The following is a 60,948-nucleotide window of genomic DNA, read 5'->3' on the forward strand; positions in this document are numbered from 1 at the left end:
GTAGTTTTAGTGACAACTGTCAGGCACATTTACTGCCTATGTCTTGAAATCATTTTTACTGCCGCTAAATTAAAAATTAAAATTTGTTCTTTAACGAAAGTAATTTTATTTATTGTATTTGGCCCAACGGGTCTCAGTTTTCGGGAAAATTCAAACAACAGGTAAAAATTCACAAAATAACTTTTGTCGATCATAAATGACGTTCTTTGTGAATTTTGACATGTTTTTTGAATTTTCCCGAAAACTCGTTGGGTCAAATCTGAAGGCAGATTTGGATTCAGCGGATGGGTCTGAATACCAGATCCGATACTTTTTTTTGTGGGGCTGCGATTAAATATTTTTTAATTTTTCTTTTACATTCTTTTTTGTTTAAATTTCTTACATGTGTAGGTAATATAGTAAAAAAAACCATTTTCCTGTTTTCTTATGTTTAAAAAATGTAGTATTTCTGTGATTTAACTTTCTGATATTACAAGAATTGGCCCTTAGAGATTCACTTTGAGATCGTTTGTGTGTGTGTATGTGAGTGTGTGTGTGTGATCTTGAAACGATCTTAAAACGATATCTAAGTGAATTGCAAGAACCTCTAAGGGCCAAGCGAAACCCATATTCGGATTCAACGATCACAAAAACTTGTACATGTTTCTTTAGCGATTTTTCTGATCATTTATTCCTGGTTTGACTTTGAAATGGCCTCTAGGTCACCTTGCAGAGTCATGCGACACCCATATTCGGATTCAGCGACCCCAAAAACCCTAATATGCCTCATCTAGTCTGGTAATACTATTTATATGAAATGTTGGTCAGACTCACTGAGTCATCCCTACTAGAAGACCCACTTTGAGGCCCAATATCTCGGAAACTATGCATAACTGGTCTTTGGGGCCATTGTGACTTTTGATCAGAATGCTAAAAACTATAACTCTGCAAAATTTTAGCCAATTCGACAAGGATTGATTTTGTGCGGGCCCTTTCGATTTATTAACATGAATTCGTGGGAAGTAGATCTATCTTAACTAATTTTGTTAATGTTATTGATTTTACTATAATTACATTTGTGAACAGGTTTATGTGAACAGATCTGTGAAAAACCCTCGAAATTGTTCTGAAGTACCTCAGGGTCCAGTTCTCAGCCCGCTACTATTCAATATATTCGTATATTTATATATTTTTATACAATTTTTGTTGTATTTATCTTTGTGTAACTAGTTTTTTGGGCAGTTGTATATTAAAGTAAACAAATAAAAGTAAATTAAATAAATTGTAAAATAAACATCCTGTACAAAGAATTTATGTGTAAAATGTGTTGTTCAGGAGGATTATTAGATGTAAAAGTATTTCATTATTTTTCATTATACCAGTGTGTTATTTCCTGTTAAAAGGAATTCTTGTTAAGTAATGAAGGACCAAACATTTTTAAGAATATGAAAAAAATCGTGAAAAACTTGACTGTTTGACGTAGCCAATTGTGATACAAAGGACCAGAGGTACAATAATAAGAATAAATAAAAATATAAATAAAATAAGTTTTTTTAATGTAAAACTTAACACAGCAGCCTACGAATAATAATGTGCCACACCTCTCCCGCACATATCACCTACTTCCGGGTTAATCCTTGCGATTAGAATGCTTGTTATTATGAGCATCGCCCTTACACCCTCTATATAAAAAGGCCTATAACAAATTTTATGGTAATCTTTATTTTATCAATAATTTTTTATACATATAAAATTCAATATACAGAAATATAATAATACTACAATGCTCGCTGGATTTTTTCCTTAAACCTATTAAGAATAAAAAAACAGAGAAAGCCCTTTGAACTATAGGGGTTGATAAAACAGACACCTGCGTGTTTTTCAGAAGTTTATACTTTAATACAATATCTAAACTACAATAATAAAATTGTGCTCTTAGAATAAAAATTTACTTAAATATCCAAAAAAACTAAAAAAAAAATACGTTCAAATTTTACACGTTGCTTGTAATCGGTCTAATACGGCCTTACCAAAGTTTCACAGAAATATAAATAGTACGTTCTTCTAAAAATCTTCGTGTGGAGTTTTATCGTAGAATCTTCTGGAATAAGCTGCTGGAGATTTGTCGCAGGGGTTGCAAAATCCGAACCACCGTTTTTGATAAGCAAAGGCTAGGAAGAGGAGCATTGGAATCGCTATTAGAACACCTGGAAGAAGACATTACTTACATAGTTAAAAAAACCTTCCAACACTTAAGATCATCTCTTTTGATGACCAGCAATATTTAGAGCGAAACAAGTCGGTGGAAAATCATCATATGTATAATATGAATTGTTATAAGAACATTTACAGATACTGTCGTGTCCAATTTGTAACATTCCTTGTCCACCTGGCCACAAAACTGAGGATGTCCATTACAAAAAGACGAAGAATATAGAAGCAGCAATCATCTCATATTTCGTTGTAGTATCAAAAACATTTAAGATTCTTCAAGATAATTCAAAGATGGTTAAAAGTTCAACCAAAAAAATTTCTCGTAAATAGCATCCCCAAGTTTCTAGACAAGTGGTGTGTTGTAAAGTAAAACCATGTGACAAAAAAGTCACAAACAATTTCTATGACTCTCTTGTAATAGCATTAGTAAAGAAATTAAACCCTTTTGGTGTCAGAACAAAATGAAGTTACCAAAGGTCTAAAAAATAAATAAATAAATTTACCTGCTAAGATGCCTACTAGCATCATGGCATCGTTCTCAGGCCTTGCACCATACATGTCCAAACACCTCATGTGGCTTTTTTTCTCGTACAATTCGTAAAATGAAAACCTCTCCATCTCAATGGGAGCTGCACATCTGCAACGGTAAACAACGTTTTCACATGTAACAAGCAAACCAATGAATGACACAACTATGACTTACTGAACCTGTTTCGCGCTCTCTTCATCAATTTTCAGATATATGGGTACCAAATCCTCAATCAACCACTGATTTTCACACTCGCAAGTCCACGGATTTGCCCTGATGTCCAGGTGTGTCAAACCGTCCCATCTAGCTATGATATCGCTGTCCAGATAGGCGAGCTTGTTGTTATTGATGTGAAGCTAAACAAAATATAATATTTAGACACTTTGTGTTTCAGTTTGTGTGAGATTGATTGATTATTATTGAGAAGATACTCTTTTAAATTTGATATACCTTTTTGATGGGTGGCCAAATGGCTCCTCCCGTGTGGTTCCTGATCATAGCCATTGCTAAGGGATCTATGTGGGATAAAGCGATGTTGTCACTCATGTGTAATTCCTCCAAATTGATCAGGCCACTTAGGGAATGTTTCTTCAAGTGACTCAAGTATTGGTTCCGGCAAAGATGCAACACTTTCACTGTCGGCATTTCAGGAAAACCACTGAAACGATAAGACAATGAAAAAAATAGTTTTTCCTGTGTAGGTCATATACCCACTTCTCCTCGGTCAAATTATCAAAGTTGGTGTTGTTCAGGTATAGAGAGGTCAGTTTGTGGACTTGCTGTAGAGTGGCGGGTAGTTTGCTGATGGGGTTTCCTGACAAATCTAGCACTTCGAGGAACTTGGGGGTGTGAAGCATATTGTCTGGAAGGGTGGTGATTTCGGTATATTGAAGATACAACTCCTAGAACAGAAACCATTATTAATTTACATGAAAGATGAAAGGCAACACAAAAATTGTTCCACTCATCAAAGATCAAAGCACTAAAACAATTTCTGCTGGAAAAAATGCATTACCTTCAAGTAAGCTAAACTGTCGATAGCCGCCAAGGTGTGTTGATCTATGGTTACTATAGGATTATAACTCAAATCCAAAATTTCTATGTCGGTTGTGTGCTCGAAGATGTCTTGATTTAAAGTGTGTAGTTTGTTATGGTCCAGCCGCAACTCCTTCAAACTTCTAAGGGGCAGCAGTCTGGTCTCCTGATAGACGCCCTACAAAAAAAATAATACCATTTTTAAGACTTATTCGTAGAGAAAATGTTATCTTCGCAAATAAACAGTTTCTTCAATATCTTTTAATTTGATGTTGATGAAATTCTTAACAATAATTTATGGATAATAATTATAAACGTAAATATTGAAAAGACAACAATACAGACAGTACAAGTTGACACAGCTATTTTCTTGTACCCTAAATTAAAAAACAAATCAACTGTTTACCTTGAAGGCATCGGGATGCAGGATCTCCAAATCATTGTAGCTCAGGATCAACGTGTTCATGTTCTGCAAGTTCTGGAAGACGCTATCCGCTATCTTATTGATGTCATTGTTGGCCAGGTTCAGGTACGTTAGGTTCGACTGCGGGAAGATATAGGTCAGGTCGCCGAACTGGTTGTTTTGGAAGTTGATGGACGCGTATGCGTAGGACTCGTTCGTTCCATTGATTTTCCAGTAGTAGTCATCGAAAATGTTGTAAATGATGTTCGTGGTGCAAGTCACGTCTGCTTGCTCGTCGTCGTTAGTGAAGTGACACTTGCAGATCTTACAGAAGGGTAGCTTGTCGGAGTCCGCCAAAGTGGATCCTACAAGGGCAGCTGCTAGGAAAATTAGTATCTTCATTCTGGAAAATGTAAAGAGAAGGCTTTTATTATTAGGTCTGGTTAGCAATGTTATAGTAAGAATGGTATGTATAAGCTTATTTTTTATTTAAAACATAGAGGTCAGCTACATTTCGCAATTTTCGTACAAAATATTGTCGGAATAATGAATTAACTTCATCAACTGTGAAGAGATTAATTGAAAAATTCAGGGAGACAGGAACAATCAGGGAACTTTTAAGTTTTTTTGTTTCATGGTTAAATGTGCAAAAAGTGTGCAAACATTAGAGCTACTTTCCTTATAAGTTTAACAAACTTTATTCCCACCAAATTATTATTAAAGCGGTTTTGTCAATATTTTTTGTTTACTATAACAACAAATCAAATTAGCTATAATATATTTACCCATGTAGTTGCTTATGATCGTGTACTAATTCATGTTTGTAACTTAAAGCTGTTTATTCTTCTTCTTTTTCTAGGTATATTATCAATGTCATTTCACTTCTAATATTAATTCGTAAGTTTTCTCCTCTCTTCCAATAATTTTGTTGACCTTCTTTCTTTATATTTTAGTTCGTATTTACATTACCCACTAACTTCTAGGTTTTTGACACGGCTATAGTTTAACAAAGTACCTAGTATGATAACACATTTTTTATGTAGATAATGACTAATGACTCAGTATCGACTTAGTATATCTTGCGATAAGCCAGTCAAGTTTTATTATACCTACCATAAACATATTACCGTTAGAAAACGCAAAATTTAGGTTAACATTCAAATTGATAGATTGGATTTACTTAAGTTCTATAAAATTTGGTGCTACGTATTGGTAAAAGTGCCTGCTTTTAATTAAAAGAGGAATACATTCCTAAATAACAACATATGACGCATCCTTTCTGCGAAATTTGTTTCTTAAAGCTTATGCCGTAAGATAGTAAAGTTAATGAACCATAATCACATAGTGTGTGTATCAGCCAAATGGAATAAATTCAATAAATAAATGGGGACGTATTCGAAAAAACGCTCGGACTCGTCGATTGCGCATTTTTTTCAACAAAATCTTTTTATACAGGGTCTGTCATGTAACAGTGGCCAATACCAACTTTCTTATTTTAAATGCTACGCCCTATTATATATTATTCAATTTTTGGATTCTTCAGAAAATTCTAGACATATTTCATGTACAATGTCCTATAGCTATATTCAACTGTTTCGGAAATATTAAGTGATTTCAGATTTATTGTAAAAATTAACATTAAAAAAAGAAAATTATTTATTTGATTACAGAAATTCGCTACAAGCTACAATACACTCAATGCTTATTTCCCATTTAGCTCTTGATAATGAGAAAGTAAGCAAAAACCATTTCAGCGTTCCTTTTTACTGATATGAAATAAAAGAAAACTATAAATAGTCTTGTTTACTTTTGTTTAAAACGCCTGGCCTTAGCAACGTGTTGTCTGCCTGAATGAAAGTAGTTGTCAGTGTTACAGTCGTTTGAATTTCGTTAACTGCATATCAGAAAAATGGTTCATTTAACAAAAATGCACAAAATAACAGTTCTACAGATGATTGGTTATGGACATAACACAAGGACACAAATTAAAGTTGCTCACTTATTTCATGAAAAATTTACAAATTTGCCGCCTATATCTCAAAAGACAATTAGTAGCTTAGACATGTAAGGCAGATAAAAAAGCAGCTGACAATGCAATAAGTGATGATACCAAATTGGATATTATGCTTGAGTTTGAGGAAAACCCACATACTTCTAGTCGAAAAGCATCCCCATGTTCGATTCCCCATTCATCGATCACTCGAATATTAAAAGAAAATAAAATGCATCCCCATAAAATGAAACTAACTCACCTTTACACTTCACGATCTTGCTAATCAACAAAATTGTCGCTATTGGTCTGGGGAAAGTCCTCACTGGATTACAAAAGAACATACGCAATACCCTGAAAAGGTTAATGTTTGGGCAGGAATTGTTAGAAATCATATCATAAGTCCCTTTTTCATTGATGGCAATTTGAATGGCGTTAATTATTTAGCACTGCTCCAAAATATTGCCGTGCCAACTTTGACAAACTTATGTCTTGATCCAGCAAACCCACAAGTTCCAACGAATATGATATGGTTTCAGCAAGATGGAGCACCGCTCCATACCAAATCAATGTCCGACAGTACCTCAACCGAATATTTCCAAATCGGTGGATAGGGAAGTGAGGATCGATGGAGTGGCCAGCACTCCCCTGATCTGACACCATTAGACTTCTTCTTATGGGGATATGTCAAAAATATTGTATACAAAACTAAACCCCTCGACTTCCCTTTGATTAGATCGGTCACGCCTGAGATGTTGAGTAACGTTAGAAGAAATTTCTATTTAAAATTGATTGACATTTTTTTTTTTGCTTTTTTACTTTATCAATAAATAAACAGTATTACTTATTAGTTTTTGAGTGTGTTGTAGCGAATTTTTGTAATCAAATAATTTTTTCTTAATGTTAATCTTTGCAATAATTCTGAAATCACTTAATATTTCCGAAACAGTTGAAGATAGGTATAGGAGTATAGGACATAGTACACGAAATAGTCTAGAGTTTTCTGAAGAATCCAAAAATTGAATAATATACAGGGCGTTGTATTTAAAATAAGAAAGTTGGTATTGACCACTGTTACATGACACACCCTGTATAAAAAGTTTTTATAGAAAAAAATGCACAAATAAAAATACAATCAACGTGTCACAGCGTTTTCTCATTCCATTTGGCTGATTCGTCAACTGTGTTTTGAAATGTTTTTTCTTAATTTTTTAAAAATTTGTATTACTATGTAATTTATTTCTATTTCCCGTAGCTACTTGTAACTCATTGACAATAAATTTGTAATTTTTTTATGAAATAGGAAAATGTACAAAAAAACAATAAATTAATAAAAATAAGGAAATACATTTAATATCTATTAAATATGCCTATTTTTATAACTTTTGGATCAAACTGATGAGCTAAATCTAGATATTGTGGTACGACATGAGTTGTACTCAAAAGTTTTTCATTTGCAGATACAATTAAAACGTTTTAGCGAAAGGCCAAAGCCAAAAAGTGATAAATATGTGCCACACCTTGAGATATTTAATCATCACACATACGATATTCGTACCTGAATTTTTTAGTTAATAAATATTTTGATGATATCAGTCATTTAGATACGATATCTAAATTTCATTGCACAATAATATGCGTCTAACTTAACCAAGAATTATAATAAAAATAAAATAAGGGCGAAAACGTATATGAGATCATCGTTACGGCATGTCATTGGCACAAGTAGACACTGTTTTTTACCTACTTCGTAAAGCTAATTAACCTACTTAGAATTATTAACCTAAAATTGTATTTAGACATACCTGTGATGCATTGAAATCTTTGGAATCGTACTGACACTAGTACACTAGCATAGTTTTGACACAACCGCACAATTACTGACTGTATAAAAAATATAAATAGATTGACGTTATTTTCCTTCCAACAACTAATTCTGACTAACTGGGTAATCTATTTATCTTATCTTGAGCAAATATTGGGAATACGATATTTTCTCTATACATACCAGATAAAATTATTTATTACAGGTGCTACAAATGAGTGTGATCTGATACGGAGCTTGGCAAATATTTGAATTTTTTTTAAACGAAAAACAGCCATTATCCATCCACCGCGATTTTGGTGCTGCGAAAGATGATTACGTTATTTTGTCTGGTTTCGAGCAGTATCTACTTCAATTAATAATTTCAGTGATACCAACGTCTTTGTATCAATATTTGCTTAATATTTGGACTGTACAGTTTGTTTTTATTAACTGCAGCGTAATAAGGTTTGATTACATCAGTCTCATTGCTGCCAACTTAGAACAGTTGGGAACATTATATCTTTATTTTTACTTTTTCAGAATGAATGTGAAAAAATATTGTTATACGGGGTGCTTCATTAAGAATGGGACACAACTTAATGGCAGATGCCTGACCCTCACATCCAAACAAGGCAAATGAGTCATGCAAGCATTGATCAGATGCTACTGATTTTCAATTTAAACGTTGCTGAAAAACAGGTAGAAATTTCAGGAGTTATGCTTTTCCGGGTAAGTATTTCAGAAATAGTATGTATTACTTTTGTGGTTATCGGTAGAGGGCGTTAATAATACCTTACAGTTGAAGTCCGTGAGATCTAATTTTTTCCCAGTTTATGTGGGCATTTTTAAAAAAGCAATTAAAAATTAATTAATCAAACCCTTGTACCAGCAAGATCAGCCAGGTGTTATATACAGGTTGTCTTACGGTAACGGTTCATTAGAATATTTCAGAGACTACTTCGATTTCAATTTTGAAAATTTAGGCTTTGGGGTGTTCGGGGGACCTCTCTTTAAATAATATAATGCCATTGTTGTAGTACTTCCAGTTACTACCGCCATTTTGCAAAGCAGCAGCTATATTCTTAGCATATTACACCGCAAAATTCACTACTTTGAAACGTTGTGGAGATTGGGAACGCTTCAGTAGCTGAAGGGTATGTCGAGAATTCTGTTCAACAGAAAATCAAGATGGGGAAGACAATTTTGAACGACAACACTGCTGATGCTGCCTCTACTGCTGCTTGTTTTACGGTTACTCGCAAGAGAAAAATAACTTCATGTCGTCGGTTTAAAGTAAACAGTTAACATTAGCAACAAAGTCATTAGAAATAAATTAAAGAGCAAGGGGTCCAAGACGGAACCTTGCGGAACACCAGATGTTGCATCAAATTTAACAGACTTGAAACCACGGTATTCTACATACATTGGGAGAAAAGTTGGACTCATTTTCACTCAATTTCACTCAATAATATATCCATCTCTGTCCATCTGATTGAATAAAGTTTTCCTCTATTAGTACGACTAGATACAACTTATGAGTGAAACTAGCAGTTTCAGTTCAAATATTAAAAATGTGTAAAATTATCAAAATGCCTAATATTGAGTGAAAATGTACTCAATAATTTCATTCAAGCTTTCACTCAGACCGATTTATTTACAGTGTACAATTTACATTCTATTTTTGGTAATGGAATCCAATTTCACAACGCAATTCTTCATTTTGATATGAATACTAATAAATAATTAATCGTTTAATGTTATTTTCTTTATTCAGATTATAATTATTTTTATCTGCTCCCACTATTAATACATTGTTTTTAAAGAGATAAGTGGATTTTACCGTAGAAGTGGAAGTTGGACAACTGGATGTAAGTGAGGTATTTTATATACCTCCCTAGGGAAAAAGGCGATATCGAGTAATAAATGCATATTTTATGAACGAATAAATAGAAATATTAGATGAAATAAACAGTTTATTAATTATTATGAATGAATATGTAGTTGTACAGTTATTACATTTAATAATAATAATCTTTATTGCCCAACAGATAACATCCATTTATAGGACAAATTGTTTACAGAAAAGTTACAATGCTTAACACGTATATATATAAGACACATCGAATGAAGTACGCAGAAGGCTAGTAATATTGTATGTGCATACAATACCCAAAAAAAGAACATATAATATTCTTATATAGAATTAAACCTAAATCAAATCACCATATCTTATACCAACAGTTTCAACTATCTGATTGAGGCTGCTAAAATTAAGATCACACAAATCTGATATTTTATTGAAATTTCGGCACATAATATGTACTGGGGACATCATGAGACACTGCGACCTTGCTCTAGCACAAATAAAGGTATAGTTCTGACGAGAGTTTATACGAGGAATACAAAAACAAAACTGGCACAATAGGGATGGACATTCTAGATTATTGTGAAATAAATTATATAAAACTTTTATACTTGCTAGAACTCTACGAAACTCCAGAGAAGGAATATTGAATCTGTTAAGTAGAGTAGATTGGTTATAGCCTCTCTCCGGATAAAAGCCATCTATTTTGAGTGACATAAATTTCAAAAATTTCCTTTGTACATTTTCCAATGACAGCTTCAGATAGTTGTAACGTGGGTACCATACCAATGAACAATATTCAAGCTTAGATCTTACGTATGAGTTATACAGAGACTTAAATGCAATTTCATTTGAAAATAACTGACAGTTGCGCACGATACAGCCTAACATTTTTAAAGCAGATGAAGTAATATCATTTATATGTTTAGAGAAAGTAAGTTGTGAGTCAAACAAGACACCCAAGTCTTTTATGGAGTCCACCCTGTTAAGTACCTCAGAATTAATTTTGTAATGATATGTTACTGGATGCAATTTACGAGTGTAAGTTACGACCTTGCATTTCATTATATTTAATTCCAGACAATTACTAGTGCACCAGTCGTTTAATAAATCTAATTGGTCTTGTAACTTTTGACAATCCGCAATATCCGACACTTTGCCAAACAACTTTAAGTCATCAGCAAATAAAAGTTTTTCACAGCATATTTGAGATGTTAAATCGTTAATAAAATATAAAAAAAGTAGGGGTCCTAAATTAGACCCTTGAGGAACTCCAGAAGTGGCTGTGAAAATACTAGAATTGTGTCCAAAATACGTAACGTATTGCTTTCTATTCATAAGATATGACTCGAAAAGGTTGCATAAATTATAACTGAAACCGAGTGCACTCAATTTTTGTAAAAGAATTTTATGATCGACACGATCAAACGCCTTTGCAATGTCAGTGTAAATCACATCTACTTGCCCTCGTATATCAAGTTCATTGGATATGAATTGTGTAAGTTGACATAAGTTAGACACTGTAGATCGTCCACGCATGAAGCCATGCTGATCCCATGATATTAGAGTTTTTGTAGCAGGATAGATGCGATTATAAATCGCTATCTCGAATATTTTTGAGAAATTGCAAAGAATTGAAACCGGTCGATAATTCTTAACTTCGGTGTTATTACCACTCTTAAAGATCGGACATACTCTCGACAATTTCCATATTTCAGGAAACGTAGATGATTTTAATATTAAATTGTAAATAATAGAAAGTGGCTGTAAGAGAGCTCTTGCACAATCTTTCACAAGAAAAGCCGGTATCTTATCGTGACCCGATGTCATTTTGTCTTTTAAACTATTTATTGCCTCTAATATTTCTTCATCAGTTAAGCTCGTTATATACAAAGGCATTACATCATGGCTACATAATTGCTGAAAAGGATAATCCACGTTACTATTTGTCCCAGAATAAACACCACTGAAATAATCGGCGAAAGCGTTAACAATAGATTTAGGTGAGTCGAAAATATTTAAGTCATAGGTAACTGAGCTAGGTATTCTAGATGTGCCCTTTTTGTGTTGAATATAAGACCAGAATTTGGTAGGGTCACTTACTACTGCATTTTGTATGCTGTTGATATGGTTCTTGTAAGCAATATTTATTTGTCTTTTTATCAGAGACCTCAGCCGTTTAAACTCAAGCAAAAAGTTTACATTCTTTTCCTTTTTATATTTTAATCGATATTTATTTTTCAACATGATATTGTTTTTTATCTCAGTGGTGTACCAAGAAGGAAATTTATTCTTGCGTTTAAAAGAATATGCTGAAACATGACGATCCAAGATAGCATTAAAAATAGCGTAAAAATCAGAATCATTTAATAACATTTACAAAATCTGGATAATTATTCCCTTCACGTTTATTAATTGTCACATTTTTCTCAAAATGATTTGACCGCTCCATTTCAGTCACCGGAAGCTCAATATTATCTGACTGATCTATTAAAACAGCATGATGTGACGTACTACTAGAACCTGGAGTTGAAGTGTCATTGTGAAAAATCCTGTTGGCTATTTAATTTTTGTTACTTAAACTGTCAGCAACACAACTTTCTGCAATTGTGGCTGATTTCCACCCATCATGTCTCTTGATTGTTAATATCTACATCAACTCCTGTATTAGCCAGTAACGTTGTCGATGTTCTTCGGAATGAATGGCCTGTATATGGCTCAGAATGTTCTAGTTTCAAAAACTGTGCAATCTTATTAGGGTATTCTTACCGACTGGTTGGTTGTAACATCTACCTGCTTGATAGAGCATAAAGAAGCGTGAAATTTCAGTTTTAATTTCCAATATATCTTGATATATTTCTTGGTTAAGGACAGAAATCAGAAAAGAAGTAATTGTATACGTACGTGACTTACCATTTTTAGAATCTGGAATTGTAACTACAATAATGTCATCGAAATTTTTTAAATTGACGTCCAAAGTAAGTTTGCTTAACTCATCAGAACGCCATGCTCCTGCATTGCCTAAGACCGTCACTACCTTCATTAGCAAATATGTGTTATCGGGTGTCTGAACGAGATGACTTAATCATTGAGTATTCACTCCACAAACTCGTCGGTGACTTTAAAGTTCTTGACTTCTCCAAGAAATATGCTAGCAGTGACATTTCAGAAACACCAGTATTTTTGTTATGGCACCATTATTTGAAATTTCTATATGCTCGTCCGTAGCGCACTTTCGACTTCTCGGCCAATAAAAATTCGCAGGCAACATTTGCTGCACTTTCTATTTGAAAAAATCACTTATTTAGAAATAATAATTCAAAACCAGTAAAATTGCAACTTTTATGTAGCTTTGTTTATAAACACCTTGGAAACGACAAAATCCAAACAACCAAGGCGACTTTGCAAGATTTCGAATAATGTCAAAATGAATTGATTAAGAAATGTCAAAAAATAAAATGTAATCTTTATTTCATGAACTACTGTGGCAGCCGATAAAATGTTATACACCACGCAGCAGTAAAGTATAATTTACCAGTCTCGGATTCTATTGCCAGCCCTCGCTCCGCTCGGGCGCAAAATCGTCCTCGACTGGTAAATAATACTAAAATTATATTGTGCATTCAGTAAACGTTAATTCAACTAAATTTATTATATTAGTATTTCATTTTCTTCATCAATCAGAGAAAGAAGACGATTTTATGAAATTATCAGCATTTTGGCAAGTATTTTTTAGAAAGTAATCTATTCCTTTGACTTTATTATATTATTATTAATGTTTTTTAATAAAAATCGTGTCTAATTTAATTTTGAAACACTATTTTGGAAGCATGCACGCTTTATGAACCGAAAATCTCATATCATCACGTAAAAAGAACTAAAAACCGTCGGGGAATAATCCGCCTCGCCGCCGATCCGGGCGAACTCCGGAGCCCGGAGCCGACCGACGCGCTCCCATCCGCTTTCTTTCCGGAGTGTACGCCGCAAATTGCTCGTAACGAATGCTATTCTGATGTAATTTTTCCAATAACGTTCAATTTTCGTTCAATATGGGTTTTTCGGCCCAGCCGTAGACTCGCTTTTTAAAAACAGCTAAGTTAATAATAGCGGAAAATCGATACGGCATGGGGCGAAGCATCGAGCACATTTTTCAGTGTTGTATTTTTATTCCCGGAGCTGTTTAGGCGGGGAGGACGGGGTTTAGCTACGTAATATTCCAAATTTACGCTACAATACGGTATTTTAAAAGAAATATTTAAGGGGATCGACCTAAAATGTAAAAAATTTTTGTATTTTAATTAAAAAGACGAAAGCGGCAGGAAAAGTATCTGCACTATTCTACCGGGTGTATTATTTAACCTGAAACTTTCAAATATCTCGGGAAATAAGCACCCTACGAAAAAAATATTAATCAAAATTTAATCATTCCGCCACGCCTTGTAGATGAGGAGGGGGGTAACTTTGAAAACTTGAATAGAAACTCTCATTTTTTATTGCGGATTCGAATTCTATGGCTAAAAGTACGTAGGATTCGTCTGAAATATTTTTTGATTCGTGATAGATGGCGCTGTAGTCAACGAAACAATTTTGCATAATAAAACAAGTTATGGAAGTCTCCATAAAAAATTGTTAAAAATAATAAATAAAAAAACTTGTTTTTTTAGTTATAAATACATAATAAAATATACAGGGTTCGTATTCCTCTAATTCTGGAGTTTGCGCACGTCTGCAGAATTTCTTTTAAAGTTTCCAGATTCAAAAAGTCGCCGGAAAAGATTATCAAATGTTGCTGCACAAAGTGCCACGCGCTGGGGATACTTATCTTGATGCGTCTTGTTTAGGATGAATATCCGTCAGATAAGTCGTATGCAAAAACCATATCAGCCATTCCAGCATTTGTAAAATCGGCCATAGTGCCAGAAAATTATTTTACAAACTTCAAATTGTAACAGCTTCCCACTGATTAAGTTTGACATAACAAATTTTGAAAATTAAATTCTCAACAACTTCATTTAACGCCTAATGAACTCAGCAAATTGCATCTTTGCAGAAATTTGCAAATGTATCGAAAACGGTGTACCTCTTTTGCTTAAAAAAAGGCGTAAGAATATAGTTTAGTCATAAAAAATCTTCTAAAAGTCTTCTGTCAAAAAAGTTATGGAAAATTATAATTAATAATCATAGCATACGTAGCGCCCTATAAGCGCTGTACAAAAATTAATACTTAATTATGATTTCTCACCTCAAAAAAACCCCAGTTACCAAATTTTGTGCGAGAAATGTATCTTTCGTAAAAGTTATTTAAGAAAATCGAAAATAAAATTTTAATTTCAACACCCTGTATCTCAGAAACTTTTATACAGGGCGTTTGTAAATAAGTGCGAAATATTTTAGGAGGTGGTTGCTGAAGTTATTTTGTGAAAAAAAGTTCACATAATCGTAGGTCGAAATATGCTTCGTTTCCGAGATACAGTGTTTAAATTTTAATTTTTTATTTACTTTTATTAATTATTTCAGAGTTTTAAAGATATTGTAGTATAACAACCCTAGGTTCGATCGAAAAAATATATAAATGAACGTAGTTGTGGCCAAAAATATGTGATCGTCATAAGGAATACCTACGTTGTGTGTATCTATTTTTATATTGACCGGAAGGCGCTGGCTACTAACTTTGTAGAGGGGATGTATGGTTTAATTATATAAAACAAAAGCAGAGTAAATACACCTAACCTTTATTTACATACAATTCAAATTAAACATGTGACAAATAGAAAGAACAACAAAAACATTAACAACCATTTAACATAAAATGAGAGTGCCAGGCTCACCTAGAGCTCCTGTGGGGAAAGAGCATGGCAGAGAAACCCACGATCGTTGCTCTTACCACCCAAATATAAATACAAAACAACCGCTAACCAAAGGCATAAATTAAGAACCTTTGCTAATGATAAATAAGACCTGTCTCATTTAATGTGTCACTAAATGTCATCTGTTACCTCATATTAGTCATACACACTTCCAAGTAAAACTGAAGAGGTTTGGTGTTAGTTAGCCGGCAGAGCCGGAAGGTACTGGAGTCCCATACGGGAGGCAATCCAGCTATAGTTGAGATTTCGGAAGATCCTTCATAACACTGGAGTCCCATACGGGAGGCAATCGAGCTTAATCCAGATTCGTTCCGCACGGGCGAAAATGTTAGTAAACTCAACAAGGCTCGTATAGACGTATGACATAAAGTGAGCACAAGAAATCAAAGAACAACTTAATCATGATAAAACAAGTTAAATGTGAAACAAAGAGGTCGTTAATGCAATATCTGGGCAGTCACGACAATATACATATTTTAACATGTAATAAATAATGAGCAATCTATAATAATAATTGTAACAATTTTATCTTAGAAAAATATACGCCCCTGAGCGTAAGACAATGAAGGCTAAACATATACAGAATTATTATCATGAAACATCTATATTTTACGTATAACGTAATCGTGGCAAAAACAAGTTAGATGTGAAACAAAGAAGTCGTTATTGTAATGTCTGGCAATCAGGACAATACATATATTTTTAACATGAAATAAATAATGGGCAAACTTTAAGTATAATTATAACAATTTTACCTTGGAAAAATATATGCCCTTGAGCATAAAGCAATGGAAGCTAAACTTACAAAGAATTATTATCATGAAACATCTATAATCATCACAATCATAAGATTATATAGAACAATTAACAACAAAGTACTTAAAGAATATTACCTGCTAACTAATAACACTTTAAACAATTAACTTTTCACTACTTTGACACACTGCCCGCCGATCGTCTTGCTACCTATCTGCACACTGTTCTCACTTCAACTGCCTATCTTCAACTATTTAGGCTTCCTTCCAGAATTTCCTACCTAAGTGCCTGTTTTTTGTGCTTCCTTCTATCGACCGTTAATATTACTTTTTCATTGTTATACAACACCTATGTAACAGGTGACGTCGAAGTTGATAAGATAAGTACGGTTTTGCACAATATTGACTCGAAATTTGAAAAACGGTTTGGAGGGATAAATGTGCATTTTTTGGGGTGATCCGAATATTTCTACTTGCACCAGTGGCGTTCGTGCGAGAATACCACAACCTTTTTTTAATAAAAAAAATTGTATGCCATTGACTTTTTCCCGTTTTGATGTTTTTTTAGAAATCCGCCATCAATTCTGAACGAAATTGGTCTCTTAAATTCTTTTCGTAGGATGCACCGTTTTTTGAGGAAAAAAATAAAACATATTTTACTGCAATTGTGTAATTCGGAAAACTAGGTATATAAGATTTTCCAGGAATTTTCCGCAATTTTCTTTTCTGTAATTCACTTTTGTTAGTTAAAACTGAATTGGCCGTTATTTTGGCTTCAAAACAAAATTTTCACATAATTTGTACCTACTTAATTTAAAAAATATTCGGGAAAACTATTGAGAAAATCGAAATTTTTCATAGGAGCAATTTTGTAGAAAAACAACTTTTATTTGAAACTTTCTTTCTAAAAAATGCATGTTCATTGTAACATTGACGGTTCTCAAAACGCTGTATATTGCTGATGGTTGACTGTGCGACATGTTTTCTGACCTCAAAACCTACACTTTTCTATAAAAAAATCTCAGAGTAAAAAAAGTTCGTTAATTTTTTCCTTATTTTCCTGGACTACAAAGAGGAAAATATTTTTTGTTTTTGCAAAGTCTAGTGTCTACGTTATAGATAGAAAAAATACAACTGTAACAGCGCCTATCTATCTTTCTAATATTCAGTCCAGTCGAAGACACCTTCGACCACACCACCGACGCCGCTGGCTCGCCAATTACCCCGCGAAACCGTTCAACTCCGCCAGGCAAAAGGGTGAACTGGATGACGATGTTATTCCCACAAGCAAAGAACACAAAGGGTGCAAGATAAACTGAGATTGCAGCCCTTATACAGCCCGTATCTTCGCTTCCATTCCAAGACCTCGCTAATGAGGTGCTTACGGCGCGGTCCTCCGCTGTCCCGTGATCTCCACCCCGACGCTGGAGGATAGAGACGCTTAGATGACGGCGATAGACCACGTGCGTAGTAATATGTTGTCGTTACAATAATAAAACTCGTATATTTGTATGGGGAAGTACAAGCTTTCAAAATGTGAATAAACGTTCAAATCGACCGCTGGGCGCAGGGGTGGTCCGATCGGACTGGTTTGGTTGTCGTTGTGCAGGTTAGATCTATCTGCGTCGAATAGAAATTTAATGATGTCCCAACTAGAAATTTGATATTTTATAAAAACTGACTGAATGTATTTAACTATTTGTTAAAATCTACTCGGGTTTGTCCTACATTTATCCTACCAGCAAATCACACGACTAAGTTGCTTTAGAGAATAATCGTCGCCATTAATAATAGAGCGACCCCCAATATTCCACGGTTATATTAACAAACGCAAAGGTTAATCGTTTCGATAGTCACCGCATGATACTGCATCAAATGTCACCAAATGTCAGCCCTAAAAGGGCTGAAAGCAGTCTCGTTCACGCTTCAGGGCCTGCTACGCGGACCTCAAATTCGCCCCGTTTCAACCGAAACGCTGTTATTCCATAAAACGCAACGTTACTGCCAATTAGATCAATTAGTTTATGTGTTGAAGCGTATAAATGCACTGTTTGTACCTAATAGTGTGCGCGTAACTTAATTGATTGAAGTTTAGGTGACGTTAAAAGGCTTCAAAGCTGCTTTCTTACGACTGTGATTTTATGATGATTCGATATTGAATGGGATCAGTACAATTACAATTTCACTCATAACAGTTATGGTAGAACACTTGATTTTGTCATTTCTAATATGCAATGCTCTGTGCATGGTGCTGTTGATGCTTTAGTTAAGGAAAATTTACAGCATCCTTCTATTATAATTTTTTTTTAAAAGTGAAAAAACCGTATAAATGTAAAAGTAAGGTTGATGTTGAATTTTATAATTATCGAAAAGCTAATTTAGTTGAGCTCTATGTATACTGAACTAGCATCCACCAATTGGTATTGTTTGTAAGATTATTCTGATATCAACGAAGCCTTTTGTAATTTTTATGACAAACTCTTTTCTCTAATTGATAAATATGTCCCTAAAACTACAATAAAAGGTAGAAACTATCCACCTTGGTTTACTAAAACTATTATTAAAAATATTAAATTAAAGCATAAAGCTTTCTTTGCGTGATTATAAAATATTTGATGATCCACTAGCTCGCCAGGAATTTGAATTTTTACAAACTTATATAAAAAATTAAATTAAATGTGAATATCTGAAATATTGTCGTAACATTGAGAATAAGAACAGCTTGACAAGTACAATGTATTACCAAGATATAAGGTACTGGTGAAGTGGTTGAGATGTTTGCTCAGTAATTTAGTAATACTTTTATTAAGTCCAGTTTTGTTTCTGTTGACTTATTAACGGATACAGGCACTGCATTGTTTCAAGTGAATCAGTTCACAGAAGTAGAAGTGATTTCAGCCTTAAAAAAAATCAAACCCAAAAATACTATGGGCCCAGATAAAATCACTGCATTTGTACTTAATACAAATGTACCTGTGTTTTAGCTATACCTCTTACCATATTGTTTAATTTGTCTATTAGATGTAATACTTATCCTAGTGTATTAAAAAACTCTAAAGTAATTCCTGTTTATAAACAAGGCGAAAGAAATAAAGTTGAAAATTATAGTTCTATAACAATTGTCAATAATTTTTCTAAAGTTTATGAGTTTCTTCTTCACGATTTTATATTTTCATTTGCAAAGAATCGAATAAATGAATATCAACATGTTTTTTTAAGGGCAGATCCACCACCTCCAACCTTCTGTGTATAACTCAATATATCTCGGGTGTTTTTGATTCGAATTCGCAAGTAGATGTAATATACAACGATTTCACAAAGGCTTTTGATTGGCTTGATCATGGTGTTTTATTGACTAAATTAAATAGTTTCGGTTTCTCAAAGGACTTACTACACTTCTTTTTATCTTATTTATTAAATCGGCATGCAGTTGATGAATATCATGGTCAGCTGTCGAAAGAATTTGAAGCTACTTCTGTGTACCGCAAGGATCGGTTCTTGGTCCTCTTTTCTTTTTCGTACCATATTAATATGATTACGAACGAAAGCTTTAAAATGCTAGATTTTATACTACGCTGCTCTAAGGATTTTAATGATTCCTCTACTTTCAAATTGTTATATTCAGCTTTTGTTAGATCTAAATTAGAGTATTCCTGCATTGTGTGGTCACCCTACTACAATATTTACATAACTAATATAGAGTTCAGAGACGTAGAACGATTTCGCAATTGATATTTTTATATAAGTTATTACATAATGCAATTGACTGTCCTTCTTTACTTTCATTGTTAAATTTTCATATACCTAGATTATCATCTCGTTTTTCTTCATTATTTTATTTACCTATGTCAAGAATTAATATTCAAAAATACTCTCCTCTTTTTCAAATGTGTGATAAATATAATCTGTTTCAAAATCAGTTTGATATTTTTAATTGTAATATAGTCATAATTAAAAAGTTACATTTACAAATTAAATTATATTTGTTTTTTCATTTATCTACTGTTTTGTCTAATTGTTTAGGTATGTAATGTTTTGTATTGTTACTTATCTCATATCATCTATATAGTGGACGATGTAGTTTTCTGTTTGTACCTACGCTGTAATTGAAATTTCTGTAGGGTAGTGTATTGTCTAAATAAATAAATAAATAAATAAATAAATAAATAAATAAATAAATAAATATTGGGCAATTATGTCACTCAATTTTTAACAAACACCAACCCTGCTGAAGGTTTTATAATCATGATTAAAAGATTATGTCAACTCAGACCTGAAGATATCATAGATATCTTTATATTACAATGTTAAATAAATTTAGGTCACTGAAAATGTTTGCTGTCAGTAAAATTGCTAAATTACTACAGGGTATTCTACAAGCTCTATGACAAACTTCGACAAATGGTAGCTGGGATAATTTGAAACATTTTTTCTTATATGAACATAGGTCAGATTCGTTTTTGTTTAGAAGGTAAATAAATAAAAATGATACTTGCTATAACAATAATTATTATTTGTGTCATTTTGTTTAATCATTTAACATTTAGCGTTAAAGTGCTAAATAAAAAATGCGTTTATTTAGAACTGAAAAGTATGCAGGTATTGTCTTTGTAAGGGGGTATTCCAATGGGAACACCATACAAGCAGCCCGAGAATACCGACGAAGACACCCAAAAAGACATCAACCTACACAATCTTTAGAGCATCATTTCATAGACTTCGAGAAGAAGATAACCCCTCTCCAAAAAAGCCCATTCGTACCACTGACGTGAATGTACAAAATGAAGAAGATATAGTAGATGACAACTGTCATTGACAACTCTTCAATTAGTGTTTGGCGTATAGCAAGTAATCTTAATTTATCACCGAATTTTGTATGGCGTGTATTGAATAGAAAAATGTTACATCCGTTTCATCGCCAAAATGTACAAACGTTGCATGCTGGAGATGTTCTTCAGCGATTAGAATTTTGTCGCTGATTACTTCAACAACAAGCACAAATTAATAGATTCCTTTCGCTTATCATGTGATCTCATGAAGAGTATTTTACTAGAGAGGGTATAAATGATAATCATAATGAACACATCTGGGTGTTAGAAAATCCACATGCAATTAGATCAAACGATTTCAGCAACGTGCAGTGTCAATTTTTGGGGTAGCATTTTCAACAATAATTTACTGCCTGTCCATGTTTTAAATGATCGTTTAAATGCAGATCTGTATAGAACTTTATTTGAAAACAACCTTTTTGACTTCATTGATGACGTAATGTTTAATATTTTTCAAATGATGTGGTATCAGCACGATGGTGCACCACTACATAGAGGGAGACAAGTAACTACTTGGTTAAATGACCATTTCCCGAATACTTAAATGGATAGATAGCTTAACAAGATCCAATAGCATGGCCACCGCGTTTCCCAGATCTAAATCTTTTGGACATTTAGATATTTGTAGGGACATATGAAGCAGCTTGTCTACCATGTTGAAATCAGTACCCATCAGTAGTTACTTAAAGGAATTGAGGATGCAGCTAACCAGATAAGACATTATCCAAATTTCATCCGTCAAGTGACGGAATCTTTAGGTCGCTGGTGTGGAGCTACTTCAAGCCGAAGGTAGACATTTTGAACAATTTTTAGTCTTAAGATTTGTTAATTTGGTTAATAAAGGTTAACTAATATTCAAACTTTAGGACCTATGTTCATATAAGAAAAAAATGTTTGAAATTAACCGAGCTACCATCTGCCAAAGTTTGTCATAAAGCTTTTTAGATAATTATTAATTTACTGGGAGAACAGGTCACAATTAAATAATTTGTTGGAAAACAAATTTTTTAAAATATTTTTTTTTATTACGATCGTTTCGGGATTAGTTTTCCCATGTTCAGATAAAACAGTAATATAACCATGGATTATAATATTTTTCCTTATTGTTTTATCTGAAGATGGGAAAAATAATCCCGAAATGATCGTAATAAAAACTTTTTATAAAAAAAATTGTTTTACAACAAATTATTTAATTGTGACCTGGTCAGGAAGAAAAAAAAACTACATAGAGCTTGTAGAACACCCTGTATGATTTCCATTAAAATAAAATAATAACATAGTTTTAAAGAGAATAAACAAAAATACATTTAAATGAATATCATCTAATTAGGCTGTAAAAATTTAATAAAATTCGATTACAAAAACTTTAAATTTGACACTGACGTAAAACCTTGCCAATCTCATTTACCGCAATATTGATCCATTGTTGCCAAAACATATGTTCCGGATGAGACCTGCACGACAGCTCAAGTATTTGGACCCCCATAATTGAATATGCCATGGGAAATGCTCAATCGCCCTTCAATACTCTTTCTTGTTGTCAAAAACTACCCTTAAAACCTAAAAAGCAGTCAAAACTATGTCTTCAGTAGTTTGTCCTTGAGCACAGCTCTAGAAATAAGTCAATGCATCATATTCGTGGGGCTCTTTTCATTTTTTGTTTCAGCTCCAAATAAGCACCAGAATAACTAAAAAAACACTGTATTAATGTAGATGTTTTATAATGCAACCTGAAAATTTAAGTTTATTACTTAATTGTGTGATTTTTATGATTTATGATTTTTTTTTTGTGTTTACCCAAAGCTGAAGTGTTAGAAGGATTGATGGAGTCGCTAAATCTATTGTATATTTGAATAATTTTCTGTTTTCTCGTTAATTGCTGAACACTTTAATATCAACATAATCCTTTAAGGTAGCATTTAGATAAGACTTATGATTTATAATTTGAACACCACCAAGTGCTCCAGAATTCGAAACACGTATTACAGAGTTTTGGTTGAATATACACATTTGGCTAAACTAAATCAATTCGTATTACAAACAGCTAAATTCTCAATTACTCTCATTAGCCATATTCCTGAATCCCATGAGGTTAAGTATTTATTATTACCGTTTCCTATAGTCTGGTAAATGGGGATCAAATTGTAAGGAAAAGTTGAATACGTGTTATCTTTCTTAGAGTTTGAAAAATGCTATTCGAGGTGCGTCGAAATAAGACCAGAAAACTTTCAGCAAATTAATTTAAAGAATGTTTTAAAGGAATTATTTTGCAAGTATTTTTATTTGCTCTCACGCTGTCTTAAAAATTCAAAAAAACTGTGTCTGAACAAGCAGTTGTTTCCTGCAATATCAACAGTATGTGAGGTTAAGTATCTTTTGCATACCTAAATTTTTGGTATCAAAGAACTCTTTTTGAGTTGATATTTGAAGGCTTTTTGTACTTTCTTAGATGACAAATATTTATTAGGTATTGTCTATCAAAATTTTACCTCTGTTAACTAACACACGCTTCAATAAGCTTAAACCTACCCTTAAGGGAGGCCTAAATCTACCCTCATCCCCCGGACTATACTCCGGTTGCCCGATCAAAACTTCCTTCCACTAATACACCGCATATTGTCGCTAAATGGCCAATTTACCCCGAATATATACCCCGATCAGTATACAATGCAACAGGGGGTGGAGTTTGCATCCCGGGGTTAACAGGGCGAGGGGTGAGCCCGCGCCATTGGCGCAGAGCCACACGCCCCACCCCGTTGCCGGAGCAACGTAATCTCAGGTTTAACGCACCTTAATGGGGTTGATTGGACGGGGGAGGGGGTCGCACCGTGCACCCCCTCGTACAGCGATTTATCGGGAGTCGAGGTATGTTCAAGAAATACACGGGGGTTAGATATTTATTTTTAGAGCTCTTTCGGGTCTGTTTCGATTGTTGTCTCGATTCGGAACTAGCTCGGGTCAGGGGGTGCAATCTGCAAGATGTTATATTTAGAGGATTCTGACGCGTTGCTATAGCAGTAAATAGTCATAAAAAATCGAACAATTGACGTCCGCTATTTTATTGTTGAAATGTGCAGGTATCTTATCTCGTGAGTCAATTTTTTTCATTAGCAACATTGTTTTTTTTTAATAATTTAAGTCGAAAATCAGCGCCCATCTTTCACACGGTTTGAAGAACAATAAAACTCACATCTTTTAGACATATTTATAAAATTCCACCAAATAACAACCAAATTATGGATAATTAAAAAAATGCTGCTTTCCCACGTTCTTTTGATGTTTTTTTGCAATAACTTTTAAACAATGTATTCGATTTTAATATATCATGCGGCATTTTGTAGGTCTTTTTATTGCGCATACTTCATCTATTGAACACTTTCCTCTCAAACCAATAGTTTTTCCAATATATCGGAAAAAATTTTCGACCCAAATTGTTAAAAAAAAACAATGTTGCTAATGAAAAAAATTGACTCACGAGATGAGACACCTTTTCTACTGCCTCCCCCTGCACATTTCAACAGTAAAATAGAGGACGTCAATTCATGGATGTTCAAATATTATAGCGACCCGACTATATTTCTCTCAAATAGAGGATAAAGGAAAAAAGCTAATAAAAGAGATGTAATGAACTCGTCAAATTCCTTATTAGCTATTTCTAGACAGAAATTTGCGGTATTTTTATTAGTGACTTTTATTCCTGTACTTATTAATTATACAATTTACCCAAAAGTTGGCACTGTTGAATATAATTTATACAGGGACAGTCATAATTAGGTGCAAAATCTTCTCCCTCAAACAAACTAATTGGTCAATTAAACATTTGTTCCAAAATGCCTCCTTACAAAGGTACAAGAGTGCTGAATATCAATAAATAAAAGGGTATTTTCTTAATAAAGGGTGTCCGAAAACACGGGCTTTCATATGAGGAAAAAGGTTGTTTTTATGAGTATGGTTTTTCTGATGGAAATGTCTTAGCGGCCGTAAGATTCCCTAATAGAAATATAGCAAATCATCAGGTACTTGCTCAGTGCCTGATTTACCTATAGGCTAGTGTAGGCTGCAGCCTACAGGCCCCCACCAACTAGGGGCCCCCACCATGTTAACAAAAAATGTTTTTATGAAAACTAATTTTTTTTAAGATTTTTTTTAAGACCTCCCCATCATGAACAAGAAAGAAAAATATTGTGTCTCTCGAGAAAGTGGGTTAAAATTTACTTTTATTTAATTCAAATTTTTTTTTTTTGGCGAAGGGCTACCAAAATGGATTTTTTTTTTCTAGAATAGGCCCCCACTAATTTTCATCCTACAGGCCCCACCACTGTAAATCAGGCACTGTATTTGCTTCAACCTTCCAAAGATTGGATGAGCTTGGTATTTCGAAAGCTTATGGAACTGAGACTGATCATGTGGAAGATGTAATCTATGCAGTTTTAGAAAAATCATACTTCAAATACGTGTCGAAGTTTCACAAAGTTTTTGTTTCGCGAACTCTACCCAGAGATCTATTACACGTTATCCCTTTATACTATCTTATCCTAACTTTTAAATTTTCTACGATTTTAAATAACACAGCACAGCATACAAAAAAAATCACATATTTTCAATGTCATTAACTTTGCCAACGTTAACCATGAGTTATCTCTTGTAAATTGGAATACACTACTAGACAACTCCGTTAGTTTGAATTCAAAATTAGCACATTTTTACGAAACTACTATGAATTGTATCTCTAAATATACTACACAGAAACATGTTTATAAGAACAATTGAAAACCTTGGATCGACTTAGAATCCACTCTCATGGTTAGGCAGAAGAGAAATCTTTGGAAAAAATTTGAAGGGACAAATGACATTTCGTATTGTGTAGCTCACCGCTGCTTTTCTAATAATCTAAATATTTGTCTGCATCTAAAAAAGCTTATGAAAAATTTGTCATCAACGCAGTTTTTCAAATATCTTTAAACTCTACGGTTTCTATACCCCTTCCACGTGGAAAAAATGGTAAATTATGTGGTAATAACCAAGACACTTCGGAAAGACTTTCTCTCGCCTTCTCCAAAGTTTATACTGATAAATCTTCTCATGATCCTCTTCCACCTATTATCGGACCACGTGTTGTGTCCTGCTTGGAGAATATTGAATTCACTCCAGATACAGTTAAAAAACACTTGATGAAACTTCGAAAATATGCTTCCACTGGTTTAGATGTCTTTGTCTATGATTATGACCGAATCATTTTCAAACGGTTTTATACCATCCATGTGGAACAGGCTTCAATTACACCAATCTTCAAGTGACAAATTGGACTTCAATAAGTACCCAATCAATCTTTAACCCGCAATTTACAACATCATGGAATCTATCATTGTGGAGGGTATGACAGATTTCTTACTATAAGAAAACGTTATTCCTGCACAGCAACATAGATTTATTAAAAACCGCTCCACATTAACAAACCTATTCCACTGCGTAAACGACTAGTATCTCGCTCTAGATAATAGTGATCCTATAGATGTAATATACCTTGACTTTTCAAAAGCTTTTGATAGGGTACCAAGGAGAAGACTTTACACAAACTGGATCATGTGGGCGTACGCGGTACCCTACACCAATGGATCAACAGTTTTTTAACAAATAGATACTTTAAAGTAAGAGTAGGTGAATCTTTCTCCGGCGATAGACCGGTCCTCAGTGGCATATCTCAGGGTTCAGTTTTAGGGCCCCTATTGTTTATTATAACGAGCGTTCAAATAAAAACGTGGTCAAGTTGGTTCTGAAAATTTGGACGTAGGGCGTAGCGTATAGCAAATTAACTTAAACGTCATCTGTCAAAGCGCTATATCGCCGCTATCAATTTGAATATTTTCGTTTTAAAAAGCGTTTAAAATGGTGTTTTCTCAAGAACATAAAGTGTTTATCATAGAGTCCTACTTTAGAAATGGACGCAAGATTGATGGAATATGGAAGTATTCTATTGAGGAATGTTTCATAGAATTTCAAAATCAATTTCCCGGCGTTGTTGAGTACAAAATTTTTCAAAGTGCAGTTCAGCATTGTGTTAATGTTTTTCGTGAAACGGGCAGTGTAACAAGAAAAGAAGGAAGCGGCCGACCTAAAAAGCGGACTGAAGAATTAAAAGAAAATGTCCAACAAATAATGGAAAATGCGCCAAGAACTTCTGTACGTGTTTTATCACAAATGGTGGGAGTATCAGTCGGTACCTGCCACACAGTGTTAAAAAAAGATTTGTGTTTGTTCTCCTATCGTTTAACTTGTCAGCAAGAACTTCATGAAGTTGATTTTCCGCGACGGGCTGTATTTTGTGAATGGTTTTTAAACAACTACGGTGAACTTCATAATATCACCTTTTTTTCTGATGAAGCCTGGTTTCATTTAAGTGGTTACGTAAACTCACAGAATATGAGAATGTGGTCTTCTGAAAAACCAGATAACTTTTTTGTCGAGGGCCCTCTACACGCTCAAAAAATTGGAGTTTGGTGTGCTCTCAATCGAAAGAGGATTTATGGACCTATTTTTTTTAATGGTACTCTTACTGCGCAAAGGTATAGAGAAGAAATTATCGCTCCTTTTGTTAACCAGCTGGAAGAAAACGAAATTACAAACTTTTACTTTCAACAAGATGGCGCAATGGCACATACGGCAGGCGAGACGATGAATATGTTGAGGGAAGTTTTCCAAAATCGACTAATAAGTCTCAATGCTGAATATGAATTTCCACCGAGGTCATGTGATATTACGCCGAGTGATTTCTTTTTGTGGCCTTACCTTAAAAACACTATTTTTGAACTGCCTATTCCTGATTTAAACCATCTGCAGGCTCGACTTATAGACAAGATTCGTGAAATTAACAGTACCCCGAGCATCTTAGAAAATGTCTTTAATTCTTTGAGGAACAGGTGTGAAAAGTGCTTGGAACAAGAAGGGGGACACTTTCAGAAGCTGCTTTAATTTATTGTTATAACAAGGAGGGGGCACTTTCCGCAGCTCCTTTAATTGTTTGTTATTGTTATCACGATTATTCTTTAAAATAAAGTTATATAGTCATTAACGTTATTGAAACTGACAGCTGCTATACAGCTCGTTGAGAAATGAGGTCTCCCTACGTCCAATGTGTCAGAGCCAACTTCGACCACGTTTTTATTTGAACGCTCGTTATATGCCAGTTATATTCAATATCACGTCGCGAATAAAGTATGATACTAAACTATACGCCAATCTTGATAGTAACCATATGTCCCTCTAACGAGAGGTAACCTCTATAATGGTGCGATGAATGGCTACTTCTGCTAAATGCAGACAAGTGTGTTATTCTCTATATCAGCCGTAGAAACCCCAATTGTGCGTATTCCTTACATGGACAAGTGCTAACAACAGTGACTTCTCACAATAACCTAGGAGTCTTAATAAACTCCAATTTGTCCATCCTATTACTACACGGGTGGCTTGGTGGCAAAGTCTCGTACAATTTTTATGTATTTGGTCTGAGTTACAGAGATTTATTGCTCTATTCTTAGTACCATTTTATCGGGGACCACACGCAGGCGGAAGGTGTTGAGCGACCCAGGTCTCTGGTAGGCTGCCACAGCCACGTCCCCAAGCCTGCCTTAGGTCACCCATCCAAGTTCCAGCCTGCGTCCGTGATGCTTACCTCGGCCGATCGAACTCCATCGGCCAAGACACCCGGCTAGGCGGTCCCCAAGTTCAAGTATAATTTGAGATATTGATTTTTTCCGAAACTTGAAACACCTCTTTCAAGGCCTATATCTTCTCAGGGGTGTAGCTTTGTATAAAGGTAAGTTACGTTAAATCACCATATTTTTGGTTCCACTTCATGGTCCTGCTCTGTGTCGGTTCTTATGCGAAACATCCTGTATATCGATTTACATTTTGTCAATTAGAAAAAAAAAGTTAAATTGCATGTTTAACGTGACTTTACTCGTATAAAGTACTTTTATGTTGTGATGTAATGTCTAATTTTACATAAAAAATTTTTTAGAGAAAATTACAAAAAATGTCAAACGGTTAATCTTGTCGTAATTTTAGGACATGCCCTTCGCAGTGCATTTTATAAATTTACACCAACAGGATCCCCGTACCATTGTTATCCTCTTACACGTCAGTGTCAACCGCCCCCTGCAACACATAAAAGGAATAATCAAATCACGGCATTCCTCGCGTCAAAGGCCTCCGCAGCATCCCAGATCCAAACACCGTTTCCGTCCTCCACCCCCGTATATTATTATATTTGCCCTCACAATAGGCAATACCGACTTAATTAACTTACCCGAAACACAATTATCCCTTAATCAATCTCATCGCCGGCGAATCAGCTCTTGTTTGCCCCCCGACGACATCAAAACTTGTTTCGCCCCGTTAAGGGTTGAAATCGCGTAGTAGGCGGAACTAGACGCTCGCAAATCGAGGCGGCGGGCCTCCGCGCCAGATAGCGATTGTTTGGTAACAATTGAACAACTTAAATCCGACGCCAGACCGCCGGATCCGGTAACGGTCTCCTCGTCAACTAACGATGGGTGATTTACAGCCGAAGGACCTCATAAACGACACGAGTCTCTCGCAAAACCGCACGTCCTTCTTAATCGAGGACATCCTGTACAGGCAGAAGGGCGAGCAGACGTCGGGGCAGAGTTTGGACAAGGCCTACGATTTTTCGCAAAGTGCCGGGCAAAGTTTCAAGTTAAAGGACAGTGAGAAAGTGTATCCTCAGCCCGCCAAGGTGCTGGAGAAGCGGGCGGATAAGAGTGGTTATAGTTACTTCCAGTCGAACATGGTGCCGGGTGGTTGTGTGCAGGGGTACCAAGCGCCCGACAACGGGTACATACAGGTGATGGGGGCACTGGGCGCCTATCTGGGGACGCCGTACAAGAGTATGACGGATCCGTACTTTTTGACGCAAGGTACTGCAATCGTTTTGGTATGACGTGTACTGTTACATTTTTTATATTCCAATTTTCTGTAATATTATTTTCGGGGTAACTCTTTTTCATTTACCGTTTGGGAAAAACCAGCAACAGTATCCTAGATTTAACAAATATACAACAAATAAACATACAGAAGAATTATACAATTATAAATGGCATAACGATATTAAAGAAGTATCTACACGTTTGAGTATTCTCTTAAATGAAACTAAAGAAGTCGAAAATAAATCCAAACTGTTACAAATGTAAGAATGCACCACTCTGCACACAGGACACAGGAGAGTTTACATTATAATCATTTTTACTGCCTCTAAATTAAAATTGTAAATTTGTTCTTTAACGAAGGTAAATTCATTTATTATAAACATTTATGCTGAAATTAGAACAGCTTGTCCTGTTTGTTTTGAAACATTTATTTCGTCTATGTATGTTAAAGTGTTTTCACTAGTAGATGCTTTGTGAACTATTGAAATCCTTCAGTGGTTGAATTATTTTAAAAAATCGCTTCCAGCACTTGATGTACTTGCAGTAGGGAATTTTTTTTGCTAACAACTGATTTAGGAGATATGGACTCCTCAATCAGGCCGAGTATGTATCCCATTTACGCTAAAACGTTAAGTTAGAAATAACGTTTGTAAATAATATGCCGTAAACGGCGGCTATTTTATGTTGTACGTAGGTACCTGTTATTTGCGCTCTAAGTTGTATTTGTTTCATGTTTCATAACCTAAAAGAACTCTTTTAGTTGTATGTGCTTTTGTCTATTGAGTCGGGTATTTATAATAATTCTGCATTATTATCAAATAATATGTCGGTGAAATACATTCTCAAAGTTCGTCCGTAAAAACAGTTTTTTCTAAATATCTGGGGTTCTAATCAATATTTTGGAATAAAACAACATGCAAAATTACTTCTTATAAAAAAAACAGATATTTCATTAGTGATTTCTTGTTTGGGGGTTGCTACCCTTATTTTTTATTTCAAAAAAACTATATTTTTCAAACATTTTTTATATATAAAAAATTCATATTTGTTAAAAAAAATTAAAAGTATAACTTATGTAAACAAATTGACAAAATTAAATTCTCGAACAACCCCCTAGTGAGCGAAAAATGTCTATACGATTAGAATTAACATTACAAAATAAAAAATTTTTACTTTTTCTCTAATCATACGAATAATTTGTTCTATTAGCCTCAAACGGATTTAAACGGATGCAAACTACCCCTCATGTTCACCCCCAAATTCTATTTTGTATTTCTTGTAAAAATATTGTATATTATTGTAAAATTGTATTTCTGTGACATCTCGGGTTCTTATCAATATTTTGGAATGAAACGAAATGGAAATTACTTCTTATAAAAAAAACAGATATTTCACAAATAATTTTTTTTATTGGTCTAAAACGGATTTAAACTTATGCAAACTACCCCTGACGTTCATCCCTCAAAAACGGGTTCGGTAATTTCCATTTTGTTTCATTCCAAAATATTTATTAGAACCCGAGATATCACGGATATACTGTTTTTGAGGGTAAACATCAGGGGTAGTTTGCAATTGTTTAAATCCGTTTTAGACCAAGAGAAAAAATTATTCGTATGATTAGAGAAAAAGTAAAGACATTTTTCGCATACTAGAGGATTACTAGGGGGTTGTTAGCCCCCTAAAATGAGAAATTATTTTTGTCAATTTGTTTAAATAAATCATATTTTTAATATTTTGAATCAATATGAATTTTTTATATATAAAAAATGTTTGAAAATGTACTTAGTTTTCCTGAAATAAAAAATAAGGGTTGCAACCCCCAAACACGGGAATAACTTGTAAAACATTTTATTTTTTTAAAAGATGTAATTTCCATTTTATTTCATTTCAAAATATTGAGATGTCACATAAATACTGTTTTTGGAGGTGAACATGATGAGGCGTAGTTTGCATCCGTTTAAATCTGTTTGAGGCTAATAGAACAAATTATTCGTATGATTAGAGAAAAAGTAAAAACTTTTTATTTTGTAATTGTAATCGTACAGACATTTTTAGCACACTAGAGGGTTGTTCACCCCCTAAAAAGAGAACTTAATTTTGTCAATTTGTTTACTAAAATCATAGTTTTTATTTTTTTAACAAATATGAATTTTACTATATAAATAAGGGTAGCAACCTCCAAACACGGAATCTATTGTGAAACATTTGTTTTTTTATAAAAAACATTTTCCATTTTTTTCATTCGAAAATATTGATTAGAAGTCCAGATATTAAGAAAAAACTGTTTTGAGGGGCGAACTTTGAGGATGTATTTCACCCCCTAAATATGTTTTTCCGCCGATAAAAAAAAATATGTCATTTAATTTTTTATGTTCTACAACCGAGTCTATGTACAACAGATATAAAAATGTTGGAAATCGGAGAGTTCGAGTTGGGGTAGTTTCCTTGTTAGATCCTTCTTCGTTTGAATTAACCTAACAATAATTTTAGGGTAAATACTTACCTAAGTTACTTAAATTTTACAACTTAGGTACCTTCTATGTGCGTTTATAAAACCGGCAAGTAAATGTAAATTTAACAAGCCGTTCATTTTCATTACACAAATAACACGTATGTTAAACTATAGCAACACCAAATTCCTTGCCTTTAAGAAACTCTGTTATAATTTAATATAACGTGTTACAAACTATTTTATGTCGTACTTACCCGTTATTTACGAGTTTGCATTTGTTTCATGTTTCATAACCTAAAAGACATCGACATCTGTCAGTTATATGTGTTTTTGTCTAATACTGACTCTTGTTTATAATAATTTTGCATAATTATTATTAAAAATGTCAACATAAAAGCGTCTTCAAAAAACAACAAAATTGCAATACGAGTATTTGCTAAAAATGGTCTTAATTCCTCAATAACGTGCACGTTATATCTTAACAGTTAACGTTAACCTTAACGTTTAACTCTGAAATAACATAACTGTTATTATGATAAAATGGGATACATATTCGGCCTGAATGTAGCCTTCAGCTACCGTTGAAGATTTCCATGCATGCACCATGCATGCACCATGGAAAAGTGCATGCCACCGCATGCACTTTTAAAGTTGTGGTATCAGCTCCTTCAATTTGAGAAACGCAGCAACCTGTTTTGGCATTTTCCTAAATGTTTGAATTCCTATTAATTGGTTATGTGCTTTACTATTTGCATATAAAAAAAAATCTGTTACTGTCTATTTGCGTACGTCTTGCGGTACTATATTTCCGATATATGTCTAAATATTCGCTTACAATAAATGATCTTTTTTCTTTTGTTTTTGTATTTGGCAGAGTGATCAGCAATCTATTTGCCATATCTTCAATATCTCCATTTTATTGGAAGTAATTCATCACATCGACATTGCCACCTAAAATAATTATAGTCTTCGTTCACAGAAATATTTTGTACTAAATACGTATCACCAAAAAAATACACCAATAGTACATTTTCTGAAAAAGACAATATTATTGTCAGCCCGGTAATCAATAAATTTTTTAAATGTTTGCTGGAGTAGCTTCTACGATTTTTCTGGTAATAGGTAAATTACAATCTATGTATTTGCTTTGTTGATTCAATAATTTCTGACGGAGTTAATGTGAATTCTTCCATCTCAAATAAATAATTGTTCATGAAAGAAGTATCATACAACTTTAATAATACAGGCTATTACAAATTCGCTTCTCACTACAGGGATCTCGCAAACGGTAAGAGATACGAAGTAGCTTAAATGGGGTCAAAGTTGCACAATCAGGGGACCAACATTATGACTCTAAAAAATCAAGGCTAAATGTTTTATTGTAACGTATGATGGCAATAGTTAATAACTAGATTTCACAGGGTCTAACGATACTTACAGTGTACGATAATTCAATAAACATAGAAATTTAAATAAAAATTTTAGACGGAACGAATACATTGAAGATGAATTTTTCCAGACAAAACGTCTGAATCTGGTTCGAGCTGAGGCAGTACAGTATTAGGGGTCATGAAGGCTTGTAAAAAATGTAATAGAATTTCCAGGGTCGTATTTAAATGAATGAAGTGGATGATGGTCCTGGAGAGACGAAACGTTACATACAAAAATTGATTATGCCATTCGATAGCGGGCGAAAAGTTGCCATGAGAAAGTGTTCTTCTTTTTCCAATATCACCTCAAACAAGGCTGAAGTGAAACAAAAACGGATATCCAAATTTTCGGTTTCTCTAGATTACGAAACTTTGCCCCCAATTAAGCTACTTCGTATGTCCGTTTCCGATATCCCTGTAGTGAGAAGCGAATTTGTAACGGCCTGCATAAAATAAATAGCTTGGTTTGCTATTAAGATAAAATTTAAATTGATTAGCGAAAAATTTATGTGTTTTAACATGGCAGTAAAGTAGAGTTAATGCCTTGGCTGTTTTAATAGATTCGGCTGCGCCTCATCAGTTAAATACCAGCCGCGGCATTACTGCCTACTTAAACAAATAACTATTACTAACTGATAACAATCGATTTTCCAAATTTTGTACAAATTAATAACATCCGCCAATTCCTGTTAGCTAAAGTTACACTGTAAATAAATCGGTCTGAGTGAAAGCTGATTAAATTTATTGAGTGAAATTATTGAGTACATTTTCAGTCAATATTGGACATTTTGATAATTTTACACATTTTTGATAATATTTGAACTAAAACTGATAGTTTCACTCATAAAAATTTAGTTGAACCTTCTCATACTACTAGAGGAAAATTTCATTCAATCAGGTGGACATTGATACCTATATTATTAAGTGAATTGAGTGAAAATAAGTCAAATTTTTCTTACAGTGTATAATATTGTATTCAGTACATAATTTGTGGACAGTAACAGCAATGTTTGCCTACACTTATATACAGGGTGTCCGCGATTTTTGTAGCAGGACTTTCACAACTTGTACTAAAAGTCCTTTAAAAAAAAGTTAATGTAAACATATATGTATAGATGCGTCGTTTTCGATTTACAGAGTGTTCAAGTTTAAAATGAGAATTGATTTTTTATTCGTAAAACGAAAACCCCTTTTTAGACTTTGTTGAAACTTGGCAACTTTGTTTGTAATAATAATACTCATTTTCTCACATAATTTAATTTGTCCTATTTTCTCCAGTGGCGTCACAACAAGATACCAGCTTGATAAAAATAGAAAAAAATATGGTACGCCACTGCTTTTTGGTAAGTTTGAAATTTTTCTCAGATTTAGCTATCAAAAATACAACTTTTTTGTTATTTACTTTTTTTCCTATCTCGCTTTGTTTAGACAGAAATAAAACTTTTTGTTTCACACAGTTTATTGTAAGATAATAAAAAAAAAAAACAACACGGTATGGAAAAACAACTTATTGTATAAATAGACCTCAAAGGAGCTGTTCGAAATGCCCGCCATTTCGTTCTACACACAAATTACAGCGACGTATCAAAGACCGCCTAACGTCTCTCAAATGATGTGGAGTTATTCTGAGAGCAGCGTTCCGGATTCGTCGTACAAGTTCCTCTTGCGAGTTAACAGGCGTAGAGTAAACTGCATCCTTAATAAATCCCCAAACAAAAAAATCCAAAGGTGTTAGATCAGGCGATCGCGGAGGCCACCCAACTGGACCTCCACGATCCACCCATCTCTGTGGATACTCTGTATTCAGCCAGTTTCGTACCACCAAAGAGTACTGGGAAGGGCATCCATCTAATTGAAAAAACGAGTCTATTCTTTGTTGAAAAGGAACATCGTCTAGCATGTTATCATGCTGGGTAGTTAAAAATTCAAGAAATAATTGACCGCTTAATCTATTGGGCAGGATGTAAGGTCCCAACAAAAAATCCTTGGCAACTCAAAAACAGACATATTCACGGCACACTTTGTAACAAGTAAATAAATAAATTAAGCAAATCTCGAACCTATTCATGAAAATGTTTTATTTCTGACTAAACAAAGCGAGATAGGAAAAAAATTAAATAACAAAAAAAGTTGTATTTTTGATAGCTAAATCTGAGAAAAATTTCAAACTTACCAAAAAGCAGTGGCGTACCATATTTTTTTCTATTTTTATCAAGCTGGTATCTTGTTGTGACGCCACTGGAGAAAATAGGACAAATTAAATTACGTGAGAAAATGAGTATTATTATTACAAACAAAGTTGCCAAGTTTCAATAAAGTCTAAAAACGGGTTTTCGTTTTACGAATAAAAAATCAATTCTCATTTTAAACTTGAACACTCTATAAATCGAAAACGACGCATCTACACATATATGTTTACATGGACTTTTTTTTAAAGGACTTTTAGTACAAGTTGTGAAAGTCCTGCTACAAAAAACGCGGACACCCTGTATAATAAAAAAAAAATAAAAATTTATGTTGAGTCATTTCAATGCGATTAATGTACGTATTGTATTGGGGATTCCATATAACTAAGGCAAAATTAATTTTACAATACAATCGAATAATTGAGGCATAGGTATATTGCTCGTAGAGTCGTTGTTTCTGCAATACATATCACCAGTCTTTTATCTTGTACATGGGACAAAATATCTTTTACATATAACGATTGAATTTTATATGGACGTAGGTAATTTTTCTCGTTTGCAAATTTTTTCAATAGAATATCGACTATTATTATGATTTAAAGCCCTCTGTTGTGTCGAATTTATTGGATTTTCCACCATATCTAACATGACATTCAAAGAATTTTCTTCATTTGTAACGCTTTCTGGTCTTCCACTTTTTCGTCGACCTGTAACATCTCCAGTTTCATGAAAACCCTGCAATGTTTTTGGAGCTGTTGATTTAGAAATACGTTCCCCATCAGGATGCAATTCATGAAAAATATCTACTACTTCGTCACAACTTCTTCTTCTATCACTAGGTATATCCTATGATCATTAAAACTACAATAGGCTCGGTTTCACTTAAATGTGCCATTTTTGCGAGAAAAATATTCACACTAAACGTATTTTTGACATCTGTGGTCAAGATAATCAGTATTAGACAAAAAAACGACGCGGCGCTGTTCTTGAGAAACTTTCAAAGATTTTTCTGGAATATATTAAAAAGCGCATAATTAAATCGTAATATACACCCTCGAAAACCTATAAAATGATACGTTTAATGCTCATAAATATTCAACTCTCGGAAAACTATATAAGATTTCCCAAGAATTTACCACAATTTTTTTTAATAATTCACTTTTGTTATTTAAAAATGAATTGACCATTATTTTGGCTCCAAAACATTAATTTTCGCATAATCTGTATTTCATTTAAAAAATATACGGGAAAACTATTGGGAAAATTTTCATAGGAGCAATTTTGTAGGAAATTTAATTTTGAACAACTTTTATTTGAAACTTTTTTAGAGCATCTTCATTGAAATATTGGTAGTTTTTTTATAAAAAAAAAACGCAAAAAATCATATCTCAAAATGCTAACGGTTGCGTATATGACAAAATCATGTTTTCTGACCTCAAAACCTACACTTTTCTATAAAAAAAATCTCAAAGTAAAAAAATTCCATCATTTTTTCCTTGTTTTCTTGGACTATTCGAAAAATATAGAGTTTAGAATCACGGCTACTGCATTATTTTATTTTCCTGTCATTAAACATTGCACTATTAAATTACAAATAAATAATAACTTTTTTTAACTTTTTTTAGTTCAATTTTTGCAAGCTCAGGTTTAAATATTTTTTTATAGCAGTTTGTAAAACCACCCTCTTAAACCTTGCAAATTCATTAAATTAAAAGTTAAATATTACAGTATGCCGTAATTCCCATACTTGGGTAAAATATTAACAGTTTCAATAGGGGTTGGTAAAACTGCCATCCTAGACCTTGCGAATTCAAAAATTTACCGGAGTTTAAAATTAGAAAAAGCGGAAGAACTAATGATTCTATTATTATTCCAGGTATACCATTCCATCACGCTCTATTTGGAGGAAATGCTAGTGAGATATCCCTCAACGCCCTCAAACATTGTAGGAGAAGAAAAGCTAGGACTGTTTTCAGTGACCCGCAGCTTACAGGTAAGTTTCAAAGAATTTTGAAGTTAGAACAGACGTTTTGATCAAATTATCATTATTTTAACACACTTTTTAATTTCAGCCATCTCCTAATAATGCTCACCTTAGAATTGTTGCATGACTTAGACTAACTTATGAAAACTGACAAAATTATTATCTCCCTGTTCTGTCTCCATTAAAATATTTTTCAATATTAGGAATAACTTTATTTTGAGGATAAAAACAATTCATGTATCAATATTTTCATGTTTTGTAGGTTTAGAAAAGCGTTTTTCCGCACAGAGGTATCTCTCGACGCCAGAGAGAGTAGAGCTTGCCAGCGCATTGAGTTTGAGCGAAACTCAAGTAAAGACGTGGTTCCAAAACAGGAGGATGAAGCACAAAAAGCAAATGAGGAAGATGCAAGAAGAAAAAGCCAATTCTTCTGTTTCAGTCAAACTGACGGTGGCGGCGCCCGAGAAAATGCACGGTAATTTTTTTGTTTGCGAAAATTCTAGATAGTGATCTAAGTTACTCTTGAGTTGAAATAATTGTATCTATGTATTCATTGTGTTTTTTTTTTACTTTTATTTATTTATTTATTTATTTCAAATTCATGCCAAATGCACAAAAGAGTTTACAAACGTCCGAACGATATGTGACAGATAGCGGTTTGTAAAATTGTTTTTCCAGCGCATGTTTGATATCATTTAGAAAGCGAACACCACAAACTAAAGTCAGAGGCTGAAAGTTTTCTCATTTTTTCTCAAAAATTTCGTTGTGCAAAGGCATACAAATTTCATATGGTTGGAAAGATGATAAAAACATAAATCAAAACATGCAAAAAAAATTATACAATCCCCTTTAAAAGAATATCGATGACGTCACCACTCATTCTACAGTGTGACAAAAAAAGTTGTGCGTCAGTATGAAAAGAATAACACCCCATTTAAAAATATATAAACTTTACAGGGTCTCCAAAAATGGGTAACCGAGTTATGGCTCGGGGCCTTTATACTCAAACAGACTGTATGCACAGGGAATATGGGGACACCCTGTACAGTAAGAAACTGAATAATCAACCCAGTGGCGTCTTGTCGTATGAAGCAACTGAGGCCGGATCTCAATGTAAAATTTTACTATCACACCGTATATTTTAATACCTACTCTTCTACTATTAACATAAATAAACAGTTAGGTAAACTAATTTTCAATTACCTATTACATTTTCAAAAATCAAAATAACAGTATAAAATAATGTGATTTAGGAGGGAATTGAGGCCGGCTCAAAACTGCTTATAGCTTCAGTGTTTCAGTTCCCGNTACAATAAGACAACCACATTATATATTTCTTTTATTATATCAGAAATTAGTTTCACAACGAAATAATAGGTATTTAAATATTACTGTTTTCTATTAGACCACCATCATAGGGTATGCACTGTTTAATCCGTCTCCTCTTATTTATTTATTTATAACTATTAATGTTATTACACAAAGTGTTTACACACGACAAAACCAGGAAATTATTCCACTAAGTACATCATATTATAATAAAATTATTATTGAAAAACATGTAAGAGTGTATAAGACAACATAATAGTATACAAACAAAAGTAAAATATCAATATTACAATATCATATAGGGAATAATACAAGTAAATGATTTAAAATGAGATAAAAATTATATAAATTAAAATACAAGATTAATATAAAAGTAATACAATTAGAAAAGAACGATAAATTAAATATGGCTAAAATCACTTGTTAAAAACTGTTCAATGTTATAAAAAGCATTTTGTAAAAGATAATTTTTCATTTTACTTTTAAATTGTTTATAATTCAGATTTCTCACATGCAATGGGATAACATTAAAAAAATGTACACCAATGTAACCCGTTCCAGTTCTTGTTTTACTCAATCTTTAAAAATTTACAAACGTCTTTGAGATAGATTGAAAACGAACTTAATATTTTGTACAGAGACGAACAATTTCGTAATTTAGAAGTTCAAAAAACGATAGAAATATTAAATATACAAGGAATTTAAGGTATTTTCGGAAACATAAAAATTGTTATGCCCAGTTTTAACAATTCCCGCAACAAGTCTCTCTGTATAGAAAGAAACTTTTTGTATCCTAAGCGCATTAAGACTTAGGTACCTACTTAAAAAATACGATGACATAAGAGCGCTTAAACGCTTATCAGTGCGCTTATCAGTGATGACGATAGAAAAAAAACTATTGCAAAGTCTTAGTGCCGATCCTCAATTTTATGAAGACATGATAAGTAAATTTGCAAATTTAAAAGACGGACGAATAAACATGTGTTATAAAAAAATTCACTATGTTTTTAAAATATTTTGTTAAAAGTGGAGGAAAACGAAAAGCTTTATATGTTAATAGATAAGTTGGCTGGCTACCTTATGAAAATCATTTTTTATATTTTTTCATATTTTTTAATATTCTTAAACCAAGTAGGAACAGTTTTGTTAATTATTAGGTAAACATATCACTTTGTTTTCTTTTCTGTTACTTAATTTTATTGTAAATACATTTTTTAAAGTTTTGATGTTATTATTAATAATACAATTTTTTGGTTTACATTTATAGTAGGGCTGTTGGCGAAGATCTCCATAATAAATAATGACGTGGAAATTCCTATTTATTATTTGAGACCGAATTAATAAAATATCCTAATAGTTGCGTATTATTTTGTAGGTATAAAATCTGAATGAAAATCCTACTCATGAATATCAGTTTTTCTATAATATTGTGAATGCAATTAAAAATTTCCACATGCATTTATTTCAAATAAATACCAATTTTTGCAAATAGGAAAGTAGGAACTGGTTGTCTCTAACATTGCTCGAATCTTTTATAAATTACTATTTTAAGTAGTTTATTTTTATATTTTCACCAGATTACTCTCCTAACTTTACATTAAAGTAAATTGAGGGAACATTTCATTAACCCAGAACCGAAAGATGGTCCTTGTGGTCGGACGACGAGAATCTTGCTTCTTTGAGATGTCCACTCCTTCCTATAATTTAATAAGAAATTACGCCAACATAATTTGATTTCCTCGTATGTTGGGCCATGATTGCTTAGTACCCAAAATATATAAAACATTTAAAAAAAAATTGAGATTTACACTCAAGTAAACCGATTGCATCTGCATTGCTATTTCATTGCAACAAAACGTTTTTCAGTGCAAGCAACGTCCTTAGCGGCGTCTTTTTTTCGAATTGATTCTCTTTATTTCAAAAGCGCTTTGGTGCCTTTTGTAAACTGTTAATTGCGCCACGCGAATTGCTGTCACCGTTTCCTGGCAGCCTTTTGTGTATATGAAAAGTATTGAGGGATGCAACTCGGGGGTAATACGAAATTAATGATGCCCCTCGGGAGTTGTTAGAAATCGGACCACCACGGCGTTACGTCTCCCTAAGCCGATTTTTCCAACTAACGTTTCTCGGCGATTAAAGCGGAAATATGATACGATTATTATGTCTAATTTGAGTCTTGCTCTTTTATCGGCTACTGGATTGGTTTGTGTTAAATTTAGAACCCGATCAGAGTGGGAAAAAGATTACACTCTCCATAATGATGACTGTTTTCCATTTTTATACTTCCATACCTTTAATTTAGTTATTTTCATTGTTAGCTGTTTCTAAAATAATGTTCGTCGAATAACTGTCGTATTGAGATAAAACAATTATCAAATCAAAGAAAGAGAAAATTTTGAAACCGGCTTCGTTGTGAAGAGCTCGTAGAAATTTCATAGACACGCTTTACAACGTTTTTTGCCCGTCATAATACAGGGTGTTCCGAAAAGTTGGTACAAAATTTAAGGGGGTGAAAGTAGAGCCTAAAATAGTAAAAAAAGTTCCTATAAACATTGGCCCTCCGGAGCACCGTTACTGAGATACGGCCTTCCAAAGGGGTCTTATCATTTGGATATTTTTTAAAATAACTTTCTTTCTGATTAAGATAACGAAATGAAAATTGTAGGCAATAATCATACCATAAGGGTTTTTAACTACCATAAGTTTCATCAAAATCGGTTATAAATAAAGTCAGTTTTGTAACTACCCTTAACAGAAATTTTTCGAATTTTTTTTATTCCTTTGAATTATGAAGCAAATTATATTATTTTTTAATTCATTAAACTTTTTTGAAGAAAAAATGTCTACTTTTTTTCGAATTATGCATAGTTTAGTTAGAAATAAATATTTTTTAAATAATGTATGGCTCAGAACAGTAAAATTTTTTAAAACATTTTTACTTAGTAGGCATCTTTCATAGTGACAGTTTCATGGTAATGATACTAATGATTTTTTTACAACCATCAACCATCATGCTTTTATTAATTAAAATTTTTATTTTTTATATTTATTACTACAAAAAAATCTTGTGAGTAAAATATACAGGGTGTCGCAGTTTTAATCAAATACTGGAACATATAGAACAACAAAAAATAGTACTTATTTTGAAATCTCAATCGTTTTCGAGATACAGGGTGTTAAATGTTTTCAAAAAATTTCATTTACTGAAATATGCTCTGAAATAATAGAGGTATTTGACCTAAACGTTATATTAGGTCATGTTGGGTCATATTTCTATTAAAAGCTTTAATACCAATAGTCTTGCACAAGCATTGGCGGAGATACCGGGATATACCGTCATTAAAAACTTAAAAATTGCAAAACCATTGAATATTTCGTAACTTCGATAACTTCATTTGATTCCCTATTGTATTTTAAAGAAAAATTATCACCCGTTTCATTCGAAAAACAAATAATTTTTGAGTTATTGTTATTTTTTTAGTCTAAATTAAGCTTAATATACAGTTGAATAAAAATAATATAATTCTAAAACAAATCATTTCACAAAAAAAAATCATAGGAATTATTTGTTGCAAATACAGTTTCAAATGTAATCGTTAATTATAAAAAAAGGATATCTAGTAACGGACAAATTTTTAAAAGAATTTTAGAAAAATTACCGAATTTTAGAAAATATTCAGTTGTATGGAAATGTTCTTGATGACGCATGACGGTACTTCTCAGTATCGCCGTCACTGGTTGAGTGCGAGTCTTAATATTATAGTATTTTACGAAAACTCGACAAAATTTAATGTACACCAAATTTAGTACAAATGCCTCTATTACACAGGACGACAAGATTTTAACCCAACAACACGAATATACTTTCCCAAAAGATTATGGTGCGTTGAATTCGAATCCAATTTCTCAATTGGCTCTGGTTTTCGAGATATCCTAACCTAAAAGTGCCAAAATCGCAATTTTTTTACATATTTGAGGTTATGTTACATGGAAAGGTAAGTTTTTTGCTGAAACCGTTAATGGGGTCTTAAAAGTAGGTAGGTACTATATTTAGGTACTCATTAAAACGCACTTCGATTTATCTCAATATCATTTTTCGTCTGAGAAATCGCATGTTGAAAATTAGTAGTTTGACTTATTTCTCAATTTTTAGTGTTTATGGGTTTGAAGTTTATGGGTTAAGGGTTTATGGACTTCATAGGGTTTTTGGGCTTAGGGTTAATGAGTTCGGGATTGAGCATATTAGCTTCTTTTGCGCGTAAATGTATCTCCAGATTGATACCTATAATGCGTAAAATATCGGCCATATATCGAATTTTTGGTCAAATGTCGATCTGTGTTATTTAAGAGGATACTTATAAGAATTAAAATTTTTATGATTTTAACACCCTATATCTCGAAAACGATTGGAATTTCGAAATAAGATAATAAAACAAGATCCATCCACTACTTTTAGTTGTAAGACTCATAGTCAGATAATAAATTATCCATGTTATCCATAATAACACCTCAGAATATGCATCACAGTAATGGCTAATGATGTTCTACACTACATGCCTCGTTGACTAGTCGCAGTTGCACATTAAGTACCTAGTGCCATAATATTTAAATTTTAGGATAAGAATTTAGTTCCTAGAAATGGTTGTTTATGCTTGAAATTATATTATTCGTTTCAATTACCTATTAAGATTACTTATTTGTTCTATATCATATATTTAGGATTTTTAACGTAATATTCTCCAATTTTTTTTTTATATAAATAATTATTTAATTCTGGTGAACAACTAATTAAATTTTCACATTTATATCAATTCGTGACATATTCTGACAAAATGTTGTGAAATAATTAATATAACAATAAATATTTGATATTTTCAAAAATCTGAAGGTTTCTATTGCTTTCAAGAAAGTATTTTCCTTCAGTGTAAACTAAAAAAATAAATATCTATTTGTATCCAATGTTCTCGAATTCTGCCTTGTTTCCATCGAACTTTCCCAACGTTCGGAAAGCTTTACTTGTCGCCAGGAATGTACCAGATTTTCAACATCAATTAAAGCAAGTTCTGCACCTAATGAACTAAATTACGACGTAAGATGGCGGGTGAGACCGAAAGATCGGGCTCCCACTTAGAAACAAATTTAGCCAACTTGATGGGGTTGCCTCCACCCCTACTCCCCCGTTTAAGGTCGAAAGCAGGTAACGCGCCGACAGTGGCGTGTCAGAAAAGGGGCTATATGAAAATATATTAAATAATAGTGGACTTGCAGTGAAAATTATGATATTGACAGATGTAAACTTAAAAATTGCAGCCTGAGTAACGTTTTCTGTTTTCTTTGTTTAGGTATAGGTCCAGAAGTGGGGGGAGTGTGTCAAGAGAAGTCCATGAACGCAAGCAGTTCGGGTCTTTCCGTAACTAATTCCGACGTGAGCGACTGTGAAAGCGACATAGATATCGTCGGAGATACGAAACAGTTAGGTTATTCATACAAAGGTGCTTAATATGGTTTTCTGTTTTTAAATCAACAGTTTTAAATTAACAATCTCCTACAAAATACATTTTACATCAAAATTTAAATTTTAAGCTGCATATTGTTGTTTATTTCATTTAAATTGAAATTAACTGTGAATTTCAGTTAATAACAGAAAAAACGACGCAAATAAAAGAACAAGTTGTTCAGAAAAGATGAGATTAAAGTATGATTCGAGAAGAGATTTCCTAATTTAACTGCTGCACTTCACAGGGTGAATCAGATTAGCAGTTCGAGAAAATCAATTAAATGTGGTGTGTTAATTTTGATACGAAGTGTATATTGGCAGATAAATATATTTTTTGTTTGTACTTACTTCTTATTTTCTTTAAAAATTGTTATACATTTTTGTTTTTGTTGCAAGTCTTATATCCTTATTATTAGATAAACTTTATTTACGTATTGAATCCTATTAGATAGTTAGAGTGGTTTTGTATAAGAATGTTGTTTTTTTTGTTGGTGTTACGAATATAAGATGAACATAGTTGTCAATTAATAACATTTATTTCTAAAAAGAAAATATTCAACCAATACACAGATTTTTGCCATTGGCCTGGTATATTTAATAGCCACAGGAATGTGGTGAACTATTTAAGATAGTGAGTGAATCAAATTACAAGAAAGTTGCACAGTGTTTTACTGAAACTTTTCCTGAAAAACTGGACAATTGTCAGCTTATACCTTCTAATGCAATTAAAAAATACCTACTTAATTCAAAAGTACCAGCAATATTAACAAATTTTTTAACATTCCCGCATTTTTGTGCGTAAGGAATATAAGACTACCACTTTGTTACCCTTTTATTTATTTGTGTATAGTGTAAATAGCATATTTGTAATTAGTAGCTTAGAACTTTAGTAAGGTACAAGGTTGAATTAATTTGTAAAAACTAAAAACTAGTCATATAGACTTAATCGTATACTTAACTACTTAAGATTAAATATAACTTACCCAATTATAAATATTATTAATAAATCAGATAAAACAATTAACTTTTGTCTTCATTTTGTATCTTCTAGGTAATAAAGATTGTGGTAGAAATACAGCAAATTTTAGTTTATCTGTAAGTTCGAATGTTACTGTAAATGTTTATAACAAAATATAATATTTATTAGTCAAATTACAATTTTTAGGTATACCTGAATTAATTCTGTAAACAGTAACTTATTTAATAAACAACAAGTGTAAACCAACACTTACAGTATTTACAAGTTTTTATCTAAAGGTCGTCCCAAAATCAAATGAAGTCTTCATTTCTGTGGCCTCTTTAGACACTTCCAAGAATGTCATTCATTAATTCAATGTTCCGAATTACTAAAGGTTATCATACACCTCTAAAACAGTACGTAGGAATTTAAGAAATGCGGTTTACAAATACTGTTATTAGACATTTGCGTGCAGTCAGTAACGTCTTTAAGAAATTTTATAATAATTTAATTACTAAATAAATAAAAAATATCAGAATATTATTAACATTTCGCAATTTGCGACTATAGTCCTTTTTTTGCGACTGAATATTGGTGAATATCCGACTCGCAGTTATCTCGTTTGTTCTTAGTTGTCATCATATGGTAATTTAAATCTCTTCATTCTCTCATACTACACATACTAAGTACAACATACGACTTCACTCGCGAAAAAAGCTTTATGTGAATCCTGTTGGAAAAATAGTAGATTCTGAAAAAAATACAACAAAGTATTATCATTAAGTATATAAGCCACGTTTAATTAATAATTACTAGGAAGAAGCAAACGTAAACGTAGTTATATTACTGCAACAGAGAAGATATGAGATGTACCATATAGTGTATGGACCGCTTTAAAGGAAGCGCTGCCATTAGTGCCATTAAAGTTAACCTTAGCTGTTGCTGTTACCACCTCCAACAACTTTTACTGAAAAAAAAAATTATGGCTTCCAATAAAATATATATATCAAAAATGTTTTAAAAATGACTAACTGTTTAGTCTATATTTTAGTTTTAGGATTAATCAACTTTACAATATGTAAGTATATGACCAATTGTTACTACCGTAAATGAAATAATTAGGTTATGGTTAACAAGGCTTTTAAATTTAACGAATTTCAGGTGATGTACGTCTACAAATCGTTAAAAACACAGAAGACTTTATAACACCCGTGTCTAACACAGTGGAAGAAAAAGTTGGTGCTACTTTTTCTCTGATATGCGAACTGATTTCGACAGCAAACGATAAAGAAGTTGTAGATGACAATCTAGTATGGATCAGGGGACACAGTCCCTCAAACCAGACAAGGTAATGATTAAATATCAAGAAGTACTATTAAAAGTTTGAATATAAACTAATTTTCTCTTGTGGCTTTCAGATCCAACTCCATAGGATCAAACAAGAATTCTTACACCCGTTTAGGAGGACTGAACAAGTCTGAAAAGAGGTTCGAACCTCTACAGATTGAAGACAAAGGGAATTACTATTGCGTTAGCCGCAAGTTTAACTTATCAAAAAATGTGCATATCTTAGTTATAGACAATATAAAAAGGAACGAGTTGCGACCTATGAGAGAAACAATATTTTGTACTGATCAGATGTTCCACTGCATGTCCAATGGGGTGTGTATAATTCCCCATTATGTGTGTGACGGAATCCCGGATTGTAAAGATGGATCTGACGAAAACCAATGCAACGGTAATCCGTGTAGAGGTATGTACAAATAATAATGGTAATGTAAAGGGATGGTACATCTTCATATACCATAGAGCCTCAGTTTGATCCTCTAAATTCTAGTCTCAACCTCAGATTCATGTCCAGAAAATCAAAACTAGGTTGTAAGGCAAAAATTGATCGAATTTATACTACCATACCATTTATAATAACTATAGCTCTTGAATAATAATCGTTACAGATAAAATACCATGTGACGACGGCAGATGTATACCAAGCAGTTGGTGCTGTGATAGACACCATGACCAAAACTGCACTGTTACCAACAGGCCTAAATGTTGTCAAGTATTATCGGAATGTAAGTAAATTTTATTTAAATTAATACGGTAGTTCAAATGTTCAGTAGGCGTTCTGTAACCGACAATCAATTTTCGGCTTTAAATTTTCTTCGCTTTTGAAAATAAAATAATGAACACTGACGACTGTTGCATAGTTATTAAAAATATAATATTTTTCATATCTAGCTCATGACGAATTGGAATGTGGTAATCTGGACAAACTGTTTTATACTAATTTTTAATGTACCCTTTTCCCTTCATAGCTTATGAAGAACTAGAGTATGGTGGTCCGAATGTGAGCCACCCTCAGCATAGCGGTGCCAGATATTTATTTATATCTGTCTGTAAGTATCCTCTACAATCGAAATTTTATGTTTCTAGTGTTACGCTATAAACGAGTGATCTAATATTGCATTATATTCCAGGTATTGTCAGCATCCTCTTCTCTATCGTTCTCCTTCTTCTCATAGTCTCGAAAGTCGTCATATTTGCCAAGAAAACCGCACTACAACAGCAACGTCACAACTTGTGCGAGAACATTGCACTGCGCAACCAAACAAACGTCAATATAATCCGCGCTAACTTCACGCCCACTAATATATATACCGTGCGGGGCAACTCCCGTACCCCTCGCTCAAACGAACGAAACATAATCATAGACACTTCGGACGTTAACGATCCCTTACTATTCAATGCGGCCAGGTTTAACGTTAGCAACACGGGTGGTTTCAACGATCAACCGCCTTCGTACGTCGACGTTCTGAGAAATAACAGATTGATAAGCGAACCTCCACCTCCGTACACAAGTAGAGAGATACTTAACGTAAATGAGGAGAGACAGGAAAGAATATGACAGGCTTCTGTGTTACGTTTATTGTTACAACTCCTCCCTTTTGACCGTAACCGCCAAGTTACAAGTTAAATGCACTTTTTACCCAAGGGAGGAGTTTCTAACGAGTTCCCGAGATTATTTATTGTTTGGTAGCGATCTGTTTAACAAAGCTTCTCTTAAATTTTATCCGTTAACTTTCTCGTCACTATTATGACAAGACAAGTATTATTATATACTCTAGTGATCTGTTACTGAAATTACTTGATGGATTGTTGGTATGTATTCTTAAGTACGATGTCCTTCGGCTCAGAATGTACATATACATATATTTTACATATCTTAAGCAATATCTGTTAGTGTATGAATTCGTTTTAAGTATTATCTGACTCGATAACGGTGCCCGCAATGTTTTCACAGGGACGAGGTTTTAGATCATCGCAAATTTTTTAAATATTTATTTTTCTTTGTACAAGTACTTAAAGAAATGTAGCGTACATTTTTTGTTTTTCTGTCCTGTTGTAAACATTGTTGGATTATTTTGTTTTATATAGTTGATAAAGATGTTCTATTTTCTGCAAAAATATACTCTAAGGCTATGCGTTTTATCATATGAACTTCAAATTACGAACTTTGCAATCAGACTGTATTTTTTGGTACTGTTAGTACAAATAAAATTTTGAGATTGATATATTTTGGTAAATAGTGTCTTTTTCTAAACCTATGGTAATCCTACTACAGTAAAACCTTTACAATGTGGTTTTCTTAATGTTAACATCCTTCAATAACGGACCCTCTATAAAATGGACGTGGATACTTTACTTTTAATCAAGACACGAAAATATACAGGGTGATTCAGAACTTATAAAAAAAAAATTTTGGATGCACAGGGAACTCTTACAAATACAATTTTGTAAAGAAAAAATCAAAAAGGACAGTTCGAAAATGACTGCACGGCACTGGAAACTGGTCCACTGTAAAACCTGACATCGCGCAATGCGACGTTATGGCGGCAGTGTGATAAAACCGGACAAAAACTTGAAAAAATTTCGCAAGGAAATAAATAAATAGAATTTTATACCACCTACATATTTTATATCTGCAAATTCATCTGCCTTGCCGCTGTTGTTATTAATTAATAAAATTAATGTGTGGTTTTAAATAAGTAATCAAATAATTTGACATACCTGATGTTCAACTGTTCAAAATTTTGTCCACCGACATGTAAACACATTTGGGTCCGTCTTACGTTTTTACGAACTAACTCAAATGTTGTCTTGTTTCACCATAAATTAAAACGACATAAATCAACTCCCGAGTTGCTATACATGCAAGCCATTTTTTACACTAACTACTAAAAAACTTTTGTAAACACTATCACAACGACGATTGTAAAATCAGATTTCAGTATTCGGAGTCGCTGAGGCCACATGGCTATCCACGCGTATTGTGAATGGCGCTAGAGACTACAGTTGTCCAGCTATATAATGGTTGAAAGTAAGTACTACAACTTCAATAATTTTTTTCTCGGAAACTAAAGATTTTACAAAAATTTTTTTATATATTTCATTCCGCATCTGTTCACAAATTTTTTGGATAAGTTGTGAATCACCCTGTATAATGGGTGTTTCCAATGAAAAAACAAAAGGCAGGGTGATGGCTAACAGTTCAGGGTTGCTAAATATGTAGCACTGCAAGAAAGAACAATGTGTTTTCATTGTTGAGCAATATTTAATAGTGATTTAACTTCAACTTTGAAGAGATTAATTGAAAAATTCAGGGAGACTGGATCAATTAGAGTGATCTTAAACACTGACCATCCTTCAACAAGTCGTTCAACACAAAACATGGAAGCAATTCATGAGAGTCCAGGAACATCAATTTAGCACCGTTTTGTCGCAAAAGATTTGCATTTTCATGCTTACACAGTTCAATTGACTCAAGAACTGAAGCTTACTGACCATGCAGGGTGAATAGAGTTCGTTGAATGGATTATGGAATAGAGGCTGATTTTTCTGAAATCATCTTCAGCGATGATGTCTTCTTGATGGCTTCGTTACGATATGATACGTTACATTCCGATACGATAAAATTATCACAATTGGGGTTCAGAAAATCCACGAGTGATTATTGAGAGACAAATGCATTCACAATGTGTCATTGTTTTGTGTGGATTTTGTACTGGGGGCATCATCGAACCATTCTTCTTTGAAAATACGGCTGGTTAGGCAATATCAGTTAAGGGGACATATACAATTAGACGGAGGAAAATGAGTCAATTTGAGGAATTTTTTAAACTAAGAAATATTCATTCTTCATTCATCGGACTGTATGTGTTCTTTGATAGGATATTCCAGTGTAAAAAAAAATGTTTTGGATTCATTCATCGTCAAAATGGCGGAACTGTGGTAGAAAGTCAACAAAATACAATTTTCTTTTTTATCTAAAACCTGTAGTTTCTATGAGACATTGAGAAAAATGAAAAATATGCAAATTTGAAAAAACAGCACGCATTTAAAGACAAAATGAATTTTCATGCGAAATTTCTGCAGAATTTGTATAAAAAATAGTTTTTTTCAAATTTTTCCAAAACCAATTTGCGTCATATAGAAAGTAATAATGTTATCAACATTTCTACCAAGGAGAAACTCGATCGGTTCAATAGTTTTTGTGTAATCGTCTACATTAGTTTCAGGAATGAAATTTAGAGAAAAAGTTTCAACGTGAAAAACCACGGTAAAATAGCAACTATAAACAAACTTGGGCGACTATTTCCCGAAACATGCCTGAAAACGGTTAATTTTCCTACAAACGTGTGGTGAACGAGTATACCTGCCCCTGTACGCTCTTGCTTCTACCCAAGGATTTTATACAAGAGGATTGCTCGATCCCATTTAAGCCTATGTTCGCCAAATAAAATGTCAAACGCTCGAATACGTGACGTCACTGCGTTACCTCCGTGCTATGTTTACATATGTAAAACGGCTCATTTTCCTTATTTTCCGTGTGTTTTTTGTGGATTATTGTTCGTTTAGAGGATTTATCGTCACTGTTATTATTAATTGACGTTATATACGTAGTTTGTTGTTGTTAGTTCTTGTTAACTTATTAATATAGTTCGTTATTATTGTGTTACTGTTTGTGGTAGTTTAGTGTTCAGAGACTTTAAAGCCAGTAATAGAGTTTTAATTTTACTCAAAAGGTAATAAATTTAATATATTTTTTTAGACATGTATATAAATACTTAAATTTCTCTGTTTTTAGGTTAATCTTTAATAAAAAAAAGATGCCTGGTTTTCGATGTGCAGTTTATGGCTGCAATAACAGTTTTGTTGGGGTAAAAGCCAAAGGGGAAGATATCAAATTTTTTCCATTTCCAAAATCTAATAATTTAGTTTCACAAACAATTTACAAGGAGTGGATAAATCGTTGTAAGAGGCAGGACAGTTTTAATCCGAATCATAGCCGAATATGTTCTATTCATTTTACCAGTAATGATTTTGAGAGAGACCNCAGTTCAGGGTTGCTAAATATGTAGCACTGCAAGAAAGAACAATGTGTTTTCATTGTTGAGCAATATTTAATAGTGATTTAACTTCAACTTTGAAAATTGCAACTGTAAACAAACTTGGGCGACTATTTCCCGAAACATGCCTGAAAACGGTTAATTTTCCTACAAACGTGTGGTGAACGAGTATACCTGCTCCTGTACGCTCTTGCTTCTACCTGTGGCGTGCATTCGGAACCCGAGCGGACATACACAACGTCAACGGGCTGTAACTTCCGGAGTTTTTCAAATTTCGCTTTTCAAACTTTCAGAATATACAATTCTATCGTTTAAGAATATAAAAAAAAAACGATTTTCTGATTGTTGTAATTGTATATTATGTTCCCTTTATGGTGGTCACTATCGCGACATGATAATCCAGTTTTTTGAGCCTAATTTGCAAATAGTATTAGTATTAAGCATTTTTTAATTAAAAAAAAACAGATTTGTTGAACTATACGTGTTCGTATTTGCCATCACAAACTTTCATATTGATCGAACAGTGTTTGCTTTAGTACAAGATTTCTCAAACTGTGTACCGTGCGAAGTTAGTACTGTTAGTAGGTGTTCCGGAAAAAAAAAGAGACGAAGTCCGAGGAACAGACTTGATGTGTCATCAGATATCAGAATTCAATTATCAAATATAGTTCCTGACATCAACCAAATTTGCATCTCAAAGAAGCAATACCATCAAAGTCATTGATTACATTAAGTACTTATTTTTTGTAATATTATCTTAGTTTTTTGTTTCCGAGTTTATATTAATCATTTTCATTTTTTGTTTTTGAGATTATATTATTTTTTTTTTGTTTCTAAGTTTATATTAATTATTTATGTTCTTTGTTTCAGAATTGTTGTTCTTATCAAAGAATAAATTAATAATTGCATATTTATCAAATCTAAAAAAAAAATGTTTTTGCTATCTAAGCACCTACATTTGGAACTCCACCTCTGTGCCAGAATGCTAGAACTAGAAAATGTATATGATGTTCCACGAAATTTTTATTTTTATAATTCGTCACTCAAAATGTTTGGAAAACCCTGCTTTAGTCATGTTTTAAATATTCGGAATATTCTGTATAAAACATAATTCATTATATTGAGTCGATTTAGATTAAAAAGTTTTTAATAAAAAACGGTTTTTGTACAGAGTAACAAAAAAATTCAATTCCGTTTTATAAACTCGATGCAGTGATGTGTTTTTAATAACAAATAGCGGTGATCAGTATAACGTTAGATTATAATAAAGGATTTATTTACACATAAAAAATATTGAAAATTAAATGTCAAGCAGATTATTTTGTGAAAAATTCTGTAACATTCTCTCTACTTTATCTTCTAAATAAATTTATTATTGCTCGAAATTATTGATTAATTAAGAATAATTGCCTGTATTTTTCATTAAATCTTCCAAATTTCAATAATTGTACTTACAGTACTATAATAAACTAACATCCTGTACAATCCATCGAAATAAAATGTCTGTATTATTGAATAGGAATGCATACAACTCAACTAAACTATTTTTTTTTTTCATAAAAAGAATTTCTAAAACCATTTTCTAGGCTTAGGTAAAAATTTTTGAGGGTAGAAACAAAAATTACGTACAATTGTTTTAAAATTTTAAAATTTCATGTGCCAACAGGAAACGTCAAGTTCAAATTTAAAATTTCGAATTCGATCTAAAAATTTTGCGTTGGAACTCAAAATTTCTTGTTTGAATTTGAATTTAATAAAAAAAATTAAAATGTGCCCTCTTTATGCTTATGTAAACTAAATGTCTCTATTACTGATGAAATTGAAACTGAGATTGAAAAGGAGGAATTTGTAATTTTGATGCTCATAAAAAGTTAAAAGACTGACAATTATTTTCTGAGCTCGAGCAGTTCTAACATATTTCCGTATTCTATCCCGTTCTCTAGCTTGTTAAGAGAAAGAGGTGGGGCGTAGGATATGGTCATGTCCAACGACGTCGTCGTCGCCGGGTCGTTTCAAGGAGTCTGAAGAACGCATCGGGGATTTCCGACGCTAAGTGCCGGCTAAAACCGCGATCTGGTAGGGCGGGCTCTCCTTACTACCCAAATCGCGTCGTCGTGTCGTCTCCACAGTAACGATTTTTTATTTCGTTTGTTTATGTACGCACGTGTGTTGCTGGCGTCCGAAACGGGTTCCGTCTCCTGAACAACCGCCTCACACATCGACTAGGCACAGCAAATTGAATGGTATCGAATTGCCATTCGTGTTAACACTAATAATAATGCCGCAAAAGTTCAATTGGCACGCTCACTACCGTTTGCACCACTGGAGACCGTCAGCCGCGCTGGTCGTTTTAACACATTTAATATTTCTCAAGCTCTTCTTGAACATGAATCATAAATATTTAACAATAAAGTAAAATAATTAAACCCGTCTTTTTTCATTATGTACCACCACCTCGCAATAATGAACTCCCTATATACCGAATATTTTGGTATTCCCAATGGCTACTAGATTATACTGTAATTTTATTATCTGAAATGGTACTCTTGTAACCTAATGGATTATACTCGTGCAAAAAATCTGGCGAACAGTATAAAACTTGATTTTATTACTCTATATACATATTTGAAGCGATAAAAACTGGAACCGCCAGAAACACTTTACCAATCCTCTAATTTCTGGCATTCTTATAATTCTCCTTGTACCATTGCACGCTCTCACTTATTGCTGCAGGAAACGCTGTAAACTCAAAATCTGGTAAGTATTTCCGCAATTTTGCATTACTAGCAGTCTTCTTGTATTGCCCGTCAGCCATAGAAGTATCGAAAACGATTTTTCCTTTAAAATCGTAGGCGTTCGCTATCTCCTCAGCTAATTCTTTAATGGACACCTCCGATTTTTCATCAACTAAAAAACCATACTAAGGATTCTTTTCCGCATTACATGTTGCTAATCTTACCTGATAATATGATAGGTTCAACTTCATTGTATTCCCTTAATACCCACAAAAACAGTCTTGCTAAGTCTAAAGAGTAAATGAATTGCCGTAACGGTTTTCCTGTTCCCAAAACCGTAAAAGTTTCACCTCCTAAAATAACAACAATAAACATTCCATTAAGACTAAAAGTGAAATCATTTTACCTTTCTCCATCAAGTCATGTAATTTTCTGATAAGCCCTGGTACCACATGACTAGATTCAAGGTTGTAATTATCAAACGGACCAAAGACATTACAAGGAACCACGGAGGTAAACATGCAACCGTGTTGCTCGTGATATGCCTTATTCTGTATATCTATGAGTCTTTTAGCATAACTGTATCCAAAATTTGATGGATGTGGAGGACCATTGTGTACCTGAATATTACAAAGTTTTCATAAAGCCATTTATAATTGTGTAAACTTTAATGGACATTACACTTACCATAGTTTCATCAATGGGATACTGAGTTTTATCAGGAAATATGCAGGTAGATAGACATGACACCACTTTTTCAACTCCAGTCTCGAAACTTATTTGCAGAACGTTGTCGTTCATGTGTAGGTTATTTCTCTGAAATTATAACTGTTTTATAGTATTTAATAAAATAATTACTCATTGAGATTTACCAGGAAGTCCAAATTATGGGACATGTTGTGAAAGAGGCCTCCTACCATAGCAGCTAAATGTATCACATGAGAAGGCCGATGTTTTTCAAAAATTTTTTTTGTTGAATTGTAATCGCTAAAAGAACATTAATTTGATTCATAATTGGCCAAATATAAAGAACCCAACATTTTAATCTACTTTCTCTAATTGTTTATATATTGTAACATATGTTTATAGTTTTACCATAGGTCACCATCTTTGCTGCTCAAAAAAACCCATTTTTCATCTGCCCTTCTTTCTGATTGTACAATTTTCTCTATAGCTTTACCAACAAGTCCTGTACCACCAGTCACTAATATTACTTTGCTTGTTGCCATTCTAACCTAAATATATAAATTTAAAAAATAATATTTCAAAAATACGGTTTACATCTCACTTAATAGAATAGAGCTAACGGAGGAGACAGCAAATTTTCAAATAATCTTGTAGATTAAAAATTAATAGAATAATGTATGCGTTACAGTCATAACTTTTTAAAAATACGAGTTAGATATCAAAGAGTCCGAAGTCGTAAGTCAAATTGAGTGAAAATAGTGGTGAAGTTGAAAGGTGAAAATCAAACAAAAACGTCAAAAACCCGTCATCTTCTTCTTCTAATATTGAACAAAGAGTCAACTAAATTTTCCTTTTTTTTTTGAAAATCCAAATTAGTAAAATGTTTTTAAAATTTAAAATACAAAATTTGTATTGAAATGAACACAACGAAGGTAGAAGGATGCATATAATAAATATATTCATAATTTGATCCAATAACATCCAAGTGGAATAATATAGAATGCTGAAGTTCCATGTATTACAGACGAAACATATTCCGCCACCTCTTGCTGACATAAAAATTAAATCTGGAAGTAAATTTAAAATCTTTAAAAGTACCTACTTTTTACAAAAATTATTATTTTTTGTTTTACCTATGGTCTTGTTCAACACACTGCAAATTTATTAGTATACCTACTGGTAAATAGTAAATAAGTACACAGCTGTAAAGACAATAAGTAAAAATGAAATAAACTGGTATATTTTTTAATAGGTTTTATCAAATAAACTCACAGAATGTTCTTCAATACGAGACATCTAGGTAGACAGACAAAATTCTACTTACTAATATTACTGGAAATGACTAACTAACATTGAACTATATTAGTCTTCAAACAGTCAGTAATAAATAATAATAAAAAATTAATAATTGTCCAAATACAAAAAAAAAATCAAAACTAATATTTTGAAATTGTTAAATAATATAATCAATCAAAATATTTTGTATTATCTCATTAATTTTTATAAAGATGAAAAACATTTTCGTAAGTGTCATTTTAGCTGTGATTTCTTGATCACAATTTGAAACTAGACACTGAGATTGGTTAAATTTAAAAATTTAACAGGGCAGTTGTCTAATAGCTTTGTTCCTATATATAATATATAGTGCAGGGGTCGGCAAATAATTTTAGGTTGAGTCCAGATACTTTTGAAAATTTTTAACAAGGTCCAGGAAAAACGCATATACCTATTCCTTACTAATTTTTTATTTTAATTCGCACTCACAAAATAAAATATGAAATACAATAGATAGGTATATTTATATTAAAAAATCAGTAGGAAAAATTACATTTGCGGAATTGAGTCAGTTTTTTTAAGTAAACTATTATATACAGAAAAATATGTTTTAAATAATTCCAGTAATTATACTTTAAAAAAATTTTTGGTGGTCCAGTTTTTTGCCTTTTCCGCGGTTCGGATCTGGACCGCGGTCCGTCAGTTGCCGACCGCTGCTATAGTGCATCAGAAACAATTTCCAACAGCCAGATGCTATCGCATTTGATTCAAAACGATGAGTTTTGAACATTATATAAGCACTATATCGAAATGCGCATGCATCTGACTGTTGGAAACATTTTGGATTGCTCTAAGAACAAAGCCACAGAAGATAAAACAATCTTCTGTGACAAAGCTATTAGGTTTGTTTCTGCAGCAGTCTCAATATGTTTTCAAACTATCAGATACACTCGGCCAATTAAGTTGTCTCGAACTCTCAGCGAGTAAAAAGTTTACGAATCAATTGGTCAAATATCTCTGATAGTTTCAAATCAGTCCTCAACTGCTGCAGAAACAGACCTTTTACTTATCATGAGTCAAAATCATAGTACAAAAAAATTCTAAAGCTTTGTGCCATTCCGGCATTATATTTTTGAGTGGATCACCCCCTGAATCTATCGCATTCTATTTAAGATCACGCTGTATATAGTGTACCTATAAAGACATAAAGTACTTTTCATTGTCAAAAGTTTTCAATGAAAATAAATATTTTCAATAAGAGAAATATTTTATTGAAAAAAATTAATTACAAAATACATAGAAAAAATTTAAATTATAAATCTATTTAGTAATATAGATTAAGATTACATATGCCTCAGTCTTAAATAATTGGAATATATATTTTCACTACTTTCACATAAAACACAAGTGGCACTGGTTATGCAGTCTTCACATTGCCAAATAAATACAAAAACTAAATTTATAGAAAAGAACAGCTGAAAGATATATTTAAATAAATTTGAAAATATATTGAACAATATGGAAACAAACATGAAACCGACATTATTTATCAACGCAATTAATATCTTGATACTGATAATAATCCTTATAAAGTACATCAAATAAGACAGAATCTTTTAATAAATTCCTTTCCCACAGGGACGATGGAACTGAACCATTTTCTAGTTTCTCAAAAGATGGAAAGAGATGTGGATATTTGACCTTGCTTTTATATTTTGTTAGTTCAGTATTGTGGCTCGTATACCTTTCGTTGTACTTGGCCATTTTTAAATTCACTAATATATCACCGATTGATTTATTAGTAACTTCAGGGTTTATATAAATTTCACAAAACAATATGTTCTGTTCAGTGTCGATTTCACACACTTCAGCAAAAATTCTTTTATTCTGTAATATTTTACAGAAAATCTTTAAATCTAGCTGGCTCCAGATTTTGGAGTGATCTGAAAATATATATTCATTCATATATTATCGATTAAATATTCACATTTTTCTCACCAGTTGGAGAAATGTATGCCAAGCTGGCTCTAATGGCAAATCTAGGTACAACTTGATGTTTTTCAGAAATATAAAATATATCTTCTGTACATATATTGACAATAAATCCAAAATCAATCATGAAAACCTTAACTTGGTTTCTGTCAGGTAGCAAAAGTGGCATAACAGTAGATCTGTAATACATATCTCTTCTGCGGACAATATAAATAAAGTTCTTCTTTAAATCGCTTTTAGGAACAATTTTTCTGTTTTCAACATTATCATAAAAACACCTCAAATACTTCATAAAAATTGCAAGTTCCTTAAATTTTAATATGACCCAAAATTTTGATGGATCATATATATTCTCTATCTTCACTTCATAATGTCCGCCTTTCATTATGTACCGAGGTATATTCATGTTTAATTTATAATCTTCAATGCACATAACTTTAACCGTTATCTAAGATATAAAATTATATATAATATGTAAGTACCTTGAATTCATAAAAATTTTGCTCTCAATTAACAAATTTTCTGACTGGAAGCATATTTTCCTATCTCACATCATAGAGATTAAATGAAACGGTTAATTACATAAATTCCACAACAATTGTTTATGTTTATAAATGTTTACACCGCGAAAAGTTGACAGCATTGCAAAATGCACATTGCACATCAGCAAATCAGCACATCCGACACTCCTGGGGGGTTTCGTTTTGGCAAATATAGTACCTATTGGCAACTAATATCAGTTCAGAGTAGCTCTAAGTTGCTATTAGCTACTATTGTTGGCAAATCGAAAGGCCCTGTGGACTCCCGCAGTCCTGCACTCTTGCATTCTTCTCTAATCACAGATTACATACTCTCACTCTCTCTCTCTCTCTCTCTCTCTAATCTAGGTAGGATCCTCAGACTAATAAATAAAGGGGACGCCTTTATTTACATTCGATAGTGAAGTGTTGACATATGTGTATTTACAAACACTGGTACTTTGTGACGTCATTGACATTGATGCCAATGTTACATTTTTATCTTTATAGCTAGGTACAGCCGACATTTTAATTGATTAACGTACAAGGATCTACCTCATTCTTGACCTCGACTTACAAATTAGTTACATTGTAATATGCATACGACTATACACACCCTTTTCTTGCAACTTGTTTTATAATTATAGATTCTGAATATCCGAAAAAAAATACGTAATTGAAATTCCTAGCAAAATAAACGCCGTAAGTGGCATCATTGCCTGGAATGCCTGGTATTAAACATAACTACCATCAGGGACGCCATTATTGTGAAATCGATATTAGCTGAGTTCACTGTTTTGTATCTTTTTAAACCGTGTTTTTTATTTATCTTCAGTAAAAATGACAAAGCGGTGTGTAATATGCCGTCAATTGCAAGAAAAGAGCCAAATATGTGCTACTTCTTTCCATAAGTAAGTTTGACATTGTTTCCATGGGCGTTTCCATGGGCGTTTCCATGGGCGTTCATACAAGGGTGTAAGGTGTCCTAAGTATTTTATTTGTTAATTTATTATGTTTGTATCTTGATACTAAAACTAGCTCTGTGTTTATTTGTAGAATACCACAAGATCCTGCGATACGAACAGTGTGGCTAGAAAATTTAAACATTCAGTGTGATTTATCAAAGGAAAATTATGTCTGTTCGAAGCATTTCCGTGCTACAGATATTAAGATAACATTAACTGGGAAACGATGTCTCACACATGGAGCTGTCCCTATTAATACGTTTGGAAGGTAATACATTTTAAAAAGATAATAAGAATAATTTAACAAACATTTTTA

At 33.0% G+C, this 60,948-nt stretch overlaps 5 protein-coding genes across 7 annotated transcripts; 2 read left to right on the forward strand and 3 right to left on the reverse strand.

Annotated features, from left to right (window-relative positions):
• Positions 1–1,680: 1,680 nt before the first annotated feature.
• Positions 1,681–8,097, reverse strand: LOC108907013 (leucine-rich repeat neuronal protein 1). 3 transcript variants are annotated; one of them, XM_018710482.1, is made up of 9 exons: positions 7,956–8,097; positions 4,164–4,563; positions 3,738–3,935; positions 3,437–3,624; positions 3,173–3,380; positions 2,897–3,078; positions 2,697–2,830; positions 2,010–2,186; positions 1,681–1,948 (listed from the first exon to the last, which is right to left on the reverse strand). In XM_018710482.1, the coding sequence occupies exons 1-8, from the start codon at positions 7,964–7,966 to the stop codon at positions 2,044–2,046; spliced, it is 1,464 nt and encodes a 487-aa protein (XP_018565998.1). In that variant the 5' UTR covers positions 7,967–8,097; the 3' UTR covers positions 1,681–1,948; positions 2,010–2,043. The 3 variants fall into 3 exon arrangements, with proteins under 3 accessions (XP_018565998.1, XP_018565997.1, XP_018565999.1); XM_018710481.1 differs by having other exon boundaries at positions 1,681–2,186; XM_018710483.2 differs by lacking the exon at positions 7,956–8,097 and adding an exon at positions 4,946–5,075 and having other exon boundaries at positions 1,681–2,186.
• A 21,723-nt stretch (positions 8,098–29,820) lies between these two features.
• LOC108906978 (brain-specific homeobox protein) lies at positions 29,821–46,119 on the forward strand. The gene is made up of 5 exons (XM_023454624.1): positions 29,821–30,208; positions 38,162–38,278; positions 38,532–38,744; positions 44,941–45,090; positions 45,233–46,119. The coding sequence occupies exons 1-5, from the start codon at positions 29,821–29,823 to the stop codon at positions 45,322–45,324; spliced, it is 960 nt and encodes a 319-aa protein (XP_023310392.1). The 3' UTR covers positions 45,325–46,119.
• An 865-nt stretch (positions 46,120–46,984) lies between these two features.
• LOC108906989 (low-density lipoprotein receptor class A domain-containing protein 3-like) lies at positions 46,985–49,637 on the forward strand. The gene is made up of 6 exons (XM_018710442.1): positions 46,985–47,131; positions 47,215–47,401; positions 47,472–47,806; positions 48,009–48,125; positions 48,369–48,449; positions 48,531–49,637. The coding sequence occupies exons 1-6, from the start codon at positions 47,077–47,079 to the stop codon at positions 48,956–48,958; spliced, it is 1,203 nt and encodes a 400-aa protein (XP_018565958.1). The 5' UTR covers positions 46,985–47,076; the 3' UTR covers positions 48,959–49,637.
• Positions 49,638–55,046: 5,409 nt separating this feature from the next.
• LOC108906988 (GDP-L-fucose synthase) lies at positions 55,047–56,659 on the reverse strand. The gene is made up of 7 exons (XM_018710441.1): positions 56,484–56,659; positions 56,291–56,430; positions 56,068–56,182; positions 55,883–56,011; positions 55,602–55,815; positions 55,420–55,548; positions 55,047–55,367 (listed from the first exon to the last, which is right to left on the reverse strand). Exons 2-7 carry the CDS (start codon positions 56,422–56,424, stop codon positions 55,132–55,134), a joined length of 957 nt encoding a protein of 318 aa, XP_018565957.1. The 5' UTR covers positions 56,425–56,430; positions 56,484–56,659; the 3' UTR covers positions 55,047–55,131.
• A 1,796-nt stretch (positions 56,660–58,455) lies between these two features.
• Positions 58,456–59,805, reverse strand: LOC108906997 (tudor domain-containing protein 5-like). Its single transcript, XM_018710451.1, has 2 exons — positions 59,156–59,805; positions 58,456–59,100 (listed from the first exon to the last, which is right to left on the reverse strand). The coding sequence occupies exons 1-2, from the start codon at positions 59,580–59,582 to the stop codon at positions 58,700–58,702; spliced, it is 828 nt and encodes a 275-aa protein (XP_018565967.1). The 5' UTR covers positions 59,583–59,805; the 3' UTR covers positions 58,456–58,699.
• Between the last annotated feature and the right edge of the window lie 1,143 nt (positions 59,806–60,948).

This window comes from Anoplophora glabripennis, unplaced genomic scaffold (assembly GCF_000390285.2).
Source record: "Anoplophora glabripennis isolate ALB-LARVAE unplaced genomic scaffold, Agla_2.0 scaffold317, whole genome shotgun sequence".
NCBI lineage: Eukaryota > Metazoa > Arthropoda > Insecta > Coleoptera > Cerambycidae > Anoplophora > Anoplophora glabripennis.

What these genes read in the sequence shown, in the direction of transcription:
- LOC108907013 (XM_018710482.1), bottom strand. An exon ending in GATAATTTGACCGAGGAGAA is followed by an intron (nt 3,381 to 3,436) that starts GTGGGTATATGA and finishes TTATCGTTTCAG; the next exon opens with TGGTTTTCCTGAAATGCCGA. An exon ending in TTTGGCCACCCATCAAAAAG is followed by an intron (nt 3,079 to 3,172) that starts GTATATCAAATT and finishes TATTTTGTTTAG; the next exon opens with CTTCACATCAATAACAACAA.
- LOC108906978 (XM_023454624.1), top strand. Translation starts at nt 29,821, where the DNA reads ATGGGTGATTTACAGCCGAAGGACCTCATAAACGACACGAGTCTCTCG. An exon ending in TCCGTACTTTTTGACGCAAG is followed by an intron (nt 30,209 to 38,161) that starts GTACTGCAATCG and finishes TTATTATTCCAG; the next exon opens with GTATACCATTCCATCACGCT. An exon ending in GTTAGGTTATTCATACAAAG is followed by an intron (nt 45,091 to 45,232) that starts GTGCTTAATATG and finishes TGTGAATTTCAG; the next exon opens with TTAATAACAGAAAAAACGAC.
- LOC108906989 (XM_018710442.1), top strand. Translation starts at nt 47,077, where the DNA reads ATGACTAACTGTTTAGTCTATATTTTAGTTTTAGGATTAATCAACTTT. An exon ending in ATTAATCAACTTTACAATAT is followed by an intron (nt 47,132 to 47,214) that starts GTAAGTATATGA and finishes AACGAATTTCAG; the next exon opens with GTGATGTACGTCTACAAATC. An exon ending in ATATTTATTTATATCTGTCT is followed by an intron (nt 48,450 to 48,530) that starts GTAAGTATCCTC and finishes ATTATATTCCAG; the next exon opens with GTATTGTCAGCATCCTCTTC.
- LOC108906988 (XM_018710441.1), bottom strand. Translation starts at nt 56,424, where the DNA reads ATGGCAACAAGCAAAGTAATATTAGTGACTGGTGGTACAGGACTTGTT. An exon ending in CCCATAATTTGGACTTCCTG is followed by an intron (nt 56,012 to 56,067) that starts GTAAATCTCAAT and finishes TTATAATTTCAG; the next exon opens with AGAAATAACCTACACATGAA. An exon ending in ATCCCATTGATGAAACTATG is followed by an intron (nt 55,816 to 55,882) that starts GTAAGTGTAATG and finishes TGTAATATTCAG; the next exon opens with GTACACAATGGTCCTCCACA.
- LOC108906997 (XM_018710451.1), bottom strand. Translation starts at nt 59,582, where the DNA reads ATGTGCATTGAAGATTATAAATTAAACATGAATATACCTCGGTACATA. An exon ending in GGCATACATTTCTCCAACTG is followed by an intron (nt 59,101 to 59,155) that starts GTGAGAAAAATG and finishes ATATATTTTCAG; the next exon opens with ATCACTCCAAAATCTGGAGC.